The 72,089-nt window shown below is 43.1% G+C and overlaps 3 long non-coding RNA genes and 1 pseudogene across 5 annotated transcripts; 1 reads left to right on the forward strand and 3 right to left on the reverse strand.

Annotated features, from left to right (window-relative positions):
* Window positions 1-20,714: 20,714 nt before the first annotated feature.
* LOC311055160 lies at window positions 20,715-22,786 on the reverse strand. Its single transcript, XR_014601762.1, has 4 exons — window positions 22,741-22,786; window positions 22,413-22,461; window positions 21,565-21,611; window positions 20,715-20,820 (listed from the first exon to the last, which is right to left on the reverse strand). It is a non-coding gene; the product is annotated as an uncharacterized lncRNA (long non-coding RNA).
* A 3,720-nt stretch (window positions 22,787-26,506) lies between these two features.
* LOC311055157 lies at window positions 26,507-34,579 on the reverse strand. Of its 2 annotated transcripts, none has more exons than XR_014601759.1 (3): window positions 34,514-34,579; window positions 34,375-34,399; window positions 26,507-26,592 (listed from the first exon to the last, which is right to left on the reverse strand). It is a non-coding gene; the product is annotated as an uncharacterized lncRNA (long non-coding RNA). The 2 variants fall into 2 exon arrangements; XR_014601760.1 differs by lacking the exon at window positions 26,507-26,592 and adding an exon at window positions 33,723-33,836.
* On the reverse strand, window positions 27,175-33,082 carry LOC311055156. Its single transcript, XR_014601758.1, has 3 exons — window positions 32,938-33,082; window positions 32,636-32,808; window positions 27,175-27,229 (listed from the first exon to the last, which is right to left on the reverse strand). It is a non-coding gene; the product is annotated as an uncharacterized lncRNA (long non-coding RNA).
* Window positions 34,580-38,426: 3,847 nt separating the features above from the next.
* Window positions 38,427-54,718, forward strand: LOC311054853 (actin, cytoplasmic 3-like; annotated as a pseudogene). The gene is made up of 5 exons: window positions 38,427-38,756; window positions 50,002-50,230; window positions 51,621-51,867; window positions 52,223-52,414; window positions 54,582-54,718. The product of its transcript is annotated as an actin, cytoplasmic 3-like (transcript).
* Window positions 54,719-72,089: the final 17,371 nt, after the last annotated feature.

Below are 72,089 nucleotides of genomic sequence, written 5' to 3' on the forward strand. Positions count from 1 at the left end.
GATTTGTGCAAAACCTATTTTTTTACATTACTCCTACAGATTTTATCCAAACGTCATGCAAATCGGTACACAGTATCTCTATAGTCATGTGATCAACACGGATCTGTCCGATTTCCCATATTCCATCCTCATTGCCTATGGTTGGCTTCCAAAGTTTGCAGGATTGGTTTTGAACAAAAAGCCTCAAACTATGCACGCAGCTTGCGATTTCCGTGTAATTTCACACGCACATTCCCACTAGGCCGAGGAAGAAATGGCACCCTTTTCACATTGGCCTGTTATAGCGCCACCAGCAGGTCTAATTTAGCAATTTAGGAACAAAATGCCTCAAATCACGAATGCAGTGTCTGATTGCCGTGAAAGACCTAAGAATAAATGGCACCCTTTTCACATTGGCCTATTATAGCGCCACCAGGAGGCCAGAATAACGTACCTGACCTGGCGGAGACCTGTGCTCCGAGGAGCACTTTTTCTAGTTTTTTATTTTATTTCATTCTTGAGAAACTATTTCCATTTTACAAGCTAAACTACTTAAAAGAGGAGTGATCAGAGTTTACTTCCTAGTAAATAAATACGTTATTATCACTCAGTTCATTGTTCATGTGGTTGGTTGGTCACTTACTTTGGAGTAGGGGCATCTCACCTATCCTGTTATCCCAGATATATAAAGGGAGGGGATTGTGCTGAACTTAGTTTGAGTTAAGGGGCTAAGGGCACAAATACACACTCCAGGTAGCAACCGTGACAGTGAAAGGCTCTGGAGCCCACCTTACATATCTTTTGTCATCATCATTGCAGGGTGATCCGCCAGCCACTAGGGGGCTCCATTACATTGGGTTGACTGTCTGTCTGAGTTAGTAGGCAGCCATTGTTGTTGATGTTAGCGTCATGAGAAGACAGCCATGTCATGTTACTTTGTTTGGAAGCTGTTCACGTTATTATTGTAAGTTTGCCTTCTTTATACTTACATATGAGGCTGTACACTGTACTATTGCAAGTTTGTCTTCTTTAGTTATTTATGAAACTATTTCGTTTTTGTTACTTTATTTAGTTTGCCTTTTCTTTAGGAATAACCTACTTACCTTTGCATTTAGTAATTAGCCTATGTCTTTATCTGTTTGTTTGTTACTGCAGGGCTTCTTCATCTCTGTCATTAAAAACTAACTATTGACATTGAGGAGTGTATTTCTTCATGAAGAAGCCATGGTCATTGTTGAATGCTCCGCCCCTGGCTGCACTTTCAAGACGGACGACGTGTCAGAAGCTCTGGCCATTGCTCTGTTGACAAATCATGGACTTGCCCATCCGAGTGCTCCCCCTGTCATGGCCGCTCCACCCCAGGCCCCGGCCCCTCAGGGCCCGAAACTGGACCGGCCGAGGGTCAACGTGGGTGTGTCCATTGAGGAATGGAACGTGTTCATCCGTCGTTGGGACGTCTTCCGCACCGGCTCGGGCATAAGAGATGCCCAGGCCCCTTTCCAGCTCTTCCAGTGTGCTGGGACCGAACTCGGTGACAGCCTGCTCAAAGCTGATCCCACCGTCGCTTCAGGGACTTTGCCAAATCTCATCGCCGCCATGCGTTCTCTAGCAGTCATTCCAGTCGCCACATGTGTACTGCGCACCGAACTGCTTCAGTTACGCCAGGAACGCGACGAGACCTTCCGCGCCTTCACTGCTAGGGTGCGGGGGAAAGCAGAGACATGTGCCTACGTTGCGGTGTGTGGATGTGGCGAGGCAGTGGACTATACTGACCATATTATCCGCGATGTTCTCATTAATGGGATATATGACTCTGACATACGCCGCGAGGCGCTGGGGTCACCTGACATCCTACAGATGCCAGTTAACGACGTGGTTGCACTAGTCGAGAACAAGGAGATGGCCCGAAATGCTCTCCCATCCTCTACCCTGTCAGCCGTCTCGTCATTCCAACGCTTGAAGAGGAGCCCACGGGTGAGCCCCACCCTGACCCCAGGCCCGGCGGACAAGGCAAGGGTAGCCTCATGCCAGGAGTGCAAGGGCACCTTTAATGTCTTCACAGAGGGGCCTCGCGGATGGAACACCAAGCCTCACCAGCTTTGCATTGACTGTTTTAGGGCCCGCCGACGCAGGAGGCGACCACAGGCTTCCGCCGGCAGTCAACAGGCCGCAATGGAGTTGGAGCCGATCTCCCAGAATGCATCTCTTCAGTCTAGTGCCCGCCCTGGCCAGCGGTGCGGGGTCCATGCCAACACACCTGTCATTCTCGAGCATCACATCTTCTCAAAGGGCGAATGGAGGCGAGCGAGGACAAGGGACCACCCTCGAGCTCCGATCACTATTTCTATTGACAGGCCAGTCGGACTGAGTGGTCAGGGCTCGGCCGGCGTGGCGAGGATATCTGCCATTGCGGACACTGGTGCTCAGTCAGACCTCTGGTCTCTTGCGGAGTTCCTCGCCTGCGGTTTTTCACGTGACGACCTGCGTCCCGTCCGCCTCAACATGTCGGCCGCCAACCACTCCCCCATAGCTGTTGAGGGTGCTTTTTTCGCTAGGCTCTCTACTACCTCCGGCAGCGGTGAAGTCACATCCTGCCGTTCCATGGTGTATGTGAGCAGCTCGGTCCAGGCCATGTACCTCTCCTACGATTCGTTGCTCAACCTCGGCCTCTTACCTAAGAACTTCCCATCAGGGGACATCGGCAGGGGACCCGAAGATGAGTATGGGCCCGACATTCCGCACGCGCCGAGCCATCTTCTGTCCGTCTCTGCTGTGAGGTCCACCAGCGGCGGCTGCACTGACCGGAGTGACCCTCATGGTTCCCAGTGTTCATGTCCCCAGCGTACGGTCCCTCCATCACGTCCTGCGGCCCTACCATTCTCTTGCACACCGGAGAACAACAGCCAGATGAAGGATTGGCTACTCCAGAGATACGCCTCGTCCACCTTCAACACTTGCCCACATCGGGCATTGCCGTGCATGGAAGGGCCACCCATCGAAATACACATGGACCCTGCGGCCACACCGAAGGCATGCCACACCGCAGCCGTGGTGCCTCTACACTGGCAGCAGAGAGTCCATGATGACCTTCTCCGTGACGAGGCCCTTGGTGTCATTGAACGTGTGCCATATGGTGAGCCGGTGTCGTGGTGCCATCGCATGGTGGTCACTCGGAAGCATGACGGCTCCCCCCGCAGGACTGTGGATATCTCACCTCTCAACAAGTTCTGCAGGCGTGAGACTTTCGCCACTGAATCTCCATTCCACCTCGCGCGTCGTATCCCGAAGGGCACCTGGAAGACTGTCACGGACGCCTGGAATGGCTACCACAGTGTGCCCCTGCGTGAGTCGGATCGTCATCTGACCACCTTTATCACACCCTTTGGCCGCTGGCGCTACACGAGGGCGCCACAGGGTTTCCTGTCGTCGGGGGATGGCTACAACCGCCGTTTTGACGCTGTCATCTCAGACTTTGAGCGCAAGGAACGCTGTGTGGACGATACTATCCACTACGACACCGAACTGGAGCAGCACTGGTGGAGGACAATTGACTTTTTGACACGTGTCGGCCGCTCAGGCATCGTGTTGAACCCGGATAAGTTCCAGTTCGCGAAGAGAGACGTTGATTTTGCTGGCTTCAGGGTGTCGGACGCTACTATCGAACCACTCCCTAAGTACTTGGATGCTATCCGGGACTTCCCTGCTCCGGAATCTACAACGGATATCAGGAGCTGGTTCGGCCTTGTCAACCAGGTGGCCAACTATGCCCAGTTGCGCGACACAATGGCCCCGTTCAAGCCGTTTCTCAGCCCGCGCTGTAAATTCTCGTGGTCGCCCGAATTGGAGGTAGCCTTCCAATTATCCAAATGTGCCATCATTGAAGCCATCCGTGAGGGCGTGGAGATCTACGACATGCAGAGGCGTACCTGCCTCCGTCCCGACTGGTCCAGGCGTGGTGTCGGTTACTTTCTGCTCCAACAGCATTGCAGCTGCACCTCGGGCGTGCCGGACTGTTGCCCGGGAGGATGGAGGATCACCCTCGCCGGTTCACGCTTCCTGTCCCCTGCGGAGCAACGTTATGCGGCCGTTGAAGGAGAGGCGCTGGCCGTGGCCTGGGGTCTGGAGCAAACACGATACTTCACGCAGGGATGTGACAACCTTGTTGTGGTTACCGACCATAAGCCTTTGGTGAAGATTTTCGGCGACCGCACGCTGGATGAGATTACGAACTCACGTCTGTTTAGACTCAAGCAGCGCTCCCTCCCGTGGCGCTTCGACATTGTGCACCTGCCGGGCAAGAGCAACTGTGCTGCTGATGCGACCTCCAGACATCCCTCTCCCTCTGGCTCGGCGGATGGCCTCTCGCTGGGGTCACCGGGTATGCCTGACGACGTGGAGTCCGCGCATATGGCTTCCATACGCAACGATGCATGTGAGCTCGGTGCCATCTCCTGGTCCCTCCTTGCACGGGAGACTGCAGCCGACGCGTGCTTCAGCCGCCTTCTGTACTTGATTGAGCACGAGGATAAGATCGACGCGAACGACCCCGCCCTGACCGATCTGTCGCCGGTCTGTGGCTCCATCTACGCACAGGATGGCGTTCTACTGTATTGTGACCGCGTCGTTGTCCCTCCATCCCTTCGTGACAGAGTCCTTCGCAACCTCCACGCAGCCCACCAGGGGATTTCGGCGATGGAGCAGTGCGCCCGTGCCATCGTCTACTGGCCTGGGATGTCAGAGGCCATCCGGGCCACTAGGTACGGGTGTGCGGACTGTAACCGCAATGCACCATCACAGGCTGCCACGCCCCCTTTGCCGTCCTCGCCACCGTCCACCCCGTTTGAGGCTGTGTTTGCTGACTTCTTTGATTACGGGGGCCGCCACTATCTGGTTGTCGGGGATCGTCTTTCGGGCTGGGTGGAGGTCCTGTGCTCCACAGCGGGCAGTGTTATGGGAGGCTCAGCTGGCCTGGTTCGCCACCTCCGTTCGTTCTTCGGCTCCTTTGGTGTACCGGAAGAGCTTTCTAGCGATGGTGGCCCGGAGTTCATAGCAGGCCAGACACAAGACTTCCTCCGCTTGTGGGACGTCAGGCATCGTGTGTCCTCTGTCGCTTTCCCGCAGTCAAACGGGAGGGCGGAGGTCGCCGTGAAGACTGCAAAGCGTCTCCTGATGTCCAACACTGGCCCGACTGGCAGTCTCGATCATGATCGCTTTCTGCGTGCAATGCTACAGTTGCGCAACACACCTGACCCTGACTGCAACCTCTCGCCAGCACAGATCATCTATGGTCGCCCGCTTCGAGGTTCGCTTTCCTTCGTCAACAAGCTTGAGAAGTTCTCGGACTCTCGTGTCCGTCCACTCTGGCGTCAGGCGTGGGCGGCGAAGGAGGATGCCCTCCGGACTCGGATGTCCCGTACCACCGACTCGCTGAGGACTCACTCGAGGCCACTCCGCCCGTTGGCACCTGGTGCGAGGGTGTTTCTCCAGAATCAACAGGGCCCCAGCCCTACCAAGTGGGACAGGTCAGGAGTGGTTGTGGAGTCGCTTGGTCATGACCAGTATCGGGTTAAGGTGGATGGCTCAGGCCGCCTGACTCTGCGCAACCGGCGATTCCTCCGTGGCTACACGCCGGCCACACCCTATGCCCCGCAGCAACCTGTGGCGCCGTTGCCTCCGCCCCCTGACTGCCAGCCTCTGCCTGTCCGCCCAGACCCGATGGTGCCCCGTGGGCTCCTTCTGCAGTCAGGGGATGGGCCTGATGATGCAGGTTTGGGCTCCTCCCCTCCGCTGCTGTCTGATGAGCCGGCCTCCGACCTCGAGTCCCAGGGCGACCCCATTCCCTCCGGTGTCGTCCCGGCCGCATCTCCCCGGGTGGCACGTTCGCCGCCGTCTCCGCCCCCATCTGCGCGGCCAGGCCGCATTCGGAGGCCGCCTAAGCATTACGAGCCTGAGACTGGCTGTTGGACACTGGACTGAGTCCTTTAATCTATTATGGCTTATAGCTTTACGGACTGGGGGGGATGCAGGGTGATCCGCCAGCCACTAGGGGGCTCCATTACATTGGGTTGACTGTCTGTCTGAGTTAGTAGGCAGCCATTGTTGTTGATGTTAGCGTCATGAGAAGACAGCCATGTCATGTTACTTTGTTTGGAAGCTGTTCACGTTATTATTGTAAGTTTGCCTTCTTTATACTTACATATGAGGCTGTACACTGTACTATTGCAAGTTTGTCTTCTTTAGTTATTTATGAAACTATTTCGTTTTTGTTACTTTATTTAGTTTGCCTTTTCTTTAGGAATAACCTACTTACCTTTGCATTTAGTAATTAGCCTATGTCTTTATCTGTTTGTTTGTTACTGCAGGGCTTCTTCATCTCTGTCATTAAAAACTAACTATTGACATTGAGGAGTGTATTTCTTCAATCATTGACAACACTGCATCCACAGATAGGTATTAAACATATCTACATACGTAGGTAACGAGACCAATTGTATTGGGGTGGGGACCTAGATCTTTCCATTCTCAACACATTCAAAGTAAGTGAGTAATATTGTACCCCTACAAAGTGGCGGCTTATTTCCCCCGCTACATCAAGGACACTTTGAGTGTAACACAGCGGGATCAAACCGGGAACCTTTTCGATTCACAAGTGGACGCTCTAACTCCTGAGACACTGCCGTCCCCAGATTTTATTGCTCATTCAATCACTCATCACACAACCTCTCCAAACAGCCACATATATGAAGATATGAGTAATTATGTTACGGTTTCTAACAGAAACCCCCTGAGTGTGCATGTGTTGATGTGCTTGTCACCATTATAGCAGGTTTTATGACCCTTTGTTCATGAGCTTCTCTCACACTCTGCCTCTGACTGACTCCTCAGGGGGTATCTGGATCTGGTATCTGGGATCTGGGATCATAGCCTCAACCGCTGTACATTCTTCTCCTATTGACACGGCTTGTTCCAACCTGTGTGTTTGTGTTCTTCTGGTAGCATATGTCTATACATTAGATACTGGGCCTTAATTACATATATCTTCATACCTCTGGCACACACACACACACACACACACACACACTCACACTCACACTCACACTCACACAAACACACACTCAATCACGCACGCACGCACACACGCGCGCGCGCACGCACGTGCACACAGAGATGATTGTTTTATTTTGATGTGACCAATATAAGAGCAATTATGACAAGATGAATATTTAGTTGTCATGTCAAATAGGAAATGTATGTGTCTCTTCAGCAACTCTGCAGAGATGGTGAAGAAAGGGAACTTTGAAAGACTCTTTCAGACAAACCACACATCATGTGACTAGATTTTTACAGCTAAAAAGTGAAGTGAGAAAAACTAATAAGGAACTGAAGCTCAACCATGTGAAGCCAACATGAAACTTGATCCAGTGTCATGAGTATTTTAAATGTTTACATCAATCATTGTTGCATTATTATTTGATGTGCATAAAACAAATTCATAATCAATCTGTCCTTTATACTATTATTTTAATGTTGCGTTATGCTTTTGCTTTTCTTTGTTTTGCTTTATTGTTAAATTGGTTGTAACTGTAATTGTATTCTTGCTCTGTAAAGCACTTTGAGCTGCATTTCATGTCATGAAAAGTGCTATACAAATATAGTTTATTATTATTATTATTATTATAAATGTAATCTCTCAAGAACAGATTCTGCTCTGCGTTTGAATCTGTCGGGGGGGGGGGGGGGGGTTCGTCATATCGTGTACGCACTGGCCTACAAGTGGACGTGCCTTCAGATCAGGAAGCAGGCCGCGCTTTACCCAAACAAATGTAGTGGGCGGGATTTACGTGTCTGCCGATACTTCCCCACTAGAAACAAACCTAAACTCATTAACAATAGCGTCCGCGGAGCAGACAAAACCACAGAAAGATATTCACATTTTAACTTGCTCTTTCATCATAGAAACAAGTGGGCTTATAACCAAAACGATCCATGTTCTCTGGGAGAAGTGGTGTTAGTGTTCCGTGTAGAAATATTCTTAGTGGGAATGAAAACATAGTCGCACCACCGGAAGTGAAAGGCTGAAGGCAGACCAACATCTTCACCACATTCACCACATCTTCAGCTAAAAGACACATTCCTTTCCTTTATAGTTTCCTTCCCTCCTCTCCTCTGTCTTTTGTTTATACCTATTTTTATATACTATACTAAAACACACTTCATCCACATTCTCACACACACACACACACACACACACACACACACACACACACACACACACACACACACACACACACACACACACACACACACACACACACAAACAACAACACATGATATCTATGTATTTCTTTTTTAAATAATTTTTATCCCTCGATTTTGTAACCCTTTTTTCACCCGGTGCCAATTTGCTAAGTGATCCTGGGCACTACACTCCCCCCACCAGCCTAGGGAGGCCAGGGCCGAGCTCATGCCTCCTTCAATGCATGAGCCAACTGATCTTCTCGTCACCTGACAGGGGGGAGTTTCCCTGGTTGGACGTAGCGCGTGGAAGGAACACGTTATTCCAACCAGTTCCCTTCTCCTCCATCAGGCGCCCCGGCTGACCAGGGGAAGGCAGTATAGTGACCATGATTACTACATGTTTTTGTGAGGGTATTAACTACCCTAGGAGACACGGGGAGAACATGCAAACTCCACACAGAAAGGCCCTTTCGCCAACCCCACCTAGGGTATGGGTGCTGGTGACGCGGAGGAGAAGACACACCCCCAGTGCCCACAGCGTCCCCGGCAGGAATCGAACCCAGGACATTCTAGCTGTGAGGCGACAGCGCTACCGACTGCGCCACGTGCCCCTCTCATGTATTTCTATAACATGTATATTTATATAACAAACATTAGTTGTTCCAATACCGATACCACCAGAGAAGCTGCCGATACACAGTGATGGAAGTAATCACATGTGTTACTTAAGTAAAAGTATCAATACTGCAATATAGATATACTCTGTATATAGATATAACTTCAAATGTAATTATTCTACTTAAAATGGTTTATTGGGGCTCCTTACTGTTGTGTTCATATTATACTTGTATGCACTACTGATATTAGTTAAAGCATCCAGCCGCTAGAGGGTGGTAGAGGGTTAGAAAGGAGGAGAAGGAGGAAGTGAACATGCTGCTCTGTTGTATACATGTGAGAGAGAAGTAAAGAGACGGTCCCCTGAATACTCTGTCTTTGTGATTCATCTTTGCACTAACATAACAATTGGCGACGAGGATAAAGAACTGAAAGATGACTCTGCTTGGATTACAACCGCCTTCCGCGTTCCTGGAGTGCCCGGGCGAGCCGAAAGTAGCGTTTGACGCGTGGAAAAAGTTGTTTGATAACTACCTGCTTGCGAACGGGGGGTCTAACTTTTCTGTGGAGAGGAAACGAGCCCTCCTAATTCACTGTTTGGGAACAGAGGGACAGAGACTATACAATACCCTGCCGCTTACTGCTGATACGTACGACGGATCGGTGCTGGCCTTACAGACCTTCTTCATACCAAAAGTCAACGTTGTTGCTGAGAGGTACCGTTTTCGGCAGCGTGCTCAGGCTGTGGGTAAGTCAATAGATCACTATTTGGCAGCGCTACGGGAGCTCGCCAAGACGTGCAACTTTGGCAACATGGAAAATGAGATGCTACGTGATCAAATAGTTGAGAAAACAGGCATGCCTCGCATCCGTGAAAAACTGTTATCAGAACACGAATTAACCCTTGATAAGACTCTAGTTTTGGTCAGAACAATGGAAACAGCTATGGCTGATGCAAAAACATTCATGGAAGCAGAAACGAAGCATGTTAATGCAGTGTACAAACAAGGAAATAGGATGCCTGGAAATCAAACTCCCAGTCCCAGGAGACAAAGGGAGGACAGACGTGGAAGTGGAAACAGTCAGTGTTACAGATGTGGGTCGTCAAGTCACATGGCTAATGACCAGTCTTGCCCAGCAAAGAATTCTAAATGCAACATGTGTAGTAAAATAGGTCATTTTGCTCGAGTCTGCAGATCTACTACATCAGTGAATGAAGTGGAACTGCCAGAGGTGCATGTACTATGTGTCAACAACAGAAAGGCTGTTAAAGGGAAACTAATTGGAAATTTCACTCTTGCCACACCAAGGTCCCAAATTCATAACAGTGACATGCTAGTTGACACTGGATCTGGTGCTTCAATAATTCCTAAACAGATCTACACGGAGCACTTCAAGAAGAGCAAACTCAGCCCACCTACAGTACAGCTGCAGACATACTCAAAACATAAACTAGCAGTACTGGGACGCCTTGAAGCTACAGTCACTTACCAAAATAGGAGTGCTACTGGGTTTTTCAATGTTGCCGAGTCCGGCACCCCTCTGATTGGGTTGGACTTGTGTGAAGCCCTTGACATTGAGATAAAGGGAGGACGTTTGGTGGACCTCACACCTGAACCTATAATGGACTGTGCAGTGATCTCCCCACCAGAACCTCTACTCTTGCCCATTGATCACAAGGTGGAAAAAGAAATCGGACATGCTAAGAACTTTGTGCATAAAGTGCAAATCCGCTCAGAGGTGAAACCTGTACAGCAAAAGCTTCGCCGTCTGCCGCTTTCAGTACGCGAGGCTGTCACCAAAGAACTGAATGAACTGGAAGAACAAGGAATCATTGAGAAAATTGATTCATCTGAGTGGGTGTCCCCCATTGTTGTTACCAGTAGAAAAAATGGAAAAATCCGCATGTGCGTGGATATGAGAGACCCTAACAAAGCAGTGGTGCCTGACAGCCACCCCTTATCACTGATTGAAGACTTGTTGTCAGAACTGCGTGGTTCTGTAATATATTCTACTTTGGACCTGAAAAGTGCCTACCATCAGCTGGAACTGCACAAGGAGAGCAGAGGGCTTACTGCTTTCATTACACATGAGGGTCTATTCCAGTACTGCAGAGTGCCCTATGGGCTAAGTTCCGCCACTGCTGCATTTCCAAAAATGATGAAAAAAATTCTCAGTGGATTGCAAGGCGTACAATGCTACTTAGATGACGTCATTGTCTATGGATCTTCACAGGCCGCCCATGACACTAACCTGCAGGCTGTCCTACACCGCATTCAGGATGCGGGTTTGAAACTAAATACAGAAAAATGCCTTTTCCGGCAGACTACACTGGACTTCCTGGGGTTCAGGCTGTCACCTGATGGCTTGGAGCCTAAGGATTCTCATGTCACAGCAATACTAGATCCCCTTGCACCTGCTGATGCAGCTTCCCTACGTTCATTCCTGGGTCTAAGTGCATGGTATAGCAAGTTTATGCACAACTATGCCAGCGTGGTGGAACCTATGAGGTCCCTGCTGCGAAAGAACACTGAATTCACCTGGACTGATGCAGCGCAAGGGAGCTTTGAACAAGTTAAGGGCATGATTGCTAACGGACCTGCACTGACGCTGTTTGACCCAAACAAACACACAGTGGTCTCAACCGATGCTTCCGATTACGGGCTTGGAGCCGTCCTGACTCAAGTAAACAATGCTGGAGAGGAAGAAACAGTTGCTTTTGCCTCTCACAGCCTATCTGATGCTGAAAAGAAATACTCAATTGTGGAAAAGGAGGCCCTGGCATGTGTGTGGGCTGCTGAGAAGTGGCGTGTGTGGCTCTGGGGAAGGAGGTTCCTGCTACGCACGGATCACCAAGCACTGACTACACTCCTGACCACAAAAGGAAATAACCAGGCTGGTCTTCGCATAGCCAGGTGGTCTGCTCGTCTCATGGAGTTCGATTATGATGTTCAGTACAGGCCTGGATCACAGAATAATATTGCTGACTGCTTATCCAGGCTACCACTGCCTGGAACCGGCGTGGACTACACAGAGACAGTGGAGTCAGTTGCAGCAATAATGACAGATACCGATGCTATTTCAATGGAAGATTTCAAAGCTGCATGCCACTCCTGCCCTGTTCTTGCCAAACTCTGCGCACAAATTCCCAAACCATGGCCGAGGAGTAGGACTGCTGTTGACCCTGAATTACAGCCATATTTCATGATACGTAATGAACTGTCAATAGTGGATGACTGTATTGTCAGGGGTACTTACCGCCTTGTTGTACCAGAATCTCTGCAGAAACAACTGATTAACATTGCCCACGAGACCCACCAGGGAATCCGCACTAAACAGCGTCTGAGAGTTAAAGCTAATAGAACTAGATGTTTCAATCCCTATGGTAAGTTGGCGCTCTTGAAGGTCAGAGTGGAGTGGTGAATAGGGAGGGTATAGGAATTTCATTGAGGTCATCAGGTGGGCACCCTGCTTCATCGACGTTTCATTGATGTTAGCCCACAACGTCTCCAGAGGGCTCAACGGTGTGACTGGCGTCCCAGGTACACCCCTCTCCGTTCCATACTCTCCATATCCCCCACTGGACTCTGCATGGCAGGGGCGTCCTTCTCCCTGAGTCAGGCCTACGCCTGACCGCATACCAATGGTCTTTATCTTGCTGCCCAGTTGTTGTCCTTCCTTTTTATCCACAGCCAGTTGCTGCTTTTTTCCGCAGTATTTGACACAGACTTAATTGCCTGTTGGAGGGAGCGACCCCTCACCCCCATCTTCTTCAACAGACTTGTCGTAGATGTTGCAACATAGCCTCTAGTTCCCACTTCTACTGGAAATATGAGGGTCTTCCAGCCATTCTGGGAAGCTTCTGCTGCCAGGTCAGAATATTTGTTTTTTTTCCTCTCATACGCTTCTTCAACCCCTTCTTCCCATGGTACTGTCAGCTCCACGACATATGCCAGTTTTGCTGCTTTAGACCACAGGACCATGTCTGGCCGGAGTGTTGTAACCACTATTTCTGGGGGAAAAACAAGCTTTTTGTCGAGGTCCACTTCCATTCTCCAATCTCGAGCAGACTGCAGAATGCTTGCATCCTTTGATGTTGTATGGTGCTCTTGAGGCTGGCCTGCTGGTAGGAATGGTATGAAGTGGACCTTTCCTGAAGATCTTTGTGGGAGAGCATTTATTGTGGTTCGCCTCTGTTCCAATGTTGATGCCAGCTCTCTGAGTACTTGGTTATGTCGCCAAGTATATCGGCCTTGGGCAAGACTCTTTGGGCACCCTGATAGAATGTGCCTTAGGGTTGCAGGTGCTTGACATAGGAAACAGGCGGGATCTTCTCCGTACCACAGCTTCAAGTTTTGAGGTGAGGGTAGCAGGTCATACGTGGCTCTGATGACAAAACTCAGCCGGGCTCCCTCCATCTCCCAAATGTCACGCCAGCTGAGTTTTCTCTTCTCCAGACTCTCCCAGTTAGTCCATCGGCCCTGCTTAGCCATTGAGACGGCCTTGGCGTGTCGTTCTGCCTCCTCCTGTCTTCTGACTTCCTCTACCACAAGCCGTCTCTTTTGCACAGATGTTGCTTCTTTCCACCGAGGAGCTTTTGGGATGAGTCCGAGACCTGCTCTCCCATGTTGGACTTGGCCAACCATATCCCTGAAGTGAAGAGCAGACTTTGCATTCTGAACAGCTTCTGCAGGAGTCCACTTCCTTCCCGTTGCCACCCGGGGGGCTGCTGTTCGAATGATGGCATCCTCAGATTCAGTAAGGGTCATGACCAACCTTGCTTTGGTGCATTTGAATTCTTCCACGAGACCTGCAATGGGTAATTCCAATTTGCCGTTCCCGTACAGTCCAATGGAACTCAAGCACCGTGATCACCCTCTCCAACTTTTCCACTTTAGTGATGGGGATTTCATACACAGTTAAAGGCCACATGATTCTTGGGAGTATGCCAAACTGAAAACACCACAACTTGAGTTTTCCTGGCAACAAGGTCTTATTGATGCGATCCATGTACATGATGGTATCCTTTTTGAGATGTTCAAACTGCTCGGTGTCCTTGAGCTTTGCATCGTACCATCTTCCCAAGCTTTTTACTGGCATTTCTGAAACAGTTGGCACAGGTGTTCCGCCCACATGAAATCTGTGATCTTTGAGTTGACCTTTTACAATGGAAATGCTTCTGCACTTGCTCGGCTTTAACTTCATCCTCGCCCATGTGATGTTTTGATGAAGTTTCTCCAGAAGTCGCTTGGTGCAGGGGACAGTTGTTGTTAGTGTTGTTATATCATCCATATAGGCTCTTATTGGTGGTAATCTCTGACCACACTGATGTTGTGATGCAAAACTGCAGGTCCTGGAAGTAGTGTTTCACTAGATTTGTTATTGTTGCAGGCACTTCGAAGAATTCAAAGGCAGTCCATAGTAGAGAATGAGGAACTGATCCATAGGCATTGGCCAGGTCGAGAAACAAGACATGCAGGTCCTTTCCTTCCTTTTTAGCAGTCTGGATTTGATGCCATATGACGCTGTTATGCTCCAGGCATCCAGAAAAGCCTGCTATACCAGCCTTTTGGATTGATGTGTCAATGAACTGGTTTTGTTTCAGATACTTTGTCAGTCGTTGTGCCAACACACTGAAGAAGATCTTGCCTTCTATGTTCAGAAGGTTTATTTGGCGGAACTGTTCGATGGTGGATGAATTCTGTTCCTTTGGAATCAGCACTCCTCCTGCTCTTCGCCAGGCTTTCGGGATAATTTGCTTGTCCCACGCAACCCTCATGTTTTTCCAAAGGATTTTCAGAACATCTGGAGCGTTCTTATAGACACTATACGGAACACCGTTTGGGCCTGGTGCAGATGCCGATCTTGCCTTTTTCACTGCCTGCATCACCTCACTCAGCTTGGGAGGGCTGATATCAAACTGATGTTGGGGGGGGTGATATTGGAGGGATGTCAGCAGGGACCACTATCGGTTCATCTTTTTTCTCATCAGTGTAGATGGTTCTCAGATGTGCTTCAATGTCCTCTTTTGATGTTTTAAGAGATCCATTCTTTTCTTTTGTGAATATGCCTTTCACAAATTTAAATGGATCTTTGTAGAAGTCTGTTCTAGCTTTTTCCTTCTTTTTCCGACGCGTCCGTAGGCTTTCTGCTCTGCGAAGTTTTGAAAGCCTCTGTTTTAAATCCTCTTGAAGGAGGTCGAGGCCTTCTCTTTCTTCAGCTGTTGCCTTTTTCCACAACTTCCTTTGCCCTCGCCTTTCTTTTATAAGTTGGTGGATTTCTTGAAGTCGACGAGATTTGGGAGTAGGAATTGTGTCTTTCTTTCTGACTTGTTCCTTCGCTCCAAATTTCTCCTCTCCGTAGCTGTAGATTAGGTCACCAATCTTGTCCAATTTCTTTTCTGCGGATCCTTTGATCTGACTTAGGATCAGACTTAAATCTGTGTCGATACTTTCCCACTCCTTGCTGTTAGACTTAGGCCATTTCACTAACGGCTTACGTCCTTGCATGTTCTCAACTTTGCGATGTGCTGGGTTTTGTCTGGGACTGATGGTTCTGCCTAACGCTTCTTCTTCCTCCTCCTCCTCCCGTAGGGTGCTGATGCTCTGCGGACTATGGGTTTGTTCCTGCCGCTGAGTTTCATCCGACTGATTTAACCTTCTTCTTGACAGAATCCGGTCAATGCGGGGCCCTGGGTTGGCGCTTTTCAGGCATTTCATTCGTCCTTGATGTACCTTAAGACCATGGGATGATGTTACCTTAGTCCATCCACAAACGCAAGTCTGAAGAACATGTCCAGCTGCTGGTTTCTCAAGAGTATTGCCACTTACTTCACTCGTTGTCGTGTCCGTACCTGGGTTCGTTACCGGGAGGTCAGCCAGTGAGTCTTCTTGCGCCCCTACTCTCGCAGACTCTAGGGGTATTCTTCTTTTTGAACTTTCTGTAGCCAGATAAGGTGACTCTTGTGCCCTAGTAGGGTGACGGAGCCTGCTGTTGTGGGTAGCTAGCCCAAAACAGCCCCGTTGGGGTCTATTTCCTCCTGTCAGCTGTCTCTCCAAGCTGTCACACGGTCTTTCCCTTGTCGTCAGCTGCACTTTCACAACAGTCACTGGATTTTCTTCCAGATGATCAGTTAAAGCTAATAGAACTAGATGTTTCAATCCCTATGGTAAGTTGGCGCTCTTGAAGGTCAGAGTGGAGTGGTGAATAGGGAGGGTATAGGAATTTCATTGAGGTCATCAGGTGGGCACCCTGCTTCATCGACGTTTCATTGATGTTAGCCCACAACGTCTCCAGAGGGCTCAACGGTGTGACTGGCGTCCCAGGTACACCCCTCTCCGTTCCATACTCTCCATATCCCCCACTGGACTCTGCATGGCAGGGGCGTCCTTCTCCCTGAGTCAGGCCTACGCCTGACCGCATACCAATGGTCTTTATCTTGCTGCCCAGTTGTTGTCCTTCCTTTTTATCCACAGCCAGTTGCTGCTTTTTTCCGCAGTATTTGACACAGACTTAATTGCCTGTTGGAGGGAGCGACCCCTCACCCCCATCTTCTTCAACAGACTTGTCGTAGATGTTGCAACATAGCCTCTAGTTCCCACTTCTACTGGAAATATGAGGGTCTTCCAGCCATTCTGGGAAGCTTCTGCTGCCAGGTCAACAGCAGGTCAGAACTGTACTGGTGGCCTAAAATGGACGGACAGGTGGATGCTCTCATCAAGGCATGCACTACATGTAGACAAAATGATAAGTCAGCTGTGACCCACAATGCTCCACTACACCCTGTCCCATTACCTACTGCTGCCTGGGAGAAGGTTGGCATTGACATTGTTGGCCCCTTTGAAAATGCACCTAGAGAATGCAGGTTTGCAATTACGCTAGTGGATTACTACAGCAAATGGCCAGAAGTAGCTTTTGTCACACACGTTGATACTGCAACAATCATTCAGTTCCTCACAGCAATCTTTTCACGTGAAGGAAACGTCAGAGAAATTGTGAGCGACAATGGTCCACAATTTACCTCTGCTGAGTTCAAGGACTTTCTAAAACAAAGAGAAATCGTGCACCTGAGAGCATCTGTGTACTATCCCCGTGCTAATGGAGAAGTTGAACGGTTCAACAGGGTTTTGAAAGACTGTCTGCAGACTGCTTCAATACAAGGCATACCCTGGAAACCATTCATACGATCCTTTCTTATGGATTACAGAGCAACCACTCATGCAACCACTGGAGTCAGCCCATCATATCTACTCTATGGAAGGCAAATGAGAACAAAACTCCAGATCGTGGATGTCATTCCTGCCACAGTGGATGAAGGTGCTGTACGAGAAAGGGTGAAGAACAAACAGGACAAAGTGAAACAATACACAGATGTGAAGAGGAGTGCAAAGCACCAGCACTTCCACCCTGGAGATCAGGTTCGAGTCAGGAAGCCATGGAAAGTTAAAAAAGGAGTACAAAAGTTCACAGAACCACGGACGGTGGTGAGACAGAAAAGTCCTCACACATACCTGCTGGATGATGGAAGGACCTGGAATGCATCACACTTGTCTGCACTACCAGTGTTGGACACGGAAATGGAAATGGACAGAGAACTGGGGAATCCCCAACCAGGGATCCATGCTCAATCAGAGACTGATGGACAATGCAGACCGTACAGGGATAGGAATTCCCCTGCTTGGACCAAGGACTATGTTTTGGGTTAGACCTACAGGGGTCAGAACCGGCCTACATAAGCTAAGGACACTCGTCAAAAAAGATATTGTACATTGTAATCCTGCTGTTGTGATTCCTTACCTGCTGATACATACTTATGCCTACTGTTGATTTATTTGGTTTAAGTTACCTGCTATAGACAGTGTTGATTGATTGATTGATTGATGTACTTTATTTAGTAAGACATGAGAACAGTACATGACAGTACATAACAGTACATGGAAGTACAAATTCGCAATACAAGGTCTACTAAACTGGATAGCTCAGTTAAGCACGTAGCTTGTTTAAGATGAGATCCCCACGCACACAAATCATGATGACATATAAGAGACAGACAGATATACACACTACTATACAGAATGTCATACAGCATGGAAAATGTTTATTGTAAAGGAAGACAATTTGAAATTAATGGTTATGTAAGCTGTTGGCTTTATTGAAACGGGGAGATGTTGTGTTCATATTATACTTGTATGCACAACTGATATTAGTTAAAGCATCCAGCCGCTAGAGGGTGGTAGAGGGTTAGAAATGAGGAGAAGGAGGAAGTGAACATGCTGCTCTGTTGTATAGACGGGTTTCCTGTTAGTAAACATGAGAGGAATATGACCGCGCAGAGGAGGGGGAAGCCTATGGGTGCGTTTGGAAATTACGCACCGGAGCACACTCGCCTATTAGTTTGTATTGGCCAGTGCGCTCACTGCCGCTCAGGGCTGTATTTTCGAACGCGCCTTTCACCCGGGCATGCGCAGATTGCACATTCTGCTCTGTGATGACGTCGCGCGGAAATCCGTCTATACATGTGAGAGAGAAGTAAAGAGACGGCCCCCTGAATACTCTGTCTTTGTGATTCATCTTTGCACTAACATAACACTTACAAATTGCATTGTTTGTTTTTAATGTCAATAATTAAAGAAGCTTTTGACCAATGTGGCCCGCACCCAAAAATGTGTTTGACACCCCTGCTCTAAACTGAAAGTGACTGGAGTATTTTTAATTTGTCACCAAAATCCCTTGAATATGATGGAAGACATGATTAATGATTCCTGTTATTAAGCTTACAATTCATATCATACACCATACAGTAAGAAGTCATATAACTTTCACCAGCTAAAAAATATGAATAAAATATTAAAGCAAAAGATAGTGATACAGTATGATATCATGACAATACTAATTGTCACATTTTAATATCACGATATATCGTGGGACAATATATTGTAATCTCTTTTCGTTTATCACTTGGGGAAGGTCGTTGATTAGTTTTTTCAAGTCAGAAAAAGGGTCATGGCATTTTATGTCAGTGCACATACGTTTTCTCCAGGGGTACCTTTCTTTAAAAAATGACATTATAGACAACATAAAGAAAATTCTGTATACCTGTTGATAATGATTATATAAAGACTTATGATACAATAACAGAGGTAGGTTATATGGAGGAAATATGTTTAATTAATCATTGTTACAGTAAATATGTTGAATTAATCATTGTTACAGTAAATATGTTGAATTAATCATTGTTACAGTAAATATGTTGAAATAATCATTGTTACAGTAAATATGTTGAATAAATCATTGTTACAGTAAACATGTTGAATAAATCATTGTTACAGTAAACATGTTGAATAAATCATTGTTACAGTAAACATGTTGAATAAATCATTGTTACAGTAAATATGTTGAATAAATCATTGTTACAGTAAATATGTTGAAATAATCATTGTTACAGTAAATATGTTGAATTAATCATTGTTACAGTAAATATGTTGAAATAATCATTGTTACAGTAAATATGTTGAATTAATCATTGTTACAGTAAATATGTTGAATTAATCATTGTTACAGTAAATATGTTGAAATAATCATTGTTACAGTAAATATGTTGAATAAATCATTGTTACAGTAAACATGTTGAATAAATCATTGTTACAGTAAACATGTTGAATAAATCATTGTTACAGTAAACATGTTGAATAAATCATTGTTACAGTAAATATGTTGAATAAATCATTGTTACAGTAAATATGTTGAATAAATCATTGTTACAGTAAATATGTTGAATTAATCATTGTTACAGTAAATATGTTGAAATAATCATTGTTACAGTAAATATGTTGAAATAATCATTGTTACAGTAAACATGTTGAATAAATCATTGTTACAGTAAACATGTTGAATAAATCATTGTTACAGTAAATATGTTGAAATAATCATTGTTACAGTAAACATGTTGAATTAATCATTGTTACAGTAAACATGTTGAATTAATCATTGTTACAGTAAACATGTTGAATTAATCATTGTTACAGTAAATATGTTGAATTAATCATTGTTACAGTAAACATGTTGAATTAATCATTGTTACAGTAAACATGTTGAATTAATCATTGTTACAGTAAATATGTTGAATTAATCATTTTTTACAGTAAATATGTTGAATTAATCATTGTTACAGTAAACATGTTGAATAAATCATTGTTACAAAGCATTCTACAGAAATCTGCCTAATTATCACTTGTTTCCTGGATTTCAAATGTATTCATATTTAGCTGTCTGCATGATCACATTACTGGAACCGGCAACATTTTCAATGATATGAAGAAAATATAATGTGCTCATTAGACCAGTTTATTGGCACAAGCAACCCTGAACTACTGATTTAGAAGGCATTTGTAGAATCAGCCTCAGGTCTTAATATGATAAGTAATAAGAGGGAGTAAAACAGGTGGAGAAGAGAACAATCAAAAGCCTTTTCCTTCAGCGTCTACATACACGTCACCATGATCACGATTACCAGCCCAGTCTTCTATCGATTTAATCTTGATAACCATCTCTGAATTCTTGCACCACCTGTGTTTAGCCTTCAGATTGAGCTCATTGCTGATCCACTTGTACCGTCCACTGTTCTTCCCCTCATAGTCTACATAGACGTACAGCTCAGCCATCTCATTTTGACCAGATACAATGTGCGCTGTGTTTGTTTGGCTTGTTTTTGTCTGCGTACTTGAATACCCCGCATTAGCAGAAGGTGCACCACTCCCATCAACACTAACTCCCACGTTGTAACCACTTTGTGCTCCCATGCTGCGGCCACTATGGACCTGAGATACATTTCTCTTAAATGTAATGGTTCCTCCACAGCCTGTTGCAGCACCAGCAGTCTTCTCCAGTCGGATCTTGCCAGCACCTAGATCATCATATGTGCCACCCTCCAACTCGATTTCACGATGCAAGTCGAGCGGGTGGTGGATGATGACTGCAGCATTGCCCATTCTAAAAGCAAAAATAGTTAGATGTAAGATTGTGTGTGTGTGTGTGTGTGTGTGTGTGTGTGTGTGTGTGTGTGTGTGTGTGTGTGTGTGTGTGTGTGTGTGTGTGTGTGTGTGTGTGCGCGTGCGCGTGCGTGCGTGCGTGCGAGAGTGTGTGTGAGAGTGTGTGTGTGTGTGTGTGTGTGTGTGTGTGTGTGTGTGTGTGTGTGTGTGTGCACACACAGCTTGCATATAGCCTACATCCACAGTGTCTTATCTTAATCATCTCTGTTCAGGGTTGTGTAGTTAGTTTGTGTTGACGTGCCTTGTTATCAATATAGAATATATGATCCACATAATTTTACCGTAGACGACTATATTCTTAATTATATAAAGAATTGGCACTGGAGCAAGGATTTGAGCCTTTTTTATCTAGGTCACAGGGTGCAAAGCACAGAACAAAAACAACAACTTTTCAATGTAAGGTTACATTGAAACGTTGTTTTTGTTCTGAGTTGCTCCAGTGCCAATTCTTTATTCAGTTATACGTGTCCGCTCCTGAGACTCACCGGATCAGCCTGATTTCGGCTTGAGGCGCGGTGGAATATCCATTTAATCCTGATATTCTTAATTATGTATTAGTTTTCCCAAACCAGAAACTATAATACTGTAACTGCATCTAATGCTATTAAAGTCATTTTCACCAATAATATCATGTTTGCTATATGAATACCAATCAGATTATTGTAATATGATTTAATATATTTACCTCTTGTGTTGTGTTGGTGTCTCTCGCAACTCCCTTCGTTTATCTGACTGATAAACAACATTTATATAATTTACAAACAATGATAATATACCTACCTTTGTTATTCATTATCACAAGTAAATGTTGTTTTTATTGTGTAGTATATATGACAATATAACCAATCTGGGAACCCATCAGCAAATGAAGAAATGAATCTGTTCTTGAGACATTACAATTGCAATTTAAGTAATCTAACTATTGGTTAATGTGACTGAATAGGGCCTACTGATATATTGTAGCATAGAACTTGTTTTCAGTTGAGCCTGATAACAAGTCAACAGTAAAGTGAATAGCTGGTGACACAGAACTGACACAAGGAATTAACTACCAGACTGCTCAGACATGGTAGGAGCGACACCGGAGCGGCCTGAAGTGGAGAACACAACTCCACCAGGGGCGTAGCTATGGGTGGGCCAAATGGACCCTAACCTATGTGACTCAGAGTTTCCATTGACGCTGCCGGTCATCAAAGTATTGCCGAATGCGACAAAAACCCAAAAAACAATATTTTTTGGGGTGAACTACTCCTTAAATATTTAGAGAAAATTTAAGGCAAACATACGAATGAATTAATACATACATTTTACGTTGCCCACCTATTTTCAGCCAGGCCTAGCTCCACTCACATGCTTCAGCACTGGATTATGTAGAAAACAATTGGCCATTATGATTTAGCTTTATCAAACCAAAAACTCACCTACCGCCTATACCAGCAATACTGTTAACTGCATCAGACTCTATTAAGTCACCAATTATGTTTGCTATATGAGTAAAAGTCAGATTATTTTAAGATTAATGAATTATTTTACCTTTTGTGTTGTCACCGTTTGTCAGTCTCTCACACCTCCTTTTGTTTATCTGAATGGAGAAATTCTGATCAGATTCATTTTATTGTCACTAAAGATTGGTTAGGTAAATAGCCTACATGTGAAAATCTAAGCTCAGAATCCACTACAATAAAAACATAAAAAACAATAGTTTAACAGGATATAAAGAAGATACAACCTAGAACCTAAAAACAGTTATCTTATACAAAATGATAATATGCTGTCAATATACACATATCTGCATATTAATATATTAGATTATTATAACAGATGTTTAACAGATTAGTTTAATGTGAATTCATTATTTTACCTCTTGTGTTGTTGGTGTTTGTCTTTCTCTCAAAACTCCTTTTGTTTATCTGACTGGATGTCCTAGCATGGAGAAATGAAAGCTATTTATAATGATAATATGCCACACCTCTCCCTCAATGTGTGTGTGTGTGTGTGTGTGTGTGTGTGTGTGTGTGTGTGTGTGTGTGTGTGTGTGTGTGTGTGTGTGTGTGTGTGTGTGTGTGTGTGTGTGTGAGAGAGAGAGAGAGAGAGAGAGAGTTAAACCACGTGTGGGCGTGTACATCTGTTGCTTCTCAAACTTGTCTTATGTCAAAGACCTCCAGTTTGGTAAACATCACACCCTGGACCCCAGAACTCTTAGAGTGCACTGGGAAAGACAGAACTGTTAGGGTCCATTTGGTTCCATTTGTGTTTAGTTTAGTTGTCCTTTGTGGATGTCCAGGACTCCTGGACCTTCTGTATAGTCCAGAGGTGATGAAACTTTGATGATGTAGATGGACACTATATTTACAAACTCACTCCAAAGGAACACTATATTTACACACTCAATCATCATATCAACTCCACTTTTATGTCTTATAACTGATCATTCAAATAATGCAAACAGAATAAGTGAATCGTTTAATTAAAAGAAAACTGACTACATTAGTCACTAGTTTAACGTGAATAATAATAATAATAATAATAATAATAAGGGTAATAATAATAATAATAAAAGCAATAATACGGGGCCAGTGAATGCAGAAAGAAAAAAGAAAGATGCAATGATAAGTAATATGCACAATAAGCCATAGAAACATACGTAGAAGACTGAACTTGAGAGACAGAAAACCATCCAATTAACAAATGAGCATTTTAAACCCTCACTAACCTTAACTTCAGTAAACTATGCCTACCCCTAACCTCAAGAAATACTGTGCGTAAGCCTAACAATGCCAAATCACGATCACCTCAACACATTGTCAGGGACAGGGATCAAATCAGTGATCTCCGGACTCATAGGCCGCCTTTCTTCTCATTGAGCTAGATATATGGCCCCCCTGACAGTGTCTGTTGACATATATAAGTCTTTCCGTCCCTGATGGACCAAGCCTCTGTTTTGCTCACTACTATAGATCACTGGTTCACAAACCATTTACCAATAGAGAAATTGTATGTCTCCTGGGAACCGAAACTTCCGAAAGTAGCCGATCTACAAGCTCACAAAACGTTGCTATCTGAAAAGTTGTGAGATTGTAGATCGGCTATTTTCACAGTGAAGTATGTCATACATTGCAAAAACATACCCTTTCAAATGAGCATTTCAGGTTATCTTTAACAATTAAACATGCATTAATTGACACAATCATGTTGTGTGAAATGCAACTTAAATGAAGTCTGCATCAAGTGAGGCTTGAGCTCGCAACCTTGAGGTTTTAAAGCATGCGCTCAAGCGAGAAGCCATTGGACCAACAGACAGAAACTGTGAGAAAAGAGATCACACAGATGATACAGTTTCACGCAAATAGCTGAAAAATCCTGGGTTTAAGTGTTTTTAACTGCTCAAAATTGCGGAAAATCTAAGGGCAATTATAGTCAGACTAAATCAACTGTAGATTCAGTCGACTATAATCTTATGATATTTAGTCGACTAAAACTAGACTAACAGTAAAACATTTCAGATGACTAGAATATGACTAAAACTAAATGGAATTTTATTTAAAAGACTATGACTAAAACTAAATCAAAATGTGCTGTTAAAATCAACACTGCAACAAACAACAGTAATCATGATGTGCGGTCCGTAACCACACCACGGTAGGCTACTCCAGAATATTTATAAGCTGCATGAAAAACATTTCTCCTGTATTTCCTCTCAGTGGTTATATGGACAGACCTCTATCCAAAATACAACACGGATGATTTCCTTCTTGCTCCTATTTCATATCTGCTGAATCCGAAAATATATTTGGGCAGCAAAGGCAAGTGTGTTGGCCAATGTAAACGTGTGTTTGGAAAAAAAAGATCCAGATCTGTTTCCTGACTTTTCTACAGGCAAGACAGCAGTAAACTTTTATTTTATTCCTTAGGATTAAAGGGATAGTTCACTCCCAAATTAACTTTTTTTTCTATTGATTTATAGTCACAACATGGAGACTTGAATTCATGGATATTTTTTTGTTTTTGTCTCATTCCTAAGACAATAATTTAGCGGTTCCGGTAGGAGACATAAGGAACCGCTGCCTGGTCATCAAACTATTGGCTTAGTAATGAGACAAAAACAAAACAATATCCATGAATTCACGTCTCCATGGGGTGAATAATCCATAGAGAAAAAGATTTTGGGGGTGAACTATTTAATAAAGGAATAAGACTTTGAAATGCAATCTAAACTGTAAATGAAACAAGTCTTTCCTATCAGATAGATTGATACAGAGTGAGTAAGGCTCTGGCTGCCATCATGCATGTGTACTGTACTGTACTGTACTTTACTGTACTGTACTGTACTGTGGTTCGGTTCCACCCTATAGAGAGACAATCAAATCATAACTGATACGCAAACCCTAGTTTTGAATCTGTCTGGGGTTATTTCCCAACGACTGGCGCGCCATCGATTATACCACTTATGGTATAATGAAAAAAGGGTTATAATGAAATAATTAATAAATTGACCCAAAAGTAACAACAAAACAAAGTATTTCATTGCTTAGGGCAGGGGTTTTCAACTGATTTTGACCCAGGGACCACCTGACTAAGAGCAATCTGGGGACCACCACTATTGTGCGTGGTGAGTCCATCATAGACCCACCCAACTTTTTTCCCGATATCCGATATTCCGGTATTGTCCAACTCCTAATTTCCGATACCGATATCAACGGATACCAATATATGGGCTTTTTCACCAAAAGTAAACTAATTGTCAGGAACATCACATATCTAATCAAATAAAATAGCTACTGTATAATATCAACATAATATTTAAAAAATTAAACGTGGGTCAGTGCTTACCCGAGGAGTTTGATTTCACCTTACCAGAGTAAAACTTCTTTGTACTAAACCCAATATACTTCTAAAAAAACATCCAAACATTTATGACAGCACTCACTCAACAAATAATTTTAAAAAGAAAAAAAAGGAAAGAGACAGTGTCTTTGTTTGAAACTTCAGTCCTTTTTTAGAAAAATACTTTAAAACTCAATAAAAAGATTTGTAAAAATAGAATAAAAAATTAGGCCACAATACAACTCTACAAAAGTCTAAGTGTGAAACTTGAGCTTGTTTCGCTGAACGCAGAGTTTGTATCCTGGCTGAGAATGATGACAAGCACACACGGAGCTCCCAGTTGCCCACTGCTGACTGATACCAAAACACTCGCCCCAAAACACAGTCGCCCACCTGGTATTCCTAAACGTAACCTCAGTAAACTATATCTAAACCTAACCTTATTCCTAAACGTAACATCAGTAAAACTATGCCTAATCCTAAACTTATTTCTAACCTTATCCTCAGTAAAACAAATACAAGAACCGCAGGTCCACGAAAACAAATGGGGGTAGCGTGCATTGGGGCGAGACTTTCGCTTACCCCAGTCAGTCAACGTCGCAGGCTCGCAGCAGCCGTGGAGTAATTAAACACAACAAACCACGGATTACGTTCACACTAACACCCTGGAGCCATTTAGAAGCACTTTATAAGAAATCTAACACGTATGTTGATTTAGCGTTAGTACATGTGTTTTATTGTTGGACATTCAACATGGCAGATTATAATATGGGCTTTTAACAGCCCCTCTTGGCCTCCTACTGGTCCATAGAGCAAAATCCTGAGGTGTTTGATGTCCTCATTTTGAGGGTGGTATTCCTTCACACTTTTAAGGAGCGTGGGTTTGTCGCTGATTAAAGAAAATAACATTGAAAATAAATATATTAGAAATAAAATACTTAAATTAAATGGCATATTTTAGCAGATAATGTTTGCTATCAATTGTCGTCCCAGACAGTAGGACAGTAGGTGGTAATAGTTACTGTGTGTGTCAAGCGTGTGGGCATGAGGTAAAAGTCGGGGGACGTTAGCTGGGGGTTCGACGGTTTGAATACGCAACAACCATATGTGAAACAGAATGGGAACCGTGGGGTGCTAGATCAGAGCAATGCAGTGCAAGAAAAGATGGAGGACCGGCGGAAATATTTTAAAAAGCCACGCACACACACACACACACACACACACGCACGCACGCACGCACGCACGCACGCACACACACACACACACGCACGCACGCACGCACGCACACACACACACACACACACTCGCTTTGCTGATGTCCAGAAGTGCTTGTCTATCATAACTCCTTAGACACCTGACGGTGTAGGAAAAAAAGAGAAGGCTAAAAAATACTAAAAAGCAGGAAAAACGTTGCGACGCTTCGGAGCGTGCACGGGCGCAGCCTTCCTCCATGGCGCGCCCAGTTGTAAAGTTCACCAAAGCAGAGGTCTTATCAATAATGGTGAGAATGCAGATTTGTGGAATGCCTGTGAAAAGTGCAGAAACATTTTATTTTATTGTTTTTCTCCCTCCAACCTGCTACTTCGCGTGACAATGAAACAGAGACATTAGTTCTTAACCACACTAATAGGGGTGTAGAAACCATTCAGGGCATATTTGCCAGCACTAGCCTATATATGGAGATCGCCATAGATGGAGACCTGCCAAGTCGTCATAGAGACCTGTGCCATATGTACGGAGTATGACATCAGCAACCTCTGCCCAGATCTCCATACATAGAGATAACCATCACGTACAGGACTGACGGCATAGTCCCATATTCGGGCATAACTGATGTAGGCCGACCCATATACGGAGATGTCCGACACTACCTGACATCATCATAAGGACACTAGGGCTACAGCTAACGGGTGCAGTACGTTAGTCCGACAGCGCATTCCTCCGACAGCGCAGTGCTCCGACGTTAAACAGTAAACCCGAACCAAACCCGCACCCTAACCCTAACCGCACGCGGATGCCACATAGTCGGAGAAAAGGTCTGTCGGATTAACGCATGCCTCCCACAGCTAACAGTATAAAGGGACTCGATGTGCCTTAGGAGGGTTCAGTTCCAGCAGTAACCCGAGCTATCTTAACTACCAGAGAGAGAAGCATCGAAGAGATTCCAGCAATAGGCGATTGCCACAGCCTAAAGCATATTCTCATACTGGACTTGGATCTGGTTAACGAATCAGCCGATATCAGTTTCTATAATGGTCCTTCTGCGAGCCGGATCCAAGACTGACTGTGAGAACGATATGCCCAAGGCTACGATGAAAAGGAACGAACCGTTCGAGGAGCTGTCACCAGAGACAAGAACCATCGTGGATTCTGGTCAGCCGGAGCCGACCCCTGATCCCTCTCGGATAGAGGGATCACCGGCTACGACCATGAAACGCTCTGGTCGATCTCATCGATCCAAGCACGTCAGATACAGTCCTTCCTCTACCGGGTCCAGTAGCTCAGCCGAGAGATCCCCAACGGGCCAAAGGCGGGATCGCGAGCACCTCAGACGTACAAGCCACTCTCCAGAACGGAACGCTGGCAGGCGATATGCCCGTTCCAGACATAGTTCCTCCTCTTCAGGCCGGGATCCATCCGGCGGGAGAGGGGACTCCAGGACCAGGCGGCGGTCGCACCAGACGGCCCGGAGGCACAGACAGCGATATCAACAGCCCCACCAGACAGCAAGAAGGCACCAGTCGAGATCTCCGGTCGACCGTAGACACAACTATCTACCAGAGATGATGTATCGGGGACCAGCACCCGCCATACCAACCCTTAAATCCCCTGACCCAAGGGTATTTGGGTGATGAAGGGAGGCCTTGGAGGATACCTTTCCCCCTGGCACCTCAGAACGGTTCAAGTTCCGCATCCTACGTGACCACCTGGAGCTGGAAGAGGCCTGTCTGGTGGCGGAGGCCAACATAGCTTCATCTCGTCCGTATTGGAGAACAATGGCGGCCCTGGCCAAGCGCTTCGGTCAATCTCATCAAGGGGCCTTACAGGGCCTCTCCGATCTTACACATGGGCCGCACATCAGGAAGGAGGATAACATGGCCTTCAGAACATTCGCGCTGAAAGTCCAGGCATCGGTGGGCCTGCTCTCCAAAGCAGGAAGGGCAGGAAGGGCGGAGTTGGCCTGCGGAAATTAAGTTAATCAGCTCTTAGGCAGACTGCCATCTGATGTGGGGATAATGTTCCGCAGGTTCGCCCGTGATGAACGCATCCTGATCCGTCTCTTCCAGATCTGGCGAACTGGTTAGAGCTTGAGAGTGAACTGCGATCAACTGAGTCACAGGAGAGACCACGAGGACGGAGCCCGAGGCGGGCTCTGCACAGCCCACACAGGGCTGCTCGACCCCTCAGGGGCCATAGTCCACGTAGAGTTACCCACTCAGATCGGAGACCGGTGAACATCATGCTACATACTACAACTCCGAATCCGGGCCAGTCCAAAAGACAGGAAGGAGGGGGAACCATCAGAAGGTTTTGCCCATACTGCAACAATGCCACGCACACACTGAACTATTGTGATAGATTCAAGCAGCTAACCTCAGAGCAGCGAGAACGCTGGGTCAGGGTTGAAGGGATGTGCTGGAAGTGTGGACGAGCGCATAAAGCCAGAGACTGTGATCTGCGGAAGAAATGTGGAACCTGCAGCCAGATTCATTTGGACGTGCTTCATGGCATGCAACCTTGGGAAAAAAATGAAACAGGGACAGAAGCTCAGAGGAAATGATCACTAGCGAGTTGGAAGCAAGGCGAAGGTGGAGACCCGTGACACCAAACATACTTCTCATGGGGCGGCGGGATGCATCACTACCGTGACACCAAACATACTTCTCATGGGGCGGCGGGATGCATCACTACCGCCAGTACGGTATGACGAGTCAGAAATGTTGGCCAGAGAAAGAGGGAGACAGAGCCGAGTCCTTGTTAACCAACTCGGGAATCATTTCTTGAAATAGGAAAAGGAAAAAAGGAAAGAAAGGGAAAGAAGGGGGAAGCACAAGAAGGGTGTGTTTGAGTTTTTACCTATTTCCATCGGAAATCCGTGGGGCGGCGTAATACCTCTACAATGACTCTACAAATGAGTTAAATCACGGATCACATAGACCAGGACGACTAGCTGGCCTTACAACCCAGTTAGGCCAACCCAGTTAAGAGGTCAAGGGAGGTGAGTGGAAAAATGGTCCACTACCTCAGGAGGTTAAGGGAGGTGAGTGGAAAAATGGTCCACTACCTCAGGAGGTTAAGGGAGGTGAGTGGGAAAATGGTCCACTACCTCAGGAGGTTAAGGGAGGTGAGTGGGAAAATGGTCCACTACCTCAGGAGGTTAAGGGAGGTGAGTGGAAAAATGGTGGTCCACTACCTCAGGAGGTTAAGGGAGGTGAGTGGAAAAATGGTCCACTACCTCAGGAGGCCAAGGGGGGTGAGTGGAAAAATGGTCCACTACCTCAGGAGGCCAAGGGGGATGAGTGGAAAAATGGTCCACTACCTCAGGCGGGTGAGTGGAAAAATGGTCCACTATCTCAGCAGGTCAAGGGGTTGAGTGGAAAAATGGTCCACTACCCCACGGTTAGACACATGGATATGAGAATCTCAGAGTTTCATGGGGCGGCGGCCGACCCCGTGCAAAGCGTCATTTAGAATATGGAAAGCGTTCATATATCGTTATATATCAAAAATATATAATTCAGAAACCTCATCCAAAATGTCCTCATGGGGCTACTCTTACCACTACTCTGTAAAGAAACCTTATCCAAATGGCCTTAGGGGGCAGTGGGCTCATAAATACCGAGGGCAAGGTACGACGGGTCAAACATGCAGAGCAGATAAGGGTGGCACAGACAAGTACTGGCGGCATATGCAAGGAAATGTTTTCGGATTCTTACGTATTTCCACCGGAAATCCGTGGGGCGGCTGTAGAAACCATTCAGGGCATATTTGCCAGCACTAGCCTATATATGGAGATCGCCATAGATGGAGACCTGCCAAGTCGTCATAGAGACCTAAACGTGCCATATGTACGGAGTATGACATCAGCAACCTCTGCCCAGATCTCCATACATAGAGATAACCATCACGTACAGGACTGACGGCATAGTCCCATATTCGGGCATAACTGATGTAGGCCGACCCATATACGGAGATGTCTGACACTACCTGACATCATCATAAGGACACTAGGGCTACAGCTAACAGTATAAAGGGACTCGATGTGCCTTAGGAGGGTTCAGTTCCAGCAGTAACCCGAGCTATCTTAACTACCAGAGAGAGAAGCATCGAAGAGATTCCAGCAATAGGCGATTGCCACAGCCTAAAGCAGTGGTGGAAATGGCGTTGCACGCATGGGAACGGCGTTCCCATAGCAACTGTTGCGGGGGAACGTTGGGAAAACGTGTGGGAACGCTCATCAGAGTGTCCGACTTTTTTATTATTTGTTTTAAATAATCGCTTATGAGGTTTAGCACGATTTATTTGCCGTCCCTCCTGTCTCTTCTCTGAGTGAGAGCTCTCAAAGTGTGTCCGTCAGTGTTGCCAAGTATAGTGAGAGAAATGAGCCAGCCGACCTACAAAAACAATAATAATATATAACAAGCCAAAAACAAGCCAAATTTTGTTCCAGGGAAGTTGCGGGAAATAAGCAGACTTGGCAACGCTGGCTATGAAGCCATAGTCTGGGAGTGCGCTCAGCAGCTCATTGGCTCATTACTCATAACACGACCAATGAGAGTTAGCGCTTTCACGTTGCTAGGATAGACCAATTAATTGTTTACTAACATTGAGACTGGATGCGCAGGTGATTGTTTCACGCAATCAATTTCCAACCTGTTGTTTCGGGGTGCGCTAGTTTCAGCACACCCCAACCCCCTCTTGTGTGTTGGCTTGTGTGGCACGTCCTGGCGAGACCTGATAGAATGGGTTTCATTTAGCGCAGACTGGTTGCACGCATACTGGTTCTTATCAGTGTGACGTCGTCTGTTAAGGGGTCTATACGTGCGCAGCGCTGCTCAAGAAGTAAATAAAACCGGACGGACGTGGGACATATTATGGAATATAAAGACCCCAGTAAAAGTTCATATTTACCAACATGCTCTCTGAAACCAAGACAATGTTGGCATATGGAACACAAGTGTGTTCTCTTTCGTCATCTTTGTAGAAGGTGAGTAACTTAAGTAATATACATCTAATGCTGACGGAGCTGAAAAGTAACTAAGTACATGTACTCAAGTGCCTGCTGTACTTGAGTATAATTTTAAGGTATTTTTTACTTGACTGGAGTATTCCAATTTGCAGTACTTTTACTTCTATTCCAATACATCTCAGATCTCAGAGGCAAATATTATACTTTTACTCCACAACAATTATTTGAAAACTTTAGTAACTACTAGTTGCTTTGTAGATTTTAATTATTATTATGACAAAACACATAAACCACTTCAGCCCTATTTAAACTTTGGCTGTTTGAAAATAGCCGATCTACAAGCTCAAGTGATGCAACGCCTGTTGATTTTAGCCATCGACCCCCATCTGAAAATGTTTTGTGCCAGGGACCCCTGGAGAACATTTGTCTTAAAAATTAAAAAGTATAAAAATAATGTTCAAATACTGCACAAAAATAGCAGCTTGCATCACGGGTGAACTGGTTTTAGAGTATTAGGTATTTATTGTACAATATGGTCTGCGCGCGTGTGCATAAGGGTTCCCAAAGCAAATCCAGGCCATTTCCACCACTGGCCTAAAGCATATTCTCATACTGGACTTGGATCTGGTTAACGAATCAGCCGATATCAGTTTCTATAAGGGGTATTTATGTTTTCAGAAGACAACAAAAAGTTGAAAATAATCTTGTGGGAACAAATCATCAAGCTAAAATGTCATTTTACCCATGTCTCTGGCTGCAATTCTGATGCATCTTATCTTGGCTAGACTTCTTGGCGTAAAACGGGCACTTTTGGTCCGCAGGAATGACGACAACCAGAGCATGAGTTTTTTCCTCTGCAGTGGGGTCAGGGTTGTAGAGAGGATCCTTATCTGCCATTGCGTTTGCAATATTGAACTGAATACAAACACGTAAAACTCTCGTTAAAATGAATAGGGATAGGAATATGTCATGAAATATGGTTTGAATGATTTATTTGCATTAATGATTACAATGACCAGGGTGTGACACATGCAGTAATTTTACCTCGTAACCATCCTTTACATGGCCTTTCATTATCAATTTAATGTCATCTGCATGGATTCCACGATCCGTAACCTCAAGGCCCATGATGTCATCGAACACGAGGGGGTAGAAGTTTTGTGCCTTTTCCTTTCGGATTTTAATGTTTCTTTTTCTGTAAAAACACCTGTAAGTCAGTGATTTTCAAGCAATTCAAAGGCAGCAAATTCCAGCTTCTAGGAACATTATAATATAGCAGTGATAACAATCATGACATTGATTTGACAATATACATTTTACATGATTACTGACTCCAGTATCAACTAGGAACGTGTGCTCCAGGTATGTCTCCGCCATGCTGGGTTGCCTACCAAGGGCCTGCAAACTTTGGAATGCAGTTAGAAATAAAATGTGAAGTGGCCTGTTATAGCACCAGCGTGAGGCCGATTTTGACTCTATCACACCACTTGTACTTGACACTTAGCGATACCCTATGCTCTGCTATGCTCATGCACCTTATTTCTATACCTCATGTACAGTACATGGTTACATGGCGGCTTTCCGACATGTCGCCTTTCCGACGTTAACGAACCCTATACCTAACCCTCACCCTAACCCTAACCGCACGCGGAAGCCACTAGTCGGAGTGGCGAGATGTCGGCATGGAAGACTGTTACCCAGTACATCATGTTTGGATGGGTAAATGTGTAGATACCTCGTTGTCTACGTTTATTTTTACCCCTCCCCTCCTTTCTTTTCTTTCTCTTTCTGGAAACAATCAAGAAATTATGGAGCTTGCACAAAAACACATGAAGCTGGACTTGCCAGCTCCTACTGGTCCATAGATCAAAATCCTGAGGTGTTTGATGTCCTCATTTTGAGGGAGCTATTCCTTCACACTTTTAAGCAGCGTGGGTTTGTCGCTGATGAAATAAAATATCATTGAAATAAATATATTAGAAATAAAATACTTAAATTAAATTGCATATTTTAGCAGATAATGTTTGCTCTCAATTGTCGTCCCAGACAGTAGGACAGTAGGTGGTAATAGTTAATGTGTGTGTCAAGCGCGTGGGCATGAGGTAAATGTCGGGGGACGATAGCTGGGGGTTCGACGGTTTGAATACGCAACAACCATATGTGAAACAGAATGGGAACGGTGGGGTGCTAGATCAGAGCAATGCAGTGCAAGAAAAGATGGAGGACCGGCGGAAATATTTTAAAAAGCCGCGCGCGCGCACGCACGCACGCACGCACGCACGCACGCACGCACGCACGCACGCACGCACGCACGCACACACACACACACACACACACACACACACACACACACACACACACACACACACACACACACACACACACACGCACACTACAGAACCGCCAGAATGTTTTTAGTAAAAAAAAACTGTATTTGCTGTTATGTTGCATGTTCATATTTATTTAAAAAGGTTTTCTTACTTCCATTTTGTCTCTCTCCATTCAGCTGAGAGAAAAAAAGTAAAGCAAACAATTCATAAAGGAATAACTACAGTAGCATCAATCATTTGTCATTATGCATTATATATTATATTATTAAATCATAATTCAACTTTCTTACGAATGAATTCGGGTTGAGGTGTTGATTTGTTGCCTCCCATTTTGTAGATGCAAAGTAAGATAATTATTGATTATATAACTATGTTTCAGAAAATATACATAAAGTACATACACCAATGGTTCTAAAAGTGCATCCCAAGGACTCCCAGGTTAAGGGAGTTCCAGGGGGTCCCCAGCAAAACGAGAAACAGTTGAAATACTTAAGCCTTAAGCTTTTTTTTTTGTCTATTTGAAAATAGCAAAAATGTATGTAAGCTACACTGTTAAAATGAATTAAAAAACGTTTACTATCATCTTGTATATCATACTAGGTATCCTGCTATGAACTCAGAAACACCCTGAGGAGTGGAAACACTCACCCAGAGGCAGAGCGTGAGAGAAGCTTTGAGCACAATAATGCAATAGAGAGAAGTCTGTTAACCCTGATAATACATGAATTAATGAATGCTGAAATGCAATGTGATGAGCATCCCCCCCCTTTTCTTTTTTCTTTTGTACATATTTTTCACTCTTCATACCAGTAACCTGTAAACTGATTGTATGACATTCTGTACAGTAGTGTGTATATCTGTCTGTCTCTTATATGTCATCATGATTTGTGTGCATGGGGATCTCATCTTAAACAAGCTCAGTGCTTAATGAGTCTTCCAGTTTAGTAGACCTTGTATTGTGAATTTGTACTTCCATGTACTGTTGTTCTCATGTCTTACTAAATAAAGTACATCAATCAATCAATCACAAGGGATGAAACAACGTGTGACACAAACTCTAAATAATGAGCTACACTATCACATTCAAACCTATGTCAATGTAGGCCTACCTAAAATCCATACAATTGACATCCATTTCAGGGTACCTACAAACCTACAGACCTACAAAGAAATCTTAAGAATTAAAGCCATTTCTTTCTTTCTTTCTTTTAGCTCATTTTTTATGAAAACGGGATAAATCATCTGAAGTTGAACTGAATAAAATGATGCCCTTCAATTGATTAAGATAACTATAAAGTTATTTTGTGTGTCTTTGTGTGAACTTATGTGCAAGTGCATATGTGCTTCTTTATGTGCGTAAGTGGACAAAGGTGTCTGACATAACGTTATTTTCATCCCTTGTGCTCACCACATGTCATTTCAGCATTTAATTTCAGCATTACTTAATTAATTAACTGGGTTAACAGACTTCTCTCTATTCAATTATTGTGAATGCAGCTTCTCTCACACTTTGCCTCTGGGTGAGAGTTTAATGGCTCCACAAGGAGTCATTTGTAGCAATAGGAGAGGAATGTACGGTGGTTGACAGAGTGACTATGAACTCAGAAACACTCTGAGGAGTGGAAACACCCACCCAGAGGCAGAGCGTGAGAGAAGCTGTGTGAACAATAATGCAATAGAGAGAAGTCTGTTAACCCTGATAATAAATAAATAAATTAATGCTGAAATGCAATGTGATGATGAGCACAAGGGATAAAACAACGTGTGGTGAGACGCTTTTTTCCACATCAGACGTGGGCTGGTCAAGGCATTATACTTCAGCATCTCATTGTTCAGTGCCATTAAATGGTAGTTAACAGTACCATCTCGTGGCTAAATACATATAATATAATATAATATAATATAATATAATATATAAATATAAATTATACATAAATAAATAATAATAAATGTTTGTACGACAGAGTCGTACAAACAATGCTCATAAAAACCAGAGCTACAGTCTTGAAAAACAAACATGCAAAGATGCCTGTGTGGTGCGCATGCCATTCACACACACGCGCACACACACACACGCACACGCACGCACGCACGCACGCACGCACGCACGCACGCACGCACGCACGCACGCACGCACACACACTGGCATAAGGGTGGTCACTCATTAAAGAAGTAGCTGCTTCACTGGCAACGCAGGAAGACTTCAACTAGACGTGGAACCAGAGGTTTCCCTCTCTTATAATAATAATAATAATAATGATGAGGAGAGGAGAGAAAACAAGCCATAGTTTTTTAAAAAAGGAAAAGAACTTCAAAGCATCACAGATCTTATTTGCTCAGAGAGAGAGACGGAGAAAGAGAGAGAGAGAGAGAAATGGGGTGGTTTGAGCTGGGGGGGGGGGGGGGGGTGCGGTGGGGTGGGGGGGGTTGCTTGGGAAATTGGTCTGTTGTCGGTTTTGTGCGTCACACTCGAGGGAGGAAGCAACAACAACAACACACACACATCTGGGCGGAGGAGAATGAAAGAGGCCAGAGCTTCAAAGCCATGCGTTTTAAGTGTGCCTCACCATGGAAATCAATACCAGATGGGGCCCAAATCGCTGCAGTTCAAAACTCACCCTCCCCTTCCCCGCTTTTCCTTTTGACTGCACCCCCTCCCCTTCATCCCCCCCCTCTACACTAACCACACACACACACGCAACACACACACACACACACACACACACACACACACACACACACACACACACACACACACACACACACACACACACACACACACACACACTAGGGGTGTGCACTAATTTCACCAAACGATACAATACGATATTTGGCTCACAACTTCGATACGATACGCACTTTTTTTTATTATGAAAATATATGGGGGAGAAAAAAAGCAAATGCAAACAAATAATTCTGTTTTTGCATTATTCAGACATGCAAACTTGTAGCTTTTCAGCTACAATAGCCGTTTTTAATCCAAATAGGGCATTAGTGTGACACCTGACCCGAAAAAAACAACAACATGTTGTCACCCTTTTCACCTCGGGGCTGTTTGCATGCCTGATTATAATGATTGTTAAAACAAGAAAAACAAAAAAAAAATCAAAACGTTTTTTTTTCCCCCCAAAACGATACATATCGTCACGAAAACGTATCGCGATATATCGCGGGACGATATATCGGCACACCCCTAACACACACACACACACACACACACACACACACACACACACACACACACACACACACACACACACACACACACACACACTACTACTACTACAATGCTGCCCAATGCCTCACATAAACTTGGATGCTGCCCAAGCGTCGAATCGAACATAGGAAATTACGTCTGTGACAGACTTCACTGTGTGTCACTGGGTTCACTGGGTGGTGTGTGTGTGTGTGTGTGTGTGTGTGTGTGTGTGTGTGTGTGTGTGTGTGTGTGTGTGTGTGTGTGTGTGTGTGTGTGTGTGTGTGTGTGTGTGCTTTCAACATATGGAGTGAACTGAGCTCCTGACTTCTGAGTAGTGAGTATAGCATTTTTCTTATTTAGCAAGTTGCTAGCAGTTGTACTTTAAGTGCTGTCCTACTAGTGCTGTATTATTAGCTTGTGTTAGCCTGTAGTTTATATTTGTATTTGTGCTTTAAGCAGTAGGCCATTGATATTCTGTGTCTGTCTCACAGAGCACTTGAAGTAGTTTCAGGTAGAATAGCCCAATTGATTGCCCTGGTTAAGTGTCTGGGAGGGCCAGCACTCCCCGGCAGACAATTAGCAATCAGGTGAAGTGGTTTTAAACCACCTGCTCTGAAAGCGGTAGCTTTCAAAGCGGCTGGCCGAACGAAGGCAACAGGCAACTTTGTCAAAGCCCGACTTCGTCAATGAACGATAAGCAGTATCATTGATTAGTGACATAGATAGTAGTATGATAGATATAGTAGTGTATATGTTTAGTGCTCTACAATGTGTTTGCTTCCTATTCCTGTCCTCTCCTCTTCCTGGTGGTCGCACAAACACTGGGTTACACCCAGATGTCGTGACACCACTAATCTCATCTATCCTACTCTTTCAACTCACGTCGAACAAGTGGTAACGGGAGGGCTTTGGAATTGCCACTCGGCTGTGGTGGAAGGCAAAGCTGCTTTCATCTCAGCCTACGCATCCTTGCTCTCCCTCAACTTTATTGCTCTGACTGAGACATGGATCCCACCAGAAAACACTGCTACGCCTGCGGCTCTGTCAGATGTGTTCTCTTTCTCTCACACTCCCAGAGTCGTGCGGACAGGTGGTGGTGCTGGTCTGCTAATTTTGCAGTTGTTTATCGCCCACCGGGCCCTGCTGGTGGCTTCCTGGAGGAGCTGGACCACCTAGTCTCTCACTTCCCTGTCGGTGGCTCTGGATTCATCCTTCTGGGTGACTTCAACCTCCCGACTGAGAAGCTGCTAAACCCACAAAGAGGAGTGACGGACAGGTTAGCAGTAGAGCAGCCTCTGGTGAAGATCAGGTCCAGTTGGTTGCCCGCCTCGTGGGTAGGAGGAGATGGGGAAATAACTAGATCGAAGGCAGCGAGAAACGAAAGTGGATGCATTGAAGTTAATACAATAGGTACTGTACCTGCCATAATGTTGCCTTTTTAAGTGAGAGAGTACTGCATTGTAAACAGTGTTTCCTGTAAATAAATAGATCATGGGCATCTATTGTTTATTGTTAATTTACTGACTCATTGATGATAGAGAACACTGCTTCAAATGCACTGCTGTGGATCTCTTTGGCTACACTATATGACACGCACGCACGCACGCACGCACGCACGCACGCACGCAAGCACACACACACGCACACACACACACACACACACACACACACACACACACACACACACACACACACACACACACACACACACACACACACGAGGTTCCCCGTGCCCATTGTGTGTGTCTGTACTATCACGCGCAGGAAGAGGACGTCACTGTTCATTTTGTAAAATCTAATTCCTGTGTCATTGTTGATTCATTATAAGCCTTGTACAGGGCTACACTAGGAGAAAGATTCAGCCCTGACCTTTAATGCCTTGACCGGCCACTTCTGACATGCTCAGCACATTTTATTTCACCGTTACATTTAAGCATGAATTCATTTATTAACAGGGTTAACAGACTTCTCTTTATTGTGTCTCTCACTCTCTCTCTGGGTGAATGTTCTACGACTCTACAGGGGGTTTCTGAGGCCATAGAGTCACACTGCCAACCACTGTACATTCCTCTACTGCTGTGTTGTGTTGTGTTGTGTTGTGTTGTGTTGTGTTGTGTTGTGTTGTGTTGTGTTGTGTTGTGTTGTGTTGTGTTGTGGACCTGCTGTTTCTTACGGTCCGACTGTATTAATCCTCTATGGTCCTCAGTGACAGTAACAGACATATTAGATATGCAATGCAATGCAATGTGACAGGAGAGTGCGGTCTAGCCATTAGCCAACACCAGCTTGGGACTCCTCAATCACTGCCCTCCACCCTCCTCTTGGTCTAGAGCTCTACAGTGTTGTTAGCTCCACTGTCGCACCGCAGTGCATCTACGTAGGTGGTAGACCTCTTTCCTTTCCATGGCTGTGTCCTGGGTTGACTCCCACAGTGTCAGGTTGCTTGCTACTATAGTTCCAGGTCCCTGACTGTGTGGAGGACCCACATTGACCACCCCGCATTAGGGTCCACTGCTGGCTTGATACGCCACTGACTGTTTGTATGATACGCCACTGACTGTTTGTATGATATATACGACACTAACTGTTTGTATACTGTTGGTATATACTGGTTACTGATGTTTTTTTTTGCCTAAGCTTAGGGCGGGATATGTTTTTCTTTCCTTTTTTGCTATTGATGGTGTTTTTGTGATATTTCATCTATTTCATAGCTGCTGATATGGTATTGCATAGAGGAGAGGGGAGAGTGAGTGGGGTAAGATGAGACACCTTTTGTATCCGCCAGGCCAGACGGCCGAAGGCCATAGACTATGTTGTTACTCCTGTGTATGAGTGTGCGTGCGTGCGTGCGTGCGTGCGTGCGTGCGTGCGTGCGTGCGTGTGTGCGTGCGCGTGTGTGAGAGCAGCTAATCTTCGACACTGTTAGACAGATCAGTGTGAAGCTTTACACGCACAGTCACATTAGGCCAAGGGAAGAACCTCTGTCCCTATTTGACTCACAGACTAACAGAGACACAAACAATCACAGACATGAAGATTATCTGTAATTATGGCCCAGTTTCTCATTTATAGACGTACCAAAAGAATGTACAGTGGTTGACAGAGTGACTATGATCTCAGAAACACCCTGAGGAGTGGAAACACTCACCCAGAGGCAGAGCGTGAGAGAAGCTGTGTGCACAATAATGCAATAGAGAGAAGTCTGTTAACCCTGTAAATAAATAAATTAATGCTGAAATGAAATGTGATGAGTCCACATCAGACATGAAACGAAAAAATGACATCAGGGTCAAATGTTTGTCCCAGTCCAGCCCTTTTTTTAAAAATACTTTATTGCATGTTTGTGCAATACATGTGATCAATTTCATCCAAAATATCTATAAATATAAGTTTCCTTCAATGGTTTCATTCATCATTTTTATAATTTTTTAAAATTCATATATAAACAGAAAAATGGTGAAGTAAATGAATAGTAAATGAAATAATTTAATAGGGATAGCTTTCCTGTTGTACTCTTAAAGTTACTTTTACACTTCATGTATTTCCATTTACACCAGTTTCTGTTAAATTCATCTTCACGGTTTCTCATTTTATAAGTCATTCTTTCCATCTCTTTAATCCCATCAACTGTTATTTTCCAATTATTAATACTGTAGATGGTGGCTTTACATCCAGCCATTTCTGTGGGATTTGTTTTAAAACATGCAGCGATACTTAATATTGTATACAGATGTTTATCTTCCTCCCTGTGTATTTCTAATGGAATAATACCTAATATTGAGTGGTGGCGAATATTGGGTGTATCGGTTTATTTAAGCAAAATGTATTTGTTATGTTTACCTGCACTGTCTCCCAAAACCTTTTCAATACTGGACAAAAACTAATATATGAAATATAATAAAATATATGTTTATGATTGGCTTCCATTTCTGTGCTTTTCCTCCAACATTCAGCACTGCCCGATGGCTTGTATTTTAATAACATTTTGGGTGTTATAAAAATCTTCATATTAATTTTCCAACTTCTTTCCAGTACTTAGATCGCATCGCCTTAAAAATATTTTTCATGCGTCTTTCCAATCATCTTCCAAAATTGTTTTCCCATTTCTCTTTGTAAGGTATTACCCTCTTTTACCTTCATTTCTTGTAGAATTTTATAAAGTTTTGAGATTTTGCTCTTTTCACTATTTCTATTTTTGAAAAAAAAAATCCAATAGCCCATTCATTCTCTGTCCCTGGTCTCTCTGCTGTTTCATGAGGTAGCCTTTAATTTGTAGATACTTAAATACATAATGTTTTACTTATATTAAATGTAATAACTAAAGTTTCAAATGAGTCTATCGTATTATTTGTAATCATCTGTGTGAATACACCTGTGATCCCTTTCTTGCCCATTTTTCTGGTATCTTATAACTTTTATTTGGAAGAAAATCTGAATCTCTGGCTATCTCTCTCAAACATATACATATTTCATCACATTCATTTTACAAATAGATTGTATTAATAGTTTATTAATGTATTTTCTATCCATCTATTATGTATTAAAATTTCCTTTAAACTCAAGTGAGGTAATGTTCCAATTGATATTAATGTTAATGTTCTATGCAGAAAATCAATGTGTTTTTTGTTTTGTTTTTACTTCAGCGCCTCACTGTTGAGTTCCATTAAATGGTAGATAACAGTGCCATCTCGTGGCTAAATATAACAACTAGCATAATTTTGTATTATTATTGAGCTCTATTAAGCTTTCAATATTTGTTTTTGTAATGATACATTACAAAACTGAATCTGGACATTTAAAATATTTAACAGTTTCCAGTGACTGGGTGTGGACTGCATGTATAGAGTTATAATATATATCTGCATGTTGTCTCATCTCCATGATTATCTTAGAGGCACGGTCTAGGAACGTCCGGCAACATTACTTGTTTCCCACTTGTTGTCAGGACCAGATAGCATGCTACACAGCACAGGGTGTCCGTCCGTCATTAGTGTCCGTGTAGAGGAGAGGAGCATGAAGTTTGTGTGAGTTCTGTTTCTCTTTCCTTATAAACACTAATATGACATTTATCTGCTCTTTAATAACTCTCCCTTTGGACTTTTAACGACTGTTTAATTCGGTAAACGGCAGGTTATTCTATAGGTTGTTGATACGACTTGAATTTAAGCTTTAATAATATATACGTGTGTACGCCGCCCCGCCCCCTCTTCACCTAAATCACTAAAATGATCTAAAATGAAAATAAACTAATTTAAATCATGTATTATTATTCTATAGAGCAGCAGAAGGTTCTAAAACATTACAATCTAACGGCAACACATGCACAGCAGTGTCAGTTAGATGACTGTTACATGGACTAACATTTAATCACACGTTAGGATTAGGATCATGTATTAAACATATTAACGGTTAAATATTGACTGACCTAACGGTAATATATGTATATGGAGCCTTTAAGTATGTGTGTGTGTGTGTGCGTGTGTGTGTGTGTGTGTGTGTGTGTGTGTGTGTGTGTGTGTGTGTGTGTGTGTGTGTGTGTGTGTGTGTGTGTGTGTGTGTGTACGTGTGCTATACTAAACCATTGGTTCTCAAAGTGGGGTCCTTGTGTGTGTGTGTGTGTGTGTGTGTGTGTGTGTGTGTGTGTGTGGGGGGGGGGGTGTTCCAAGGGGGTCCAAAGCAAAATGTGTTAATGGAGCAAAAATAGTAGATCTACAAAAAACGGTATGACCCATATTTACAAGCACCTTTACAGAAAAACAAACCTGAAGTGGCTCATAGTAAGCGGACATGGCAACCCTGGATGTCACCTGGATGGTCGTGACAGATTCTCTTACCTTTTGAACAGATCTGTGCTGCATGGTGGCATCATGGTGGTTCATGGGGGTCCACGGGGGTCCATGGTGGTCCACGGGGGTCCATCCATCCACACACACTCCTTCCAGTCTGATGTGAATCCATCCAGATGATAGAAACCATCTTGTAGGTAAATCCACAGTTTGTAAATCCAACAGATCCTCATGTTCTGTCATTAAAAACACGCTTTATCCCCAACAAAACCAACGTGATGCTGCTGTCTGTCACTCTGATGGGCCTTTCACTGACAAACTGGGGTCTTCATTTTGGGGGAGTGGGCTTTAGTCTAGTGTGGAGGACAGCATGGAGGACAGGGGACGCAGTGTTTCAGTCAGTGGTGGGAAGAGTATGTATGCCTTATATAGAAATCTTCTAATGGGATGGCAGTGGCTCAGGGGTAGAGTGAACTGGAAACTGCAAGGTTCCCGGTCCCATCCCGGGCTGGGGGGGGGGGGGCTCCCCCAGAGTTAGTGTGGAAGTGTCCTTGAGCAAGACTCTGAACCCCTAAATGCTCCTGATGAGCAGGTTGGTGCCTTGCATGGTTTCCTCCTCCATCTGTGTGTGTGTGTGTGTGTGTGTGTGTGTGTGTGTGTGTGTGTGTGTGTGTGTGTGTGTGTGTGTGTGTGTGTGTGTGTGTGTGTGTGTGTGTGTGTGTGTGTGTGTGTGTGTGTGGAGGGTGTGTTCTCTCTATCTACCTATTATAAATAAGTTATAAATGTTTTATTTAAGTTAAAGTAGTGATAATATAAACCTATACTCTGTCTATTTAAAAGTAGTATCTATGGACACATGATGTATTATTTATAGCATTGGTTCTCAAAGTGGGCTCCGGGGACCCCCAGGGGTCCTTGGGGAGGTTCCAAGGGGTCCCCACAATGAATTTAACCACTTTATCCATATGTTATACTTTGGCTGTTAAATAATATCAGACATATAGGCACACTGCGAGCTTGTAGATCTGATATTTTTGAAACATCTCGAATCTCTTGGAACATTTTGAATATATTTTTTTAATTTCTTCACATACATCTTCTCTTCTGGGGGTCCCTGGCACGCAATATTTTCATATGGGGGTAGGTGGCCAAATGCACACCATACATCAATTTGGGGGGGCCTTGACATAGGGGCGGCCATAGCTGAGTGGTTAGTGTGCACGCCTAGGGAGCCAGAGGCCCTGGTTGCCCCAGGTTCGATTCCAGGCCAGCATAGGTGTCGATGAAATGAAATTTGTCCCTGAGCAAGACTCTCAACCCCTAATTGCTCACAGGTTCTCATTGGAAACAAGACGAAGAGAAGCACTGATATATATAGCATGTAGCTCTGGTCCATAGCCTAGAAGGAGTTCTCTTTAAGGCTATGGGACTTTGGAGTCTTTGCGCTCTGTCTGTCTGTATATCTGTATATCTGTCTGTCTATATGTCATCATGATTTGTGTGCATGGGGGTCTCATCTTAAACAAGCTTAGTGCTTAAGCTGCCCCAACATCCAGATTATCATAAATATCATAACAATGTGTATGTATCCTTGTAGAATCTGTATTTAAGCTGCCCCAACATCCAGATTATCATAAATATCATAACAATGTGTATGTATCCTTGTAGAATCTGTGTTTAAGCTGCCCCAACATCCAGAGTATCATAAATATCATAACAATGTGTATGTATCCTTGTAGAATCTGTATTTAAGATGCCCCAACATCCAGATTATCATAAATATCATTACAATGTGTATGTATCCTTGTAGAATCTGTATTTAAGCTGCCCCAACCCCAACATCCAGATCGATGTCAGACTCCCGTTGCCTTCTAAGGCAACAGGACCCTGTCCACCTTTTCTTCTTCCATTTTCTTCACTTTTCCTTTCTATTCTTTACTCTCATTTTCTCATTATAATATTTCCCATTATTATATTACATAATTATTGTCATATTATTGTCATCTCTTGTATTGAAACAATCTCCTAAAATGCATATTAGTATAAACTCATTCATTCTCTCACAGAGGAAATGTTACATTTCCACACGTAGGCTACATATGTTTGGTACTTGTTTTTGATAATATCAACATTTTAATTAAGAATATAATAACCACACTTTGCGTCTATATATAAATTATATATTTTTTTTTGAGATATGGGAAATTAATGTCATTTTTGATTCATGTTATTCAAAAGAAAGTGGAAGGCAGTCCACCCATCCGTCCATCTGTCGTTTACTCAGTTACACACCTCCTCCACCAGGTGGCGAAAGGCAACAGTGCCTGGATCCTTTGCTGCTCGTGCTTGTGAAACGTTGACCCGGAAGTAAATTGTTGTTTATTTTCAGCGTAATGGCGGATTTCGGAGTTTTACACCGTTATATTATACCTCTATGGCTTTACACCGTTATATTATACCTCTATGCTTTACACATTATATAAGTATATTACAGTAGGAACAGAGAGCTTTACGTTCCGTTCTATGTTTGATGTGTTTTTGATGACGTTAAGGCCTGGATTTGGACGTCTCTCTCCCGGCCCGCTGCAGCCAGCGTTGCCAGACTGTGGGAGAGAATCGAGCGACCCGGTCTGGGGAAACAGAGCCCAAAAGAAGCGACTGTATGGGCCACGCGAGCCCCAACGGATGGTCTCTTTGTGCTGGTTGGGACCCAATAACGTTTAGATTTGATGTTTTATGTGCTTTTGATGACATCAAGCCGTGGATTTTTACATCAGTGTTGCCAGGTTTGGGAGAGAAACGAGCGAGTGGCCCTTTAAAACTACTGTATACATAGTCGGTTTGAAAATAGCAGATCAACAAGTCACACTGGTGAGAGCATAGTCAGACAGCAGCAGCAGCAGACAGGTAAAGGTGCCTTTTATTTTCCACAGAACGCCAACACATGTAACATTGTAGCCCCGACGGAACCTCTCCCTCCGCTGTGTAGCTCCGAGATGAGGTTCCTCGTTAGTGTCTGCCGTCTGTTTTTGAAATGGTCGCACATTATCCACTTTACATGTTTCTTACCCCTTTCTGCGCATCGTATCCAAAAAGTAAAGCATTTCCGCCACTCTCTCATATGTTTTAAGTTCTAGCGGACCATAAAAGCTATCCAACGGGTTGAAGAAAGTATTTAATTTGCCTCGGTTTTCATCCGGTAACATGTTTTTAAGACATTGCGCAAGAGTTGCGCCCGTGGAGATAACATTACTGATTCCCCTACTAATGCTGGTCAAATCAAATCAAATCAAACTTTATTTATAGAGCACATTTAAAACAACAGAAGCTGACCAAAGTGCTGATCAAATGTTGAATTGCATCTTCTAATGCAAAATATTATGGAACCGGATGAAAACCGAGGCAAATGAAATACTTTCTTCTTCAACCCGTTGGATAGCTTTTATGGTCCGCTAGAACTTAAAACATCTGAGAGAATGTACAGTGGATTCATTATTAGATCAATCTGGGATGTTGTAAGTGTGTGCTGGGCTGCAGCTTAAAGCTAACAGTCCATGCTAGACACATATCATTATTCATAGAACATCACTGATCACCATTAAGCCTCGATTTTACATTTCATATTATTTATAATATTTTTAGCTTGGTTATTATATAGCGGTTTGAGGGAAAGAGCTCTAGCTCCGTTTTTGTACTGTTATTTAACATGATAGTATGTTTTGTGGTCATGGGTCAATGTGTGTTGTTGGTCAACACATGTTTACCTCCATCTGGGGTGTGTGTGGGTTTTGTAAACCGCTCAGTGTAACATGCATGTGTAACCCAGGTTTCAAATAGGGTGAAATAAAAGAATAAAAAGTCATCTAGATCTGTATAAAAAGTCATAGTGGTTTAAATAAACTAATGGTCAATTCATGGTATTAAATACTACTCCTTAAAAGCAACAATAAATAGCTGATTCATTTAAAAGTGATACATAATCTTTAAAAGGTTAAAATATGATGCTGAAATGTTTAAAATGTGTCAAAAACATTTTATGTGTGAGGTCAAAAAATCGGGTTTGACACCTGCCTTTAAGAGTGCACCCCACTAAAACAGTGGACTGCCCCTTTAAGAGTCTCTTCCTGCAAGCTGTGTTTTGAGCAGAGAGTGACACAGATAAAAAACGTCAGACAAAAGACAGATTTAAGCTTTATTTTTGAGATTCTGAGTATTATTTTTGCACCACCTGAGTGTTTGAGTGTTTAGCTAAAGTTATCAAGTGTTTGAGTCTAAAAAACGAACTTTTGGGCTGTTTAGCAGCTGAAGACAGGCATGGGAATTTGTTTCTGAAAAGTTTGAGACAAAATGGATTCCTCTCCATGTGTGTGTGGCACTGGAGACAACAGCACACACACATAGGACATCAGATGGCGAGCCAGTAAACCCAAGGAACCTTCTACAAGAACTGAATCATCTCATCTGGATCACCTGCACGGTTTGAACCAAAGAATCTGATCATCACCACTGTGGTAGGATTGGGGATAATTCCTCATTCATGGAGACAAGCTAACAAGCTAACTGCAAGCTAACAAGCTAACTAGCACTTGAAACTGAACTGCTGCCTCATACTCAGAGTTGGATTATTGGATTATTTTTTAGAACTGAACTACTCACTCTCACTGTTGGACTAATTGAACATTGAACTAACTTTTGAACTGAGACTTTGAACAGAACACCTTTTCTCATCTATTGAGTGAGTTGAACACAGACCTAAGGGAAAAAAAGAGAAAATACATTTTGTTATTTTTGATATTGTATTTGAACATTTGATTTTGCACTGTTTTTGATAATTGATTGTTTTTGTTTTGATATTTGATATTTTTATTTTACTTTTGAAGATTGAACTTGAAAAAGGTTGATTAGTTTAAATAAGGGAGTTTAAAGGTACTTACCTGATTTTGATTGATACTTGATACTGATTATCTTGAAAAGGGATTTCATTTATTATTTTATTTTATCTTAAGATACTTACTGGTTACCTGTATAAGGGAATTTCATTTAAGTATTCTTACCTGGATACCTGTAAAGGAAAAATAAGAGGTTAAAAGGTTACTCACCTGTCCACCTGAAAAAGGAAAAAACTAGGATTAACTCATTGAAGATAAATAGCTAAAAATAAATTGGACTTACCTGTTTAAAAATAATAAATAGGACTCACCTGTTTAAATAGGCTATAAATTAAGATTAAAACTGACCGGTCATAAAATAGAACATAAATAGATTTTAGTTGAATTGATTGAACTAAACATTTAGTCGATAACTAAAATAGGAATCTAAAACCTGAAAGCCTACTCTGAATAAGGAAGGGATCAAACAAAAAGGTTTTGAATGTTGTCTACCTACCTCCATCCTTGTAAATAGTTGTTTGTATGCATACTCTCTTTGCTTCATTATTGCTTCAGTAAACTTGCCGGCTTATTGTACATTTAAGCTCGTCTCTGGTCTATTACTTTCCACCACTCCTCACGAACCTAGAGAGTATAACTTGGCCCAGTAGCATATATTCTAATTGCCTGTTCGACACGAGTGCTACACATGATATTATACTAATACAACCCACATGCTAAATGAGGAGAAATCAAATTAGTGATGGACTGTTTCAGACAATGTTATGTATTGTAGATGTTGATTCTATCTGATCTGTTTATGTATGTATAGGCCCCTATGCTCTTGTTTATTGTACATTATAGGGCACTGAGGGTGTACAAATGGAACCAAATCCATTTGGTTCCATTTGTACACTCTGAGAGATAGGATTTTATAATATAGATTGAGGTCCCAGAGATGGAAAATGTTATCAAATGGGGGTCTAATGCATATCAAACTGGGGGTCCTTGAAATTAAAAGGTTTGAGAACCACTGACAGAGGATACTGTGTTCCTATTTGAGACATGTATGCAAATATTCCAAAACGTTCACTTCATGTTTTTAAATAGCCGATCTAAAAGCTTGTAGATTGGCTATTTTCAAATGGCTGATGTATATAGGGTCTATGTAGCTTGCTGATTTTGATGTTGCAGGCCTATTGGCTTTGGACTGACAGAGACAGAAAGCTGTTCAATTATGTATTTTTAATTATGTGTAGGCCTTTATGTATAGTCTACATGATTGTGGATGTTGTGTGTGCATTATGCTCCCAACTAGTGTAATAGAGTTGAGGTTTTGGACAGAGAGAGACTCAAAAGCTGTTTATGTGAATAAAATGTTCATCCAATACGTGTGTGCTATTACAGTAGTTCTCAAACGTTTTCATGTGAAGGACCCCCAAATTAATATGCATTTTACTATAGGGTTTATTGATGAATTTGATGTTATAATAACACATTTTTCTGGAGACCCCGGGGAACCCCCTTAAGGACCCCTGGGGGTCCCCTGACCACAGGCCTTTTTAATATTTTCTGTATCCACATGCAAGTAGGGACATGGTGGTGTCACAAAGCAAACAAGCACTGGTAGTAAGTACTTCTAGCTTATGCTGATTTCAGGGTGCAAGTCCCTGCAGTGCTGTACCCTGCTGACTGTCTCACCTTTGTCCTGTATGTTAAATTAGCCAATCTACAAGCTCGCATGTTAAGTAAATTGGTTTTCAGGATTCAAAAATGGCAAAAAGCTTGCAGATATGCCACTTTTGTGACGCTGTAGCATGCTCAAGTAGGGCATTCATTTACAAAAGTGAAAATATGGAGATTAGGTGTTTCTCCCCCCCCCCCCTGCTGTTTGTTAACCTTTTGTGTTTCTTCTTCCTCTCCAGGGTGTGATGGTGGGCATGGGCCAGAAGGACAGCTACGTGGGCGACGAGGCCCAGAGCAAGAGAGTTATCCTGACCCTGAAGTACCCCATCGAGCACGGCATCGTCACCAACTGAGACGACATGGACAAGATCTGGCATCACACCTTCTACAACGAGCTGCGTGTGGCCCCCGAGGAGCACCCCGTCCTGCTCACAGAGGCCCCCCCTCAACAGGGAGAAGATGACCCAGGTAAGAAAACAAAAACTGGGGACTTGCAGGAAGATGTGGGCCTGGGTTATGAACGAAAATGTTTCGAAACCCGACAACTAGAAAAAACAATAACCGACTTAGTCTGGCTCATGTAGTTTAATTAAATAGCTGCAGGGTTGAATTTTTTATATCAATGAATCGACATTAACATGATTTCATTTGTACATAATCAAATCAATTAGTCTGACTATTTCACCCTGTATTATGCTTTGTTGTACACGGGTGGCGTACAAAAATGGCAGATCTACACGCTCACAACACGATGCATTGTGAGCTTGTAGATCGGTTACTTGGTGACAAATATTTTTTTAAAGTAGCAGAAATGGCTGCTCTACAAGCTTGCAACGCAAGTTGTAAGCTTGTAGATCTGCTATTTTTGGAAAATGTTGGAAAGTGCAAAATCTTTCAGTATGTACATGATTATGAAATTATTCAAAAATAAAAATAATATGACTATCAAATACTTGCACTTGTCGCAGGCCTAGTCTAGTTCCTCAACCTGTCCTCTTTTCCTCCTGCTTGCCACTCTCTAGGTCTCCTCTTTCCTCAGCTGATCTTTTCTTCTTTAATGGAAGCTTCAGGTTTACTTAGACTGTAGTAAAGGATTGGTTGGAGCATGGGCAGATATGGTAGCCTGGCATAGCTAGACTATATCACTGCGTGGATATGAGTCTGGTGCTTCCATGAGGACGTTTTGTTTCCCAAGGGGCGGGATCAAAACAATGTCCCTCGACGCAATTGGTTAGACCTACAACCAACTACCAATTACAGTCGCCCATATTCAAATACTGGGCCCTGATTGGTGCCCCACGTCTTCTGGGACAGGAAATGGATTCTCTATGGAGCGGTGCCAGACCCAAATCGCAGAGTGCAATTTTTTTTTGCACTCGCAGATTCGTCTGGTCCCAGTCTACAGATATGGGTCATGTTTGATAAGCCACTCGCTTAGATGTTGCTTGGTAACTAACTGCACCAGCGTTGTGTAACAAGGGTTGTAGTAGTGGGGAGAGAATTGATGTGAAACTACTAAAATCAGTTAAATATGAACCAAGGGTACTTTACTGTAATGTTCTGGCATGCCGTGTGTTGTGTTCTAAACCGTGAATGAGCTGAAAGTGCTGTGATTGTGACCTGTTACTAGCAGTGGTTCTCAAAGTGGGGTCCAGGGTCCAAGTCTGAACTTCTTTGCTTTTCTTAAAATGTAGTAATCTTGAGTGAAATTTCTTTCACTTTTTGAAAATCTTTAGAATTGTACTAGACAGAAATGGGATATTACTTGTGACCCATGAAAAATGTTGTGGCAATATTCATTCTTTGTGATAACAGAAGTGACTCATCATCTAACCCACCCAACCCTCTCTTCATTCAGATCATGTTCGAGACCTTCAACACCCCCGCCATGTACGTGGCCATCCAGGCCGTGCTGTCCCTGTACGCCTCTGGTCGTACCACCGGTATCGTCATGGACTCCGGTGACGGCGTGACCCACACTGTGCCCATCTACGAGGGCTACGCTCTGCCCCATGCCATCCTCAGGTTAGACCTGGCTGTACGCGACCTCACAGACTACCTCATGAAGATCCTCACCGAGAGGGGCTACAGCTTCACCACCACAGGTTGGCAAAAACACCTTGAAACCAGCCAAACTCCTCAGCCACACATTGAAACCAGCTAGAGAAGTCTTTTAGTGTTATATTGTTGCTAGAGGTGTAAAACCCCTCAACATCCTGTCGGCGGTTTACACCACAAGCAAACTTAAACCACTTAATCCCTTTAGACTTGGTAAACAGGACATGAGCTGGCTCTGTACTTTCTACACAAAATCTCTTGGGCAAAAATAGCTATAGATCTGCTATTTTTGGCTTAAGTTCCCCCACAATATGCATGCTGGGATTCCAAGTTGTTAAAGAATAATATGAATTATATATTGCCTTCTGTTAACTAATCTCATTCTCCTCTTCTGCCCAACAGCCGAGCGTGAGATTTTGCGCGACATCAAGGAGAAACTGTGCTACGCTGCACTGGACTTTGAGCAGGAAATGGGCACCGCGTCCTCGTCTTCCTCCCTGGAGAAGAGCTACGAGCTGCCCGACGGACAGGTTCTCACCATCGGCAACGAGAGGTTCCGTTGCCCAGAGGCCCTCTTCCAGCCCTCATTCCTCGGTGAGTCACTAATTTCAGTAATTTGGATTCCATAGCAGCCAGCATGTATTCTATGGAAGCATGTTGGGCAGCGAAAATAGCCGATCTACAAGCTCTCAATGTGTCTTGTAGAAGTCTGATTTCTTTGCCTGGTTGGCAGTATGTAAAACGGCAGGAACAATATTACTAAACATCATAATTGTATTGACTCATTTTAACTCTGTTTCACAGTCTCATAATAATAGGGTTTGGCCATACATATTTTCAGTCGTGAGCTTTTATTTTGCTTTAATCTATGTTTACATGAAATGTTATCACTCAATTAGTTGTCACGCTGTCCAGTTAACACATTTGGTTCCATTTGTACACTCTCTTAGGATAGTATAGTATAAATTGTGCTCCCAGAGATAGAAAATGTTCAAATCAAATGGGGGTCCGGGGTGTAATGCATATCAAACTGGGGGTCCTTGAAATTAAAACTAAAAGGTTTGAGAACCACTGTGACAGGGGATACTATGTGTTCCTATTTGAGACAGTTATGTATGCAAATATTCCAAAACGTTCACTTCATTAATGTTTTTAAATAGCCGATCTACAAGCTTGTAGATTGGCTATTTTCAAATGGCTGATGTATATAGGGTCTATGTGGCTTGCTGATTTTGATGTTATAGATATTAACACGTTTTTCTGGGGACCCTGTACAGTTAATCAGTAAAGTTATTTACCATGACAGTGTGGTGCTAAAGCTGCAGTTGAAATCCAGCTCTTAGAGAACCACTCCCCTGGTGTGTGTTCACATTATTTGAGATATTAAATTATGTGCAGGCCTATTGACTTTGGACTGACAGAGACAGAAAGCTGTTCAATACATGTTCATCCTGTGTGCAAATAGCCAATCTACAAGCTTGTAGATCGGCTATTTTCAACCAGGTGATGAAAGGTTTAAAGTGGCTAAAATGTGTAACATGGATTATAGGCCAAATGCTACAGCAGAGGAAATGGTGAGAAATCAAATGAGTGATTGACTGTTTTAGACAATATGCATCTTGATTCTAACCAAATTACTGTATCTGAGATCTTCTTTTTTTGTCTAGGCTCCTATGCTCTTGTTTAGTGTACATGATAGAGCAGTGGTTCTCAAACAGAGGGTGTACAAATGGAACCCATTTGGTTCCATTTTTACACTCTTAGATTTAGGATTTTAAAGTATAGGTTGCTGTCCCAGAGGTAGAAAATGTTGAAATAGGGGTCCTTGAAATTAAAAGGTTTGAGAACCACTGTGATAGAGGATACTATGCGTTCATATTATTGTCTCCGCCAGGCCAAAAGGCATGGCGAGAGAGTATGTTTTGCATCCTGTCTGTGTGTGTGTGTGTGTGTGTGTGTGTGTGTGTGTGTGTGTGTCTGTGTGTGTGTGTGTGTGTGTGTGTGTGTGTGTGTGTGTGTGTGTGTGGTACCTCAATACATTTTCTCCTCATTGCCTGCACCATCACAACACCCCAACCATAGAGTCACTGTCACATATTCTGAATGGCTGCCATGTATACAAAGGAATGTATATTTCCAGACATGACAGGATTGTTGACTTACTGGTTAAGGACATGCTTCTATACACCCCACCTTCTTCTGTTGAAGTTTATACTCACACAAGGGTTTCATCTGACATGTTCATACTATGCAATAACGAAAAAACTGAGATCTTTTCAAATGTGACAGCTAATACACCAGACGTTGTTGTAGTTGACGAAGAAAGCAGAGAAGTCACCATCTTAGAAGTAGGCTGTACGTTTGACTATAGTCTGGAGGAGACATTCCTTGCCAAGGTTTTAAAATACCAACCTCTCAGAAATGAGATTGAACAACTTGTGTACAGGTGCAAACTACTTGTGTTTATATTTGGAAGTCTTGGCAACGTCCACAGACAAGTTGTAAGGGGTTTTGCAGATGGCAGGAATTCCAAAGCCAAAAGCTAAAGCATTAGCAAAATTCTGCTCGATATCTGTGATAATAGGCAGCCGCCACATAATGGAGGAGACGCTGCTTCCTGTATCCATAGACAGATCAGACATGTCAATGAGATTCCGAGCTTGTATGTGCATCTACCACTATTTGTGTTCAAGAATTTCTCTTGTAAAATGTGAACATAAATAAATATATTAAATCCGTCCGTCCGTCTGTCTGTGACCAGCTAATCTCCAGGACCGTTGGCATGATCACAGCGAAGCTGTGCACACACACACACACACACTCCCTGGATGCCAATTCAGAACCTCTGCCCCCATTTTTGGTGACGATGAAGAAGAAGAGGATGATGAAGACATGGAGGACAGTGAGCTGGAGGAGCTGTCCCAGCAGCAGGACCCCCCCCCCCCCCCCCCCCCCCCCTCACACAGCAGCTCTGATGGCCGACGGACAACGCAGGATCTTCATCGTTCACCCTGACGTGAAGCGGGGCAACATGAAGCAGCACCTGACCCACGGGTGAGCAGAGGGTGACGTCAGTCACACGTTACACTAAAAAAGCATTATTTTACACTTTGGCCATTCAAAAATAGCAGATCTACAAGCTCATAGCGCGGCACCGAGTGCCGCGCTATGAGCTTGTAGATCTGCTATTTTTGAAAAATCGTGAAAATGTGTGCAAATCTTTGAATATATATATTCCTTTAAAGCGAACATTTTTTACTCAAATCTTTGCTTCTGGGGGGGGGGGGGGGCGGGAACAAAATATGTTGAGATGAGGGTCGATGGCCAAATACATGATTTTGGGTGGTCCTTGAAATGAAAAAGTTTGAGAACCACTGATATAGAAAACATACGTTTTGTTAGGATTCTGTTGGGATTTAGAAGACATTTGTAGAATCGGCTTCAGGTCTTAATGGGTTCATCCTTGTTGGTGCTTCCAGGCCTTAAGTGTCTGACTAGACTAGGCAGTATTTGCTCTGGCAGATCCGTCAGGTTTCCAGGCAAGATGGCGCCCAGTCAGGAACTTACTCTGTGCTCTTCAGACGTTTTGCAGTAATAAAACAAACAAAAAAACACGTGACACTTTTGTCTTTTTAGCGGAGCTGATGGTGGCCGAGGCTGAGGGCCTGCAGGTGAACACCCTGGAGAACTGGACTGTGGTGGACGAGATCATCCTCTCCACCAGGACACCAGAGAAGAAGAGGATATTTGGCCAAGGGGAACTTCCAGACACTCACAGGTCTCTGCCTCTATGTCTCTTAGGTTTAAGTTGCTTGATTCAGTATTTAGATATTTACTCTCCGCAGGAGAGTTTTGTTTTCACTTTCTAAATATGACACACCGATTGGTCAAGCCTCACGTGACACGTGACAATACGGTGAAATATTGTATAAATACATGGCGTCACTTTGGCAGTGTCTTTGCCACTGCCAAAGTGAGGTAAGACAGGAACCATCACGAAATGGCTGCATGGCTGATACATAATTGGCAAATAGGACAGATAGGACACTTATATAGACAGGAGGGATATGACACTTACACAGACGGATAGGACACTTATAGTACACAGACAGGACGGATAGGACACTTATACAGACAGGACGGATAGGACACTTATACAGACAGGACGGATAGGACACTTACACAGACAGGACGGATAGGACACTTACATAGACAGGAGGGATAGGACACTTACACAGACAGGAGGGATATGACACTTACACAGACAGGACGGATAGGACACTTACAGTATACAGACAGGACGGATAGGACACTTACAGTATACAGACAGGACGGATAGGACACTTACACAGACAGGAGGGATAGGACACTTACATAGACAGGACGGATAGGACACTTATACAGACAAGACGGATAGGACACTTATACAGACGGATAGGACACTTATACAGACAGGACGGATCGGACACTTATACAGACAGGATGGATAGGACAGTTAGAACATAAGAATTAGAACATTCCCAACATTCCCAGGACACTTATACAGGAACAGGTAAGACAGGAACAATCACGAAATGGTTGAGAAATGGCGGATACTGTAACAATTGGATAGGACACTTACACAGACAGGACGGATAGGACACTTACACAGACAGGACGGATAGGACACTTACACAGACAGGACGGATAGGACACTTACACAGACAGGACGGATAGGACACTTATACAGACAGGACGGATAGGACACTTACATAGACAGGACGGATAGGACACTTACATAGACAGGACGGATAGGACGCTTACATAGACAGGACGGATAGGACACTTACATAGACAGGACGGATAGGACACTTACACAGACAGGACGGATAGGACACTTACAGTATACAGACAGGACGGATAGGACACTTACACAGACAGGACGGATAGGACACTTACATAGACAGGACGGATAGGACGCTTATACAGACAGGAGGGATAGGACACTTATACAGACAGGACGGATAGGACACTTATACAGATAGAACATTCCCAACAGCGGAGAGTTGTGCTCCGAGGAGCACTTTTTCTAGTTGATATTCATTTCATCAGACACGCCCCCTTCCTATACATACCCATTGTAACTTCAAACTCCATTTTAACCATGATAGATTCATCAAGAACACCCGTCCTTGGTTCTGGTGATCCATACTGCCCTCCTAATGCGTGAGGGGGCCGTCTTTTTTTCAATTACTTTTTTTCCCCCATTTATTTGAAAAAAAAAAATCGCACCCTGTGTGAAGGTAGCGGCGCCTTTGATACATTTTGTCATCGATATGTGTTTATAATGTGTTTATAGCCACGTGTCACGTGAAGCTTGACCAATCACTTTGTTGACGTGTCTGACCAATCAGAGCGTTGACGTGTCTGACCAATCAGAGCGTTGACGTGTCTGACCAATCAGAGCGTTGACGTGTCTGACCAATCAGAGCGTTGACGTGTCTGACCAATCAGAGCGTTGACGGTGAACACGGACAAAGTCAGGTATAGAGCAGGACCCGTTCTATACGGCTAGCGCCGCTAAAAAAAGATTTGGAAAATGAAAAAGTTTAATACAATAAAAAAAAAAGGAATCGAAAAAACACGGCCCCCTCACATATTAGGGGGGCAGGATGAGTCACCAGAACCAAGGACGAGTGTTCTTGATGAATCTAATATGGTTAAAATGGAGTTTGAAGTTACAATGGGTTTGTATAGGAAGGGGGCGTGTCTGATGAAATGAATATCTAAATACTGAATCGAGCAACTTAAAAACTGTCTGGGGTGCTCCCAAAAGCCTGAGTAGATGATAAAATGACCCACTTTAAAAAAAAAAAAAGTGAAATATCCCTTTAACCCCTAAACCCCTTAAACTCTAAGTACAAGTGTACACACACACACACCACACACACACACTTTTTTTTTCAGCTTCCATTCCACTGCAACAATGTGATGATCGATGTTCCATGCAGACATCTAGTGTCTTTTTAATGGATTTACTAAAGTGTCAAATATGTGTTTTGTTGTTGTTGTTGTTGTTGTGTGTCTGTCATGCAACTATCTATGTATCCATTCCATGAGACAGTGATTATTGCCTCTTTAACACTAGTTTCCACACAGTCTATGTGTCAGAAAGGAGGTTTTACTGTTCTTCTCGTATCCACCTGTTTCCTAGGCCTTCTGTTTTCCACTTCCTGTCAGATTTGACCGGTTTCATTGGATTTCATTGGATATTGTTAGTCATCTGACCGGTTTCATTGGATTTCATTGGATCAAAAGACAGGAAGTGGAACACAGTGTAAAAGCCTAGGAAACAGGTGGATAACTGTCACTAAAACTCACCTTTAATGCAGATCTACAAGTTCATAGCGCGGCACCGAGTGCCGCGCTATGAACTTGTAGATCTGCTATTTTTGAAAAATCGTGTACATTTGTGCAAATCTTTGAATGTATATATATTTCTTTTTAAGCGAACATTTGTAACTCAAATCTTTGCTTCTGGGGGGGGGGTCCCTTGAACAACATATTTTGAGATGGGGGGTCCTTGGCCAAATACATATACATTTTGGGGGTCCTTGACATGAAAAGGTTTGAGAACCACTGACATTGTTTTTCACAAAAACATTTAGAAGACATTTTATAGAATCGGCTTCAGGTCTTATAAAGGGTTAATTTACAGTAAAAACAAAACAAAACATGAAGAGAAGAGGTTTCTGACCCCCGACAGTGACGATAAAACAGCCTCTGCTGGCTTCATAATAATCTGGTACCACAAACATCGTAGCATCTCTTTAATCCCAGATCTTACAACTGTGGGGCGGGGGGCACAGAAATGGACACTACACACAGACCACTTTTGGTGGCTTTATTTTTATTTGATGTTTGAAAAAAGTTGTTTTTCTCATAATGTTTTAATCTGTTTTTAAAGGACATGGGTTTGTCCTCATGCTGGAATTGAATCAGGTGTAGGATTAACTCATTCTCTTCCTTCCCCCAAAACTACTTTGTTTCTGTTGTTGTTGTTGTTGTTGTTGTGTGCAGTTTAATCTCTAGACCCATATGATGTACTTGATGCCAAACCTGCTATGCAGGCAGACCTTCTGCTGGGCTCCACCCAGCAGAAGGCTGCTCAGATGGCTCAAGTGTCCCATTTTGACTCAATTCTTTTTTTCAGAGACTCATCAACTTTATTAGGGACCTGTGTCTGTGTCTGTCCCAGCAACACACTCGTGGGATCTAGCACCAGTAAACAGGACGTTGGTATGCCATTGTATGCCATCTAGTGGCTATACTTGGGATGGACGATCTTCCTATATCTACCATCTTTGATATACTCTATGGTTATATCACCTCCCTTTAAAAAGAAAAAAAACTCCGACCTTGGAAGGAGCCTGTATTGGCCTTTATGTAGTTCTGGGACTACTAGTTAGCTTGTAGATCTGCTATCTTCGGGGCGTACGACCAAGTATAAAGCGGGCTTTAGTGGTACTCTTTTAGTCAGCTGATGATGTGTATATGGGTACAGTACATAGTCCGGTCATTATGATGATAAACTCTTGTATAATTATGGTACATGTTGGGGTCAGTATGGTAAAACTCTAAGAGCAGTGGTTCTCAAGGCTTGGGTCCATTTTCAGAGCCACGTTCTGGGCTTGGATCAACAGAACTTAAGTTCATGTTTATCGGTTTCCACGATCAAAAGAAAAAAAAATCACGTTTATTTTACATTAATCTTTTGGGGTTTTTTTGGCCAATTATTTGGGGGCCGAACAGGTGCTGCTCTACGGTACACTGTCAGCTCATTGGTGTCGGTTTTGCACCTTCAGCCATCCTGGTCCCATCCGGCGTTTGCATATTGCTAAGCATGGGGGGGTAAAAGTACTTAACTGGGACGAATCTGATGATGATGATGATGATGAGAATATTGAAACTGTATATGAATCTAGCAGTCTGTATTTTGATACTTGAATGAGTTGTGCTTTTATAGATATCTATGTATATGTATATGTATGTATGTACGTATGTATTTTTTTTGGGTCACATTTGTGGAGAGAGAGAAAAGGACGCATATGTCTTATAAAGTTTGACATATCATTCTGAAAATACCCTGTGATAAAAAAAAAGGACTGAGGATATATGACTCAGAATAGGGGCCTCACAACAGATTAAAATAAGAAAAATAAGAAAAAAATATTGTAAATAATCTAATTCCAGTCTTTTTTTATGATTATTTTTCATAATTGTATACAACTAATAAATGCCACAATTAGAAGGATTGCTTATTGTGACTCTTTATTTATCAGTGTTGTGTCAACTGTTGCCATTGGAATTAATCACTTTCAACCTGTTGTCCCTATTTTTGGACATGCCTTTATATAGAGCATCGCAGTTACGCAGAATCCGGGTGCCGGAAGTAAATACTCAATGCATTTTTCCCATTGACTTTTCCAAAAATATTTATATCAATGAATTTAAGCCTAGAATCAAGCCATCCAGGATTCTGGTGAATCATGACCATAAAACCTTTTTTTCTGTGATTTTTAAAATTTTATATTTAATGATATGATATACTATGTTTAATAAATACCCTTTGTTTTGCCGTTTTCAAAAAAGTTTTTTCACAGAATCAAACGTTTTATGGTCATGATTCACCAGGATCCTGGATAGCTTGATTCTAGGCTTAAATTAATTTATATATAAATATTTTCGGAAAAATGCATTGAGTATTTACTTCCGGCAACTGGAAGTGGGCGGGAACTGCGACGCTCTATAGGTGAGAATATTCACTATTTTCTGTTTAAGAAAGTAGATAACTGATATATTGCACTTTTACCTTAGCATTACATTACATTACAGTCATTTAGCAGACGCTTTTATCCAAAGCGACTTACAATAAGTGTATTCAACATAGGTAGGGAAAGAAAACTACTAATCACCAGAAGTTTTAAGTACATTTCCTGCAAAAACAAGCAACCAAGAGTATACCTAGCGCTAAGGTAAAAGTGCAATATATCAGCCGTTTTGAGTATCTGCAGGGCATAGTGCAGAAAGTCCAGGTCTCCATGGGGCGTGAACCCTACAACTCTCGTAGATTGAAGACGTCAGAATCGTAAATACGTCTACGAGCCGAGGGTTGTATTCTACAGCTACTGTGGAACCAAGTCAAACTAAACGTAATGCCACAACCCCTGAAGTGCTTGTCAGATGGGGGGGCGGGGGCGGGGGGGGGGGGGGGGGGGGGGGGGGGGGGGGGCTCAAATATGATTATTTTGGGGGATCCCCGGTTCAAATATGATTATTTTGGCGGCCCCCCCCAGTAAAAATATGATTATTTGGGGGGGGGGGGTCGCAGCCTGAAAAGGTTGAGAACCAGTGTATTAGGATATAATGTACTCACACACACTTTCTTTTACACATAGTTTAAAATTTGCCAAATTTTGTTTAATGTTCAGATAATTTGAATGTAGCTATAAGTATAACCCTTGGAGATAAAAGAGAATGAGAGGGAAAAAAATATTTTTATTACATTACATTATTACATTGAAAACCTAGCAACATCACTGATAGCATATCTGCAAGCTCACTGTGAGTTTAATGTTTGGAAAATAGCAGATCTACAAGCTCACTGTAAACTTGTTGCCTTATTTTAAATAGCCGATCGACAAGCTCACTTGTCAGCTTGTAGATAACTTGTGAGCTTGTAGATCTGCTATTGTCACTATATTTATATAGTGACAAATATATATATTTGTGTCTAAAATACAGTATTTTTGCTTGAAATTTTCAGCTGTGGCGTTGCTGTACACCGGACCTGATATCTTGGCCACTACAGCTCAGAGGCAAATATTGTACTTTTAATCCACTACAATTGTTAGAAAACTTTAGTTACTTTGTAGATTTTGGTTATTGTTTAAAAAAACATAGGGTGCATTAACCACTTCAGCCCCATTTAAACTTTGGCTATTTGAAAATGGCAGATCTACAAGCACACAATGCAACATGTTGTGAGCTTGTAGGCTTACAAGCTCACTTGTCAGCTTGTAGGTCACTTGTGAGCTTGTAGATCTGCGATTGTCTATTGATATGCATGTACTTTCATAGCTTTGTGTCTAAAATATTGTATTTCTTTTTTTTTTTTACAACTCCTGCTGCGGACCCAGGTGACAGACACACCATCCCAGACCTACTGCAAGGTGTGTAACTATCTAATGTTGGCTTATTGACATTGTCTTGAGGTCAAATACTAGTATGGGGGTTTGTGGTCTAATGCTCTCCTCTCCCCTATTCTCCCCTCCTCTCCTCTCCCCTTCTCTCCTTCTCTCCATATCTACAAGCTCACTGTGAGTTAAATGTTTGGAAAATAGCAGATCTACAAGCTCACTGTAAACTTGTTGCCTTATTTTAAATAGCCGATCGACAAGCTCACTTGTCAGCTTGTAGATAACTTGTGAGCTTGTAGATCTGCTATTGTCACTATATTTATATAGTGACATATATATATATTTGTGTCTAAAATACAGTATTTTTGCTTGAAATTTTCAGCTGTGGCGTGGCTGTACTTCGGACCTGATATCTTGGCCAACACAGCTGTGGACTGAGGGGACCGTCCCAGACTGCACTACTGCAAGGTTTGTTTAACATAACATGACACATGTGCAAATCAAAACCTTTTAGATCTAACTATCTAATGTTAGCATATGGACATTTTCTTGGGGTCAGTCCATTGTCTGTTTTTAACACATTGGTTGGCAAAAACGCAGATCTGTGTTCTTTTGAGTCCTTAGACCGCAGGCTGCCAAGAACGCAGATCTGCGTTCTTTTAAAAACAAAAATGTTTTTCTTTTTTTTTTTAGATTTGACCCAAAGACCAAGGAGATATGATTTTTCGAAGATTTAGACTCCCATCCACTTCCTTGTTAACTTAAAACTTAAAAATTCTGTATCTCGGCTCCTGAGTACTTTTATATTTTCATTGAAAAAGTCTGGCAGTCTACTGTAGAAAATAAATAAATAATTCTGGCAGCCAATGTGTTAAGGAGGCATTTCCAATATATATACTCTGTAGCTTAACTCTTTGACTGCCATATGAACAGTGTAATAGTGTGCCACTGCTGCCAGCAAAAAATACTGTACTTGTACTTCTATCCACTACAGCTCAGAGGCAAATATTGTACTTTTAATCCACTACAATTGTTAGAAAACTTTAGTTACTTTGTAGATTTTGGTTATTGTTTAAAAAAACATAGGGTACATTAACCACTTCAGCCCCATTTAAACTTTGGCTATTTGAAAATGGCAGATCTACAACCTCACAATGCAACATGTTGTGAGCTTGTAGGCAGTAGGCTTACAAGCTCACTTGTCAGCTTGTTGGTCACTTGTCAGCTTGTAGATCTGCTATTGTCTATTGATATGCATGTACTTTCATAGCTTTGTGTCTAAAATATTGTATTTCTTTTTTTTACAGCTCCTGCTGCGGACCCAGGTGACATCCCAGACCTACTGCAAGGTGTGTAACATGGTGATCCTATTTTAGATGTAACTATCTAATGTTGGCTTATTGACATTGTCTTGGGGTCAAATACTAGGTTGTGGGGGTCTGTGGTTTAATGCATAGGCTAAAAAATGGAAGCTCTTTGACATTACAATAGTTTGAGAACCACTGGTATTCAGGTGACAAGTATATGTTGCTTACATTTTCTATAGTTGTCAGCTAATAATTATAATAATAATAATACATTTTATTTATAACGCACTTTATATTCTCACGGATCTCAGAGTGCTACAGATTAAAAGCAGAGCATAAAAACAGCATAGGCAACAAAACAATTACAATAGACCCAACCAGGCTAAACTAAAGGGCCAACATTTAGGGGAAAAAAACTCAATACGAAAAACAAACGAAGTCCATGAAAAATTAGAAAAAAGGTAGGTTTTTAGTCCATTTTTAAAAGCATCAGTGGACTGTGGCGCTCTCAGGTGGTCTGGGAGGGCATTACACAGACATGGGGCTGTGTGGCAGAAGGCCCGGTCGCCCATGGTGCGGAGGTTGGTGTCAGGCACAACCAGAAGGTTTGTGTTGTTGGAGCGGAGGCTTCGGGTGGCAGGTTTTGGGGTGAGGAGTTCTTTGAGGTAGGGGGGGGGGGGGGCGTTGCCGTAAATGCACTGATGGGTGAGAAGGGAAATCTTGTTCATTGCAGTAATCCAGCCTGGAGGAGATAAAGGCGTGGACGAGTCAGCTGACTGAAAGCTGAAAGGCTAGGAGTTGAATAAATTACCCATTGTTGATGCCCATTAACAGGCTCTGATTGTGTCTCCCCTGTGTCTGTCTTATCCATATGTGGCCAATGTTCAGCACAATATGACAGTTTTCAAGATGGATCTTGGCACTGTTTCTTTGCTATTGTCCAGTTTATAGAAAGCTATATGCTGATAGCCATCATTGCTTTGTGTTTGTTTAGTAACAGGGAACAGCCTGTCTCTGCAGGTCCTTTTTAAACAGAAAATTAAGGGTGTGTTGGCAATTTCATCCAACCATGATCAACAACTTGATTGAATAGGATGTGTCCTGTATGAGTTCTCTCTCCTGATTGGATGAAATTGGTCTCTCAAAATCACAATTTCGTTTTAAAGGCAGTTACTGTATTCACCCAGAAGCAGTATACTAGCAGTCGCACCCCTACTTAAGTAAGACTGTGTTTGCATACTGGTACGGTTGTGTAGTTAACTGGTATAGTTGCTGTGTTTTCACGTCGTGGATGCAATGTATTATTTAGTATATTTGTTTCCATTTGAAAGTATGCTTTAATAAGTACCTGGCATACAAACATGCTCACTTCTGTGTGCCTAAGTGTCTTTGGGTCATTCCAGGGCCAGTGTTTAAAGGAGGAGTTCACCCAAAAAATGACTTATTTTCTATCAATTGCACACCCTATGAAGCCTTGAATCCATGGATTATTTTTTGTTTTTGTCGCATTCCTAAGCCAATAATTTGATTCCCGTCTCCTACCAGCTAATGTATCCGTTAGGAGACGCAAAGTAGATTATTTGTGTCTCCTACCGGAAATACACACGTCATCAAATTATTGTCTTAGGAATGCCACAAAAACAAAAATAAATCCATGAAATCAAGGCATAAATCACAGTATTATTCATATTGTAGCATTGTTTTGCCTTATTCATATTATAGCATTGTTTTGTCTTATTCATATTGTAGCATTGTTTTGTCTTTTTTCATAACTATTGATTGTGAAGCGTTTGTTTGAAAATAACACTAACACTTGTTTCCCTGTTTTTCAGAAGCCGTCCAGCACTAACATTTTTTTGCCTTTAACCTTTTCTACTTTTCAGGAATGTTCTTTGTGAATAATTGTCATATTTCTAAGATAATTGCATTCCATTTATGTTGTGGCTCGTGAACCGGTAGTACCCAATTTCTATAAACACAATATTGGCCATCCCTGAATTTAATAACAAACTCACACATAAAATAATCAATTCTAACAAATGCATAACAAACTATTTTGGTTTGTATACTGCCTTTTCATGACCCACTACCTTATATTTACATGTGCATGTTGTAAATGTTTAACTCACCATTTGTTTTTAGGGCTGTAAGACTGTAACACTTATTAGGACTAAATTATTTTTTAATTCATTTTGACAAAAAAATGATTTTTATTCAAACAGCCAATATACACTTATTAAAATAGGACTTAATTTCGTAATTAAACTAATAAATGTAATCCCAAAATAATTATGGAAAATGTTACACATTGATTCATTGATAAATACAAAATTAGATATCTACAAAATACACTTTGAGATAATTAACTTAATCAATATAGTTTCAGCCCTACAATTGTTTACCTATTTTTCAGAATGTTACATGTTGTTTAATAATATATTAATATATTTACCAGGAGCTTGCTTGATCCCCTTTTTTAACAAAGGGGTTGGTGCAAGATTTGTTTCCCCGTGCACTCCTAAATTGGCTGAAATAGGAGGCGTTTTTTTTGCTTCACCCTGGAAAATATTTAATTTACTTAAAAGTTAGAATATAATTTTGGATAATAACAGTAATACTAGTAATAATAATCATTATAGCATCAACAATATATCTGTCAATAATAAACTGTTTACAGGCATTGTAATAATTACCATAATATATAATTGTATAATTATCACTAATAACTATAATTAACCTATATATAGAAAATATAACCATACCATTATTACATATATAATCATAATAACAACAACAACTATAATAACAATAATTGATAGGACATTATACCAAATATATTGATGGTGTTGCTTACAGTAAAGTTACCAATAATACAATTGTGTTAATAAATACTTTAAACTATATCTGCTCTGCTTTGTCTCTACTTATTATTCTTTTTACCATGTGTTTGAAAAGTGAATCTCTATGTTTGGTAATGTATTTAGTCACATGTATTTAACATTTACAATGAATACAGATGTGCGTTTTTTGTTTTTTTTGTTTTTTAATTACTATTCATAATCAGAAGGGTTCTTCACTACTAAAGCTGAACAAAAAGTGAAACTTTGGAATGTAACATCTCATTAATACCTAAGCCCATACACATATGAACATAATACACAAAAGTTGTTTGTTTAACTGACAATAACTTTTGCCTTCTAGATTCTGGTGTTTTAATTTATTTGACCAACTTATCCACTTAACGGTTTGATCCATGCAAGAGTGAAAGCTTGTAATTGTAAGTGTTGTCAGACTATAATCTCTGCCTGCTGGACAAAATGGACTTCAATCCCTCTACTGTGTGTAAAATTGTGAAGCAATCTACATGGACATTAGAGCTTATCCAAAACGCCTGCCTGGTGATGACAAGTCTGTCACAATGTAGGCTAAACAATAGTTTTTCATTGTGGTATTGACGCCATTCAGTAACATTGATGTGCCTGATATGCTGGGGAGTATCTATTTTACAATATACAAAATGGTATGGCTTCAAACCAGCTACTAGCCAGGTCGACAAGTATCGTAATGGTTCCACATGTATTATATGGTGAGACATTCCCTGTACATTACAAAGTATTTAATATCTATTATCAGGCTGGGGAAAAATAGGTGCTGAATCTTATACTCACAAAACATGACATCATAATATAAGGAAAACGTGAAATGTCTTCTGAGTATTTACAACTTGTTTGCAAATAGCAGATATGCCATTTACTCTATATACACAGGGTATTGTCTCCTCACAATATCTCAGATCAGAACAATAAGGTAAAAAAAAAAGGCAAGTTTGCTTTAACAATAATTTATTTTGAGATCTTCAACACCACTGGGGACTGGACTGTGAACTACTATGTGACGATGGATTCCTTGGACCCCCATGGCCGCAACCCAGAACTCTGCGTCGGCGCAACCACACTTTGCAATTGCCCTGAATTGTGAAAATTCTAGTTCAGTCTTATGCTAGATGTGCTCTTGTTTCTGCTCAACATTGTAACAGGGCCTTTTATTTATATGGTATATATTTTACCACAAATGTTTAGCAAAATGTCATGATTCCCAAATCATACCCCATCAACCAAGACAGTTAATAATGGAAAAATATATTATTGAGCATCGGAACACACGTTTAATTTAATGTTTAATATGTCCATAATGATTGATGAAGAGCATAGAGTAAAAAAAATAAGGGACAGCGCCCTCTATGTCTTGTCCGTCAGACTGTAGATGGACCCTTCAGATATCTTCCCAAATCTCGCGAGAGTGTGTTGCTGGGATAGAGAAAAGTCAATAACAACAAGTTGATTTCCTCCTCATTTGTGTCTCTAAAAAAAGCCATTTTCGTATGAAAATCTTGTACATATTGTGTGTCTTGTGACGATTGGGTCCAATATTTAGTTCAGTAACCATGGAGCTAAGGAATGGTTCAGAAGCTGTGTTCACGTTCACAAAATAAATATACGTAACGTCTGGGGGGTGACAGATACATTTTTACACCCACCCTTTGTTATTGTGGTCCAAGTGAAGACGATGATTACTTTTAATTGAAAGCCATGTGTAATAATTAAAAGTAACTTCCCCTACACTGTCTATGAATTGACCTTCCTTCTCTCCGTGTCTTACGGGTTGCAGTTGGAGGTTCTTCACCTGCTGTCTCCAGAACAGAAGGCTGAGCTGCTACTGAGGCCTGAGGTTGCAGGCCTGGACAACGGGACCCTCAGCCTGGTCTTCCACAGCTTGATGACCGGTGGTCCTGGGCCCACCCCCACCTCCACCCCCGGATACACATACACCTCACATAGCCCCTACTCACCACCATCACCACCACAGAATAGCTTCAGAGAGGTTGCATAGCTTTAAATATTATACATTTCTTTCATCCAATTAAACTTTTACCAGATTGTTGATGGATCTTCATAACCTCAATATTATTTTGTTATTTTTGAAACACTTGCAGGTGGTGAATGGGTTGATGGGAGCTTTCAGACCTGTTGGGAGCCTCGTCAGTGAGTTTGTGTCTCACACGTGAGGTACATACAGCGTACATACATATACTATATGCATATATGAGAAGACAATTACTTGTTTTTATATGACTAGTTTATTATGATTATGCATATTACATCTGCTAACCTGACCCTGACATTCCTATCTATCTGTTGCTCTCCAGAGAAATGTATCCGAGATCGGAAGCATGACTCTGACCCAGACCCTGCTGAACTGGACCCTAGCTGAGCTGGCTGGCATGTACATGTGACAGGGTCAAAGCAGGGGGTGAAACCATTTTGTAACATTTTTTATTGATGATGAAAACCCTGTATTATGCACTTAAAAACATCATTCTCTTAAATGTATTTCTGCACTGCATGTTTTATGGTTGACAATGTATTTCCCCCCGGTCCCCGAGCCACTTGACATTGGACTCCCCTATAGGCTGCGTGACATTGACCTTGTGACTCCAGACGGCCAATGTCCCCAGGTCACGCTGGTGGCAGAGCAAATGAGGGCGGAGTAGGGTGTGGCCGCCACAAATACAAAAGTAGGCGCGGGCCATTCGAACAGCAGAGAGACAGGCATACAGGGCAGTGTGGAAGTGACAGCCAGAAGGGACGGTTGTGCACAGGAGGAGCAGACATACCACGGAGCAGAGGTGGGGAATACAGTGATCGCGGCACGTACCAAGCCACCAGCAGCGGACGGTGAGCAGACGGCGCAGTAGCAGCAGAGACGGGGAGGACAGACAGACGAACCAAGGAACGGAGGAGAGGTCCAGTGGCGATAACGTTGCGCGCTTCACACCCTCAAAGCCAGACGTACAGTCTGGCGGGCGAGTAAGTGTCCTTCTATGCAACGTTACCTTTATAAACCCACGGTCCTAAACCCCATATGTGAAATATACCTGAACAGATGAACTGGTTCTAGTTTCTATGATTGCAGGCAATACGCACGAAGACAAGAAGAGACAGTGATTCTTGGCCTAAACCCCCGCTCCAGTTAAACCCCATACAAGGACATTCCCACCTTTTGCATTGAACCGTGATGAGTATATGATATAGCATTTGAATTGGCACTTGGCACTTTACTGCTTCAGTAATAGTTGGCACTTTAACGCTAAATTCATTATTTATTTGCTATAGGTTGCACAAGCCCTGTTTGTTTTAAGTATTTTGTGATTGTCTGTATTCCTGTATTTTAGTTAGTTAGTGGGCGCATTAGGAGGTTGAGGGTTTTAGTGTAGTGTTATATTGTGTTTATGTTTTTCAGTTTTAAGGCTTATAGATGCCAATGTTTTAGCTTAATAAAATCCGTTACCTTTTTATACAAACCTGTGTCCGTCCAATTCTCTTGTGGGATGTTGCAAAGTGTTGTTCTTACCTGGGCAAAACTGAACCTGTGAATAGCCTAAGACATTGTTATAGAGGACCCTACCTCTTAAATAAAAGGGTGGCGTAGTCTTGCAGTAGAATCACCATTATTATCCTCACAATAATTACGCACCCCGCACTTTATTGTGCACTCTATATTTTATTGTTGTGAGCTTAAATGTGGATGATAAATTACTTATTGGAAAAGGTCAGCATTCTGAAAAGAAGTGGCAAAGTTACATGTGACAGCCTGGCCACCGTCACATATTTGGCGTAGCGCGGCAGGACTGGGTAGAGAACAACACAAACAAATCCCTAAGAGAAATTGTACTGATATTTTGCTGTTTTGCTGCTTTTTGTTTTTGTTTTTGGGAAAAGTAATGATGATGATGCCAGTGTATCCAGGGGCCCCGTGGTTACCCAAATTTTCGGGCACAGAAGGTGAGGAGAAATATAGAGATTGGAAAGAACAGATTAAAGGATTATTGGGCACTCAAGAATTGACGGAAGAGAAAAAAGTTGCTTTTGTAGTGCAAACCCTTACGGAAGAAGCTAAACGACAAATTAGTGTGATTGACAGGGAAGACCGAAACACAGTGGCTAAAGTTTTCAAATGTCTAGATAACCTATATAAATCATCCATCTCTGCTTCCCAAGCTCGTGCCTTGTTTTATGGCTGTGCGCAGCGCGCAGGCGAAAATGTGCAGGCTTATATTCTGAGGCTTAGGGAGTTGTTCTGCGGGCTGCGGCGGCTCGACCCAGACACCGCTCCCTCCGATGCCATTCTGCGAGAGCAGTTGCTTGTGGGGCTGTCTGAAGGCCCTCTGGGCCAAGCCTTGAGAATATATGCCCGTCGAAACCCCACCGAAGACTTCGCAGCTCTAAAAGACGAGGCCTTCCTACTAGACACCGAACATAGACGAGAAGGAGCTACTGACATCTTGTGCCATGCTGTTAAACCTGTCTCTATCCCACACACCTCACAGGAACCTGAATGGAGAGAAAAACTGAAACAGGAGATTATGGCGGACGTCAAATCACAAATGCAGGGGTTTACGCAGGAGCTGATGAAGGAGATTCGACCGCTCCTTCGACCCGACACCACCGATCCACGAACCCGCGCTTCACCCCCACCTGAACGACGCCGGGCGCCTTACCAACGCAACGAGTGGGATGAGGGAGGTAGGCCGATATGTAGGAACTGTAGGCAGTCCGGGCACATTGCCCGGTTTTGTAAATCCGACTCCAACCATTTAAACTAGCACACCCTGTCGCCGAGGTCCGGGGGACAGGGGTACAGCGCACACTCGCCAGATCAAGGGCTAATGATGTATTTATCGGCGATTGTCCGACAATTGGGATCACCATGGGAGGAGTCCAATTAAGGGGGTTACTGGATACTGGGTCACAAGTTACTTTAATGCAGCAGAGCTTATTTGAGAAAAGATTCTCGCACCTGACATTGGGGAACGAACCCCTTGTATTTAAATTACGCGCCGCTAACGGTCTTGACTTACCTTATACTGGCTATGCCATATTGGACCTAGAACTGGAAGGAAGGAAGATACCAGGGAGAGGGGTCGTAATTGTTAAAGATGAACATTGTACGCAGCCACTGATTATTGGGATGAATGTCGTGAACGCTGTATGGCATGCCCTCTTTAAACGGCCTGGGAGGCCTGTGTCCTCATGTCAGCAGGGAAGGACGCTGTGGAAGGACGCATTCGCCACCTGTAGGAGGGTGGAGGCAGTGACGAATGGAGATGGGTCCATAGGTTACGTATGGCCTGTCGGCCGGCGGAGGATTCGAATCCCCGCGCAGAGTGAAGTGATGATCTGGGGCCGCGCTTGGAGAGGACCAAAAGGAGCGGACTACGAGGCCTTGATGGAAGCCTTGCCAGATGGAAAGGATTTGGGAGTGGCCCGTGCCCTCGTCACGGTGCGCCACGGACGCGTTCCCATACGAGTATGTAATCCACACGCCTATAGTCTGGTCCTGGACCGCCACCAGAAACTGGGGAGGCTGTACCCAGTAGAAGAAGCCGATGTCCGAGGCGGCAGGGACCTGAGCCTGTCCCTGGGGACCGACGGAGAGGTGGAAGTGGCCGTAATTAGTGTGGAGGATGATGGACCACCGAAGACCCTGCCAGAAGAGATGGAGGTGTTGACGGAGCGTGATGACCTGCCGGAGGCGCAGAAAAAGGAGCTGCACGAGATGTTATGCAGGTGGAAGAAGGTGTTCGCCATCCATGATGAAGACTTCGGACAGACGGATGCCGTGCAGCACCAGATACCGACCGGAGACGCTGCGCCCATACGAGAGAGGCACCGGCCGCTGCCGCCCTCCATGTACCGGGAGATGAAGACCCTGCTGAACGAGATG

Source organism: Gymnoscopelus microlampas (genome assembly GCF_963454915.1).
Source record: "Gymnoscopelus microlampas genome assembly, chromosome: 11".
Classification (NCBI taxonomy): domain Eukaryota; kingdom Metazoa; phylum Chordata; class Actinopteri; order Myctophiformes; family Myctophidae; genus Gymnoscopelus; species Gymnoscopelus microlampas.